Below are 72,089 nucleotides of genomic sequence, written 5' to 3' on the forward strand. Positions count from 1 at the left end.
TAAATAAAATATATATTACATGTTTTATTAATGAAAGTTAAATAAACATATACAAATACAATTTAAAATAAACTCAATTTTTTTTCCCTGAGAATTAACTAAATATTTTATCCATGCAAAGATATCATATTTTAGTGTTGTTTATAACTAAAATCCCATCTGTGCTGATCCTGTTACCAGTGGCTGTTTTTGTTTACACTGGTTATTAAACTGTTTATACAAATGTTACCCAATGTTTTTAGGTTTAATCTAATATTGCCTTCCTGCTGCAGGGAAAACTTGGCATGTGACAGATGCCATGTGACTAAAGTGACATGTAAATTGCATCATCTCACAATAATTTGAATGGTAAATGACTGGTCATACAATGAGTTTCCTTTGAGGGCAACAGTTAATATCTGTTCCAACAGGTAAGCAAAGCAAAGAGTCCAGAGGGCCATAAAACATAGATAGTGCTCATTAGAAATGAGGCGGATGTGGATGAGGACTGACTGATACTTTGTAACTAAATAAAAACAGATGGGAAACCGTCGCCCTGTATCTGACCATTTATGGAAAAATGTCAAGATAAGGAAATGCAGTTCTGTGAAAACAAATAAACACCCACAAATCCTCTTTTAGACAGTTTATTGATTCAGTAAATGCATATAAATGATTCACTTTCCTTTAGAAAGAGACAATTAGACTTGATGATATGCTATACAAACTTAGCAATGAACAAAGTGCTTAATAACGCAAAGTCTAGTACAAATAAATAAATATTATTTTAACAAAAAAAGGAAAGATATTACAATGTAAGTTTCAAGTATCAGAAGCGAACAAATGAATTACCATTTCGAGCCAATGTACAACATTGCACCTATAGTTGTGTGATGAATAGAAAACATAGAAACCATACATTTACAGTTAAAGCTGGTACTTAGTTTCAAAGAGTTAAAATTGGACAAACCTTTGAATTACAAGGGTACATCTGTACACAAATTATCAAATACTAGTTTAATCTCTTGTTCAGGCTGAGACATGCTAACAAAAGTGAAACTGAAATAAATAAAAAAAACTAATTTCTTTCAAATGTTATTTTTTTTAAACATAATTCTCATATTAGAATGTACAAAAAGCAGGTCTGGCTTGATCGCTCAAGCACTAGGCACTCTAGGGAATCAATCAATAAGCAGTATAAAAATGTATCTGATATGCGTCATGCCATAAAATACATTAATTATAAACAACAAATATAAACACTGTTTCAATTTGTCCCATCCAAAGATGCATAAAACACCCTGTTTTTATAACCTTGCACAGTGACCTTGTCACCAGGTCTAAGAAACACACAAAAAAGCACGCACAATCCATAACACAAATCATCTGAAACGGCAGTGGACAACATGAGAATTTTAAACAGCCTTCAAAACTGCCAGCAGCATAAAAATATGGTAAGATTCATTGTTGCACTCAGAAGATGCAACTAATCTAAATGTGCAATTGTAATGTGCAATTAATTTGCAGCATATCTTTGAAAGTGTGTGCAGAATAGACATAAATCAGCCCGCAAGCATCTGCAGGAGATCTTTGGTCTGTTTTAGTATCATCCTTCAAAGTTCAGGGCATATTCTTACCGTCAGTGTTAAAAAAACTAGCCGAGACTAGAATAAAAACATCTACAAGTGGTATCCTGTTACGTAAACAGGGAATAGTGTCCAAAAATGTGGGGGCGGTTCACAACATCACTTAGCCGAATATTCAATCCCTGCCACTGGGCTCCGCTTTCTCTTCATACACAAAACACACATAGAAAACATTAAACTCCACACTGGTTCAATTCATAGACGAATAGAAAAACCCAGGTGGCACTCAGTGTCTATTTTTTGGGAGAAGGATGCACACTCCTCTGTGAGAGGAAAAGAGGAAGCAGCCTGGCAGGAAACTCGTCCGCGCTGAGTAAAGCAATATAGCTGAACAATGTCACAGGCAGCGCTGAGGGGGTTCGTGGCACTCCATAGAGCATTTTTTCAGGTTCTGCGAAAAAAATGATGCGGAACATTCGTTAATTAATGAACAGTTGGTCTTACTCAACAAGCTAACAGCTATCTAATAGCATTTAGCAATTAGCATAACAGAAACTCGCTATAATTGTTATACAAGTCTACATGGAATCTGTGCTCAAATATTTTCAGATAATTCGAACAACGAATGCAAGCTCTACATATTTTGCACGCCTTTCGCGTTTGTTTATTGAATATTTGGCTAATTTGCTAGTAATAACCCAGTTTACACCTGGTATTTTGATATTGACATGTTTCGGATGGTTAGCAAGCACTAAATGTAAGTACCAGATGTTAATACCAGTTATAAACAGGGCTCAAAAGTGTAATTCTACCTCCATTTAACACATTTTACCACATTCAAATGTATTCTGCAGGATTTCTGTAGATTTCGTCCCAAAATGAGTTCTTATTCACAAATTGCTATACTATTTAGCTACTCTACATTATTAGGTTCTGTGAGCATTACCTCTGAAAGAGCAGCACTGAAACCACTTGTAGGTAATGTAAAAAAGTGCGTCTTTAAGCATGGAAAAGATGAGCAAGAGACAGACTGTGACCATTTGTAGAACAAATGAGAAAGCTGGAATCTACATATAAATGAAGATATAAACATGAAGTGATGTGTAACTACTGTGCTTGTGTACATGTATTTCTTCATCAATACCACCTTTAAATGACGCATATTGTAAGATTACAGCATAATCAGTCGTAATTTGGTTTTACGTGGCCATTTTCCACCCTCTCTCTAAAATAAACAAGATTGCTGCTGTACCTTTAAGACTTATATATGCAAATAAGGTCGGTTATGATTGGCTAATCTTTATGCCATGGTTCACAATAACGATCATCAGGGCAGGCCAAGTTGTAAAATACTGGATAGGTAATGTTATGTAAATTAAGGTTGTCTTATGTTAATGAACTTGTGACATCATAATCACAAAGACTTCTGATTGGCCCCTTTTTGCAGCTAGTTTTAGTAAATAACTAAGTGACATTTGCACTAAGATATAGTTTGAGTCTGACTGGATGTCAACAACGAAAGATATGAGAAATGTTTTCTTGTTGCGTTTAAAAGTCGATACACCTATTTAAGAAAAATGTATTGTACTTTATGGCCCATTTAAGGATGTGGTGCAAGTATGTGGAAGTCAAGTTGGAAAGGTTAGACGAGGTGAAATTATTTAAAGAAGATAAGAAAGAAACAGAAATACTTACAGACAAGCTTCACTAAGCCAGTGCTGTAGCACAAAGGAGAATGAGGAAGAATAAATGGAAGGAAACAGGAAGAGAATGTGAAAGGGCGAAGCATGAAATGATAAAGGTACTGAAACGATACTGAAAAGAACAGTAACTGGCTCACCTGTGTGGACAGAGCAAGTGTGGTGTGTGATGTTGAACAAAGGGTCAGTTGGGCGGGCGTCACTTCTCTGACGATCGGGTCATCTAGACCCTCAATGCGAGGCTTTTTATTGGGTTCAGGGCTGGTGAGAGGGGTCACACTGTTTCTCCTTATCAGAGTGCTCGGGCCTCTCTTCACCTCCTAGTGAGAGAGAGAATACAGAAGAAGATATCAGAAGCTGAAATGGTACAGCTTTTGTGTGTATGTATATACAAATGTGTGAGTTTGTGCTTACCTCTGGTCTGTCTCTATGCGTGTTCACTGCATCCACATTCAGAGAGATAGATTCAACCTTGCACCCTTTAAAATACCAAAAATAACACAATTAGTTAGCATTATACTTTTCAATATTATCCAGATTTGATATGTCAGAGATAATAAGCTAAAAAATCTTACCATAAGCCACTGGGGTCAGCTTCAGGACTGTGTGGAGTGGACACTTCAGGTATGGCATCTCATCTGCCAACACGAAATTAAAGGTTAGTATGATTGCACTTTAGTCACACTTTAGAATAGGGTCCAGTTCTCACTATTAACTACGACTTGGGCTCAATAAACTCCTAATTACTGCTTATTAATAGTTAGTAAGGTGGTTGTTAAGTTTAGGTAGTGTAGGATTAAGGGATGTAGAACATGATCATGCAGAATAAGGCATTAATATGTGCTTTATAAGTACTAATAAACAGCCAATATCCTAGTAATATGCATGCTAATAAGCAACTAGTTAATAGTGAGAATTGGACCATAAACTACAGTGTTACCTGCACTTCTACTGAGGACGGAAAAGTGTCAGCTGATGAAGATGAGGGGATGAATTTAAAGGGATAGTTCACCAAATCTGACTTTTTCTTACATGAAACACAAATAGAGACATTTTGATGAATGTTCATGCTGCTCTTTTCCATACTATGAAAGTTATTGATGCTGTCACACTCAAAAACATAAAACTTTACATAATTAAAGTAGTCCGTATGACTTCTGGGCTGGTTGAATAAAATGCTTAGACTAATATTAAGTTAGTCATCTGATTTTTTTCTTTAAGCCTGGTCATAACAGCTACATAAAAATGTAAATCGGCCTAATTTGAATCTGGAAAAAATAAGTCTAGTTACCTCTTGGCTAACTGCTAGTTGGTCAGACTAGTTCCAAGGACATGGTCTTAACATAGAAGCTATGTGTACGCAACTGGCTCCTGATTGAACTCATTTAACAGCTTAGTATCATGAACAGGCCAAAGTTTTAAGAAAACAATCTTGCCCTCAATGACATCAAACCTGACCACTGTGAATAATAAGTGTCCTTAATTGCACTTGTAGTGTACTTCATCTTAAAAGTACATAAAAAACTGTATTTGAAGATAATAAAATATTAATGAAATAAAAGCCAACTTAAGTGTACATAAAGAGTTTTATGACTGTTTCTTAATAACACACTTAAGTATACTTTATAATAACTGCACAAGTTTGTGGCTCATTTGTTTTGTCATGCTTTATAGAAGTACACATATTTTGATGTGACTAACATACTAAAGCACATGTAAAGTTCTTGATTATAATTTGAACTGTAGTGTGTTATTCAATTTTACATTTAAAGTTAATATATGTTCTCAATTGCAACTTCATTGCCAATGTACATGACACAAGTTTCAATAGAGATGACATTCAAGTCTGTTTGCAGTGCACTTTATCGACAATAGAAGTAATTATATAATTAATTACATTAAAAAAAAGTGCTTAAGTCCAACTTAAGTGGAACAAAAAAGCACTTGAAAGTTCATCTAACTGCATTTAATATCATTTTCATTTAAATACAATTAACGTTACATTCAGTTTATAGGCTACTTAAGTATATTACTTAAGTACTATATTAATAAGTACCCTTTTAAAAGTATGCTAAAGTACCTTTTTTTTTCATTCAATGAGGAGCAGAACAACAGCTTAATTTCAGTCTGTTCCTCACATGAACCTACAAATGGTTTCAGAAGTCATTTGGACTATTTTCGAAGCTCAACAGCATTCCCATTCTCTTCAACTTCCACTTCCATTAGTGTGAAAAAGAGTATGTGGGACAATATGCTGAACTTCTCCTATTGTGTTCCATTGAAGAAAGAAAGTCATATGAGTTTGGAATGACTTGAGCGTTAGTAATTCACGGCATGAAATTCATTTCTGCATGATCTATTCATTTAGGAATCTCACCTGCACTTTTATCCAGGAAGTAGGCGAGTAGGCAGCGCATCACAGCCTGGTGACAGATGACGAGAACGTTCTCCTGTCGTTCCAGTTCCATGATCAATGGTTCCACCCGCTGAACCAAGTCCTGATATGACTGGGGAAACACAAGCGTTTAATTAAAGGACACTTTCTTTTACTTTGTCATATTAAAATGAAGGCGTTTCATCGGTTTGTACCTCTCCGGAGGGGTAGCGGTAGTAGTATTTGTCCTGATCTCTCAGAGCAAACTCTTCTGGAAACCTCTCCCTTACTTCTTCATAGGTCATCTCCTCACACACACCCTGCAGACACCATACACACGTTTAACGGGAATGGAAATCGAGTAACGTAGCCGAAAAACCAAACCAGAGATGAATGCGTGAGAACTTACAGCATCAATCTCATTCAGGCCTTTCCATTGCTCGTACGGCACATTGAGGGCCTCGGCGGTTTGGATACTACGACGCAGCTGGCTTGTCCAAACCTTCAAGTCCTTCAAGTTCTGCTCCTCCACAAAGTTAGCAAGAGCTCCTGCAAACTACAGAGTGGGACGATTTATTATTCTGGGGAGTTTGGACAAATTGGACACATGGGTAATTTAGCACTCTGTACTAGAACGCACTGTTTTTAAACTTTACAAATACCATCCTTGGCACCAAAATGAGCTTCATGGCAGAACATGACTGTTTATAAAGGCTTGTGAAGTCATACGTCATTTTATAATGAGGCAAGGGCTATTTAAAAGTAACTACCCTCGTACTGCATTATGTTCATTCTTTTCCAAGATTTAAGAGCATAGTACCTTTCGTCCACGTGTAGACAGCCCAGAGTCTCCTCCCAGCCGGCCCTGCAAGTTGTGTTGGCTCTCGCCGTGACGGCACAAATAAATAGACCGCGGCTGCACGTGGATGTTCATCAGGTAGTAGACGATCCGACTCTGGATGTGGTCTTGAATACGGTTGACCAGGAATCTGCGACCGACGTCAATCACTTTGATGAAAGACAAATTCCTGAAGATAATCAAGGAAAAGTGGTTAAGCCTGTGATATTAAAGACACTAAGTCAGCGCCAAAGAAAAGTATATAGGTAGTGTACCTGTCATATTGGTCAGGGTCAAGCGGCTGATAGTTCACTCTGTAACATTCAATTCTTTTCTTAAAGTCCTCCACGGCATCCGTCTTGTTGCAATCTTGGTAGTCAGGACATGACACCTTCACTTCCTGTTTAGGGATTGTATTGTTTAGAGGTTTTGCAGGTTTGATTATTACTAGTTATCTCACTAAATACATATAAGGCTAACAATCTTTATCATACGACTTACCAAAATATTACAGGCGATTACATTTGGGTCCTCACAAACAGACTCAATGAAGAAAATCTGCAAAGTACATTGGTATTAGTGGTCTTCTTCATCACTGTAATTGTCCTCAAAAGCAATCTTCAAGAGAATACGACTGACCTTGAAGCCATTTTCGGCACCAAACTCCAGGATTATATCCCGCCGCTCTCTGGTTGTGTTTGTAGCATCAAAAACCTGCGGAAAGATACGACGGTGATGATCAACTCGTCTTTTAGCGTGTCTAAACTGTTTATGCATTTGCAGCAGATACTTACAGCCACTTGACCTTCCTCTTCAGTGAGATAAATCTTGACATCTCTCAGAGCGGCCAAAGCACACTGCCTGGGGACAAAACAAAACGAAATTACTCTATATATCCATTTATATTGCCATATATATCTATAAAATGACTATATATATATATATATATATATATATATATATATATATATATATATATATATATATATATATATATATATGATTTGTATATAATGGCATTGAGTAGCTTCAGAACACAACTCACTGTCGAATTTTTACAGCATCCTCATTGTCTGATTTGAAGAAATCATAGGAGCTGAAGTGTTTCACCGCTTCTCGACGATACTCGCCAACATTAAAGACTAAAAATACACAAATTCAACAAATGAGAATTCCAGCAAAATGTTACTATTGTGAATAGGTGAAATAAATAAAGCTAATATATTATATTAATGTAAAATGAACTAGAGTGATAAAAGTTTTTTTATTTTTTTCACTGCTGCTTTTTGTGATATATTTTTGTGGATTTTGTACCTTTTGTGGGAATACCAATCCAGTTGAGGTAGCGAGTGAGTTTCCTTGAGATGTAGGTTTTGCCCCGAGCAGGAAGCCCGACCATCACTATCACCGTTGGAGGGTTTGCCAGGTGGGGGCCTCCATGTGCTGAAATACAAAGATGAAGTGAAATACATGATCACACTTTGCTTAAACAACAGAAATGCCATTAGCCTATATTTTAAGGGTATTAAAGGGAATGAAAAGGGAAAAGCACTTTTTTTCTTTCAATCTCACTCCAGTTGCCCGCATGATTTCTCAGCACGTGCCCTGGAACCTGTTAGCGACCCTCCTCGCCAGCCAATCAAACACCACAGCCATGGGCCGGGTCATGTGCGCACAGAAGCATTTTAAAAACTAAACATTTACTACACTTAAATGCACGTGCACATTCCACGCCGCCAGCAGAAAGACGGGTCAGACGCAGATAAGTCTCACTTTCTCGTACACACAGACACATAAATCCTCTAGAAAGTAAATGTTTGTGAGTATGTCTTATGTTTCATGGGAATAGCCACAAAATATATGCATTTACGCAGTTGTGCATTAGGCTAGGATTCAAGCAATTTAGTATATTTTGATTGTGTTTCTACTTCATCATATCATTTATGGGTTAGAGTGATCCCTAACAGGGAGAGAGAAAGGACACGGCTGTTTTTCTCATTGAATTATTGATGTCCATTGGCAGGTGGCCACATGAATGGGCAGTGTGAACCAGCGCAGTCGGGGTTAATCCTTCAGAACATCCTTAAGAAGATCCTCAAACTCAGCTCAGTCAGCAGAGACAGACAATGATCGTATTAGGCTTTCACTGGCTGTCCACGTACACTGAGCTAGAAACTGCTCATGTCTAGGTCATGATTCACCCCAGAATTAAAATGACATTTTTATTAAATTATATTATTATATTTTTTGAAGCCTATTCTTAGAGCTATTAACATTTTAGACATGTGTTAATGTTATTTGACTTAAGAATGTTTAACCTCAAATTTAACACACATTGTGTGTGTGTGTGTGTGTGTGTGTGTGTGTGTGTGTGTGTGTGTGTGTGTGTGTGTGTGTGTGTGTGTGTGTGTGTGTGTGTGTGTGTGTGTGTGTGTGTGTGTGTGTGTGCCTACTTAACTATATTTTAGGGACAAATTTGTTCCCAGAAGTGACCAAAACCTGGCAAAATCTCCAAAAACTTTCCTGACGTCCTCATTTGTAAACATGGTATAAAAATAATGTGATTAAAGGTTTTTTAGAAATGTTAAAATGCAGAAAGTTTTTTGTGATGGGTAGGTTTAGGGGTAGGTATAAAATATACAGTCTGTACAGTGTAAAAAACATTACGTCTATGGAATGTCCCCATTTAGATAGCCAAGTAAATGTGAGTGTGTTTATTATTCTCATTATTCTTTGTATTCTCATTATATTCTACAATATATTGTAAAACAGATATTAAAAAACACTGTTCTGGATCCTATCTATTTTTTTGTATTAAAATCTGCATAAATTCAAAGTGAAACAAAAATACTACCATGCCAAAAAATACTTTACAATATATCATTAAATAAATTATTAAAATCAGATTGTTTATATTGAATCTGTTTTATCGAATAAAATGAAATGGTATATTATATTATTATTTAGACAGAATAGAGCTCATATTATTATTATAGGCTACTTCTTGTAATTGTTCACTTTCTTCCACACATCCCCACCCACACACATTGTGTATATTTACTATTTATTGCAGTAAATGTTGCCTAAGGCCACAGTGATATCATTGACGATTCATATTAAAATGCACTTGTAATGAAGAGTAATTCATAAGCATCTGTTACAATCATCATCATGCTCACGCCAATCGCAGGTAAATATATTCGACCAATCATAGCCCACTATAAATGAAAAACGCAATATTCCCACATTCCTCTGTCGAATCCCCATTCAGAGCTCGATTCAATGCATAATGTCGTCATCAGTGAACCATTGAGTTAGACAGTCTTTACAAAGGCGATGCGCGAGGGTTTCCATGACAACCGAATCACGCGAGGCTCTTAGAATCGAGAATCAAGAATGTGCATAGAACCAGTTAATTCTGTTGTCATGGCTACCGATGACCATCACCCTAAAGTGTCTGTTTCAATGCACATGAAATTAAAGTGCTCGTCACATGTTCATTTATATTAACCAAATATTTCACTTTATTAAATGTAAAGTGCACTTTACCGTTGAAATGATAATATTAGGTCTTATACTACTACTACTTCTACTAGCCTACTAGGCATACTACTACTACTAATAATAATAGTATGTATGTATGCCCTATGTGTGCAGAAACATTATGGCAATACTGGACAGAAATGTTGTGCTGCTCACCATTTTTAATATGAAAGAAAAAGTGAAAATAATCTACTTACGTATGCGGGGCATTGAAGGTTTGTCATCCTTAGAGGGAATCCAGATTTTTTGGATCCTGTTTTGAGTCAGTTCCCTTGGCATTCCTTTAGGATGGAAAAATATCAGCAAGAAAACTGCGGCAGGAAACACCGGCTTCGGGAATTCCAAAAAAAATGTAGTTTAGTTTAGAGAAAATAAACAAAACCGTAAGAATTAAGATGCTCTTCTTTTGTAACTCTTCTTCTTTAAAAGCTGTTTGAATATTTGTATCGGTTATAATGTAGAACACCACCTCTCTCTGCTTTCCGGTAATCTCTCACATCACGTTTCTCATCCTCTGCGCTTTAAATACGGAACCGGCGACACGCGGGGGTGACGTCACATCGGAGGCGTGTCTATTAATGAGCGCGTTCACGTGCGCCACCCTGCGGCCAAATGCAAAACATTGGTTAAAATATAAAACAAACACAACTATGCTATTCGTGTTCAACCATGCATTTTAATAATACGAAAATTATTATTTTTATATTACGTAATTGTTTTCTGGATGCTAATGATATAGTAGTAAAGGGGAAAGAAAGGCAGTGCTCAAAAGCATCAAAGATGCCGGTCATGCATCGAGAGGGCATCCCCCACACCACACATGCCTACGTGCGGAGAGTCACTGCATCAGTCCATCAATCTTCATCCATAAATCCCTGAAATTACAGCACCTTCAAGCTGTAAATCATTGGCTTGTTGATTTTTTTTTAATGATTATTTCCCTTAATAAAATAACGGTCAAGTGTTGATTGTAAAATGATATGGTATTCTTTTGTAGCCTATTTCCGGATCTGTAGGTTGTTAACTTATGAATTAAAAAGAAATAAAATGACATTTAATTTAATTAACCTGTAATTTCTAACTTTTATTGATTTGTAGGACATTTGCAGCAACCGTGATTTGAGAGAAATCTGTTTGCAGTAGCCTACGCTATATTTTATTCCCAATATAGACTATCTTTTTTGTTTTTTGCCTAAAAAATTAAAATAAAAAACTTATTTTATAATAATAAAACTTCTAAAGCCTTTTAATACGCTATGCTATAGCTCATAAGAGGGAAGGGCATTTAGGATATATGCACGTATCGAGAAAAATGACTGCGATGCATTTAATCCTCTGTTTAAAAAAAGCCATTGTTGGTTCTGAGATCTTCCCTAAAATGCCGAGCTGTTGGTGACTCGCATATCTGCACGTACATGATGAAAACTGTGGTAGTGACATCACTGTGCCAGCCTCACATACTCTCCTTTAGCAAATATTAATGCGTTAAATAGGAAAACATGACAAAAAATGAGATTTTTGTTTCTCACGTGACCATTACTGAACGTTTAGTATCGGAAAACAATTATTCTATCTAATCCATTCTCTTACAGAAATGCGATACCCTAAGAAAGAAAGTTAATTGCAAGTCAGGTGAGAACAGTTTGGTTTTTCCTCAAGCTTCATGTCAGCTTCTCGTGATTTCCCACTCTTAAAGCCTTTGTTACTGCACGGTGAACCTTTTTTCATTTGGCTGCTGTATGACCCAGTTCCAGATAACTGTCTGGCTGCATGAGCTCTCAAGGGTTTTTTTTTTAGTTTGCTAAAACAAGCAGATTATTACCGTTCATAGCTACTTGTGGTGAGATAAAAAAAAAAGAAAAAGATTTAGGTTACATTAAACTTCAGCATTTTTAGGGATATGAATGATAGAACTCTTGTGCAAGAACAATGTGCATTTTCTTTTAAATTGTAACATATTTAGATAAAGCAAGTTTAGCCTGTGCAGATGATGCATCAGCCAATATGTTATTATAGGAAATAAGAAATATTTGGTCATTTAGCTACATTTTTACAGAATGTATAAATGACTTTTGATATTCATAATATTTTTTATATATGTTTTTGTAAGAGTCACAAATGTAAAATACTAAATCAAATATATTTAAAATGTCTAACCACGTTTTTGAGACTCTTTGGTTCACTGCAGTTTTAAGGAGAAGATACTCAGCAATGGTGTTGATTTATGAATTTGCACATGGTTTGTCTTAAAGCATTTTAAAAACACCATATAGACATATGCACATAAAAAAAAAAGATTTTTCACCACAAGGGGACTTTTAATAAACAATGTGTAAAGGTTATGTGAACTTGACAATTCCACGTTCTCACTTTTTTAAGTTAAGACAACTGATCACTTTTTACAGTGCAGTAAAAGAGATTCATCTGAAAGGTAAAAATATTTTGTAACTTATTTAAGCATATGAATATTTACATATTTAATTGTCCATATTTTAATTTAAAGGTGCATTAAGCAAGTCTCTGAATTTTTGCAGAACTAAGCCCCCTCTGGCGGCAAGCGAAACTGCAACCAGAGGTGTGCACGCTCACGGACAAAAGTTTTCTTTTTTTTATCTTACGTGGAGTTTGCGTTGGTGTTTGAAATGAACTATAAGCAGGTCTCTTACAATCCATCTTCTACGGAGAATGCCGGCGAATACACAAACCTGCCAGGCATAGCTATGTGAGCGTGCCGTGAACGCGCATGACGTCACGCCCAGTCTAAAATTCCGGCCCGAATCCCTCTTATTTATTTTACTTTACAGGATTATAGAGACAATCTCAGTGATCAGAGAAGGGCTCATTCAGCCCATCAGGCAATTGTTTAAGCATGTATGGGTTAGAAAACAGGTATTTTTAACATGAAAAGTTGCTTAATGCACCTTTAATATATGTCATAATAGCAACACTATGAATGCAAATTGAATAATTTTACTCAACTAACCTAGGTTTTCGTGAAAGCAAAGATGTCTAAAATGTACATCTAATTCATGGAAATACTAAATAATAACCCCATTAATTACAATAAGTATTACGTTTAAAAAATAATAACACCAGTAACAACATGACACTCGGGGCCTTCTGTGCCAATTCAGAGGAGGCCATCTTACCCCAGGGTCTAATTTTATCTTTTTACTTACAGAATAAAAACTATAACTTCCACAAATCGAAAAACATGAATGTGTCCACAAATCCCTCATTAACAAATAGACACAAAATTTTTCAATATAATACATCACTAGATCACTATTGTCATGGATCACTACTAAAAATAGATCCTCAAAACTGTTTCAGCTGACTAAATTTCACACGTTGATATTCAGGTGAATTTTCTTTTTCTTACTTGGGCCAATTAGCAACCACCTAAACAACCGAGAGCATCCTATAAATAGCATAGCACAACAATCACTCATAACAATTAATCCGAACACTCTAAAAAACCCTAATTTCTTTCTCATTAATGAGGACACACTCTCAGACTCTCAGCTCCACGCAGGAGATTATATTACTGGAATTTGGGTTAACTCTCATAGCGGTAATGGCTTTTCATTCACTGCTAGAGCTGTCGTTTAACTTGTACACAAAATAACACATCGTAGAACATGTTTCATGTGAGATTTTGAAATTTAGATTGTTATTACAGAATCTTATTTGTTCAGATGCATGAAGCAGGCATGTATGCCTACAACAGGAAATTTAAGTCTCAAGTAAACACTAAACAGTACACATGTTTCTTGGAATCAAGTGTGAAGTGTTGACCGACTCGCTAATAGCGAAAATAAAATAGCAGAGTGAGAAAAGCAAGTGTGACGCAGTTATACTGAAGTTGACCCTCAAGCTGATTCACTCTTCACAAGGATAAGGTGTCAAAACCAGGAATAGACAGGCGGAGAGAACATGAAACACACACACAGTAAAGTGTACACATTTATACACACACTTTAATGTTATAGTCAGTGCAACGAATTAACCTTTTATAAAAAAAATAAATAAAAAAAATTCTCTTGCAGAGCCTTTGAGATTATATTTTCTAATAAGTGTACAAAGAAATTAACTTATATGGTAGCTTGTGCATATTAATGAATGTAGTGTCCTTCAGGTATGTTTTTTTATGGAACTCCCCAGACGTTACTGTACAGTGATTAAAATAGAGTCATGCATCATAAATTCATTTCGCAAGTTAAAGTGTAAGGAATCACTTCCCAGTAAACAGGGTTCAGACTGGTGTTCTGATGTGCTGTTTACTGTAAACGGAACTAGTAACCCAACCCCTCTACTCTCACACAACACGTACAAGCAGTCTCCGCAATTCAAAAACAAACAGCAACCAACCATCCTCCCTAGTGTAGTTAAGCATGCAATGAACATGAGATCAAAGTGTGAAATAAAGGTTAGACTTGAGACTTAAAGGTATACTTCACCCAAAATGTTTTAATTCTCACTATTTACTCACTCTGGTTCCAAACTTGTAAGACTATTTTTTCTGTGGAACACAAAAGATGATGTATTAGAACTGTTTTTGTCCATACAATGAAAACCAATTGGGTCCAAAGAAAATCAGACACGAGAAACAAAACAAAAACACAAAACACTGAGACACAAGACAAAAAAACAACAGACGAGACAAAACACAAAGCACTGAGACGTGAGACAAACGAAAAACAAAAATACTGAGACACGGGACAAACAAAATAAAACACTGAGACACGAGACAAACAAAACAAAACACAAAAACAGAGACATAAGATAAACAAACCACAAAACACAGACACGAGACAAACAAAACACTGAGACAAGACAAAACACAGACATGACAAATAAAACATGACAAACAAAACACTGAGACAACAAAACACAGACATGACAAACAAAACAAAACACAAAAACAGAGACATGACAAAACACAGACGACACAAACAAAACAAAACAACATGACAAACAAAACACTGAGACAAGACAAAACACATGACAAACAAAACAAAACAAAACATGACAAACAAAACACTGAGACAAGACAAAACAGACATGACACAAACAATACAAAACATGACAAAACACTGAGACAAGACAAAACAGACATGACACAAACAAAACAAAAACAAAACATGACAAACAAAACACTGAGACAAGACAAAACACAGACATGACAAACAAAACAAAACATGACAAACAAAACACTGAGACAAGACAAAACAGACATGACACAAACAAAACATGACAAACAAAACACTGAGACAAAACAAAACACAGACATGACACAAACAAAACATGACAAACAAAACAAATCTGAGGCATGAGACAAACAAAACAAACTGATACAGACAAAACACTGAGACAAAACAGACATGACACAAAACACAGACAAAACAAGACATGACACAAAACAAAACACTGAGACACGACAAACAAAACACTGAGACATTAGACAAAAAAACCCTGAAACATGAGACAAACAAAAAACTAATGGCTTCGTCCGAAATCGCTTATTGAGTACTACATTTGAATTTGTACATTGCAAGCATAAAAAAAAGTATGTTCTTTGTAGTATGAATGTAATCCAGACGTACTACATATCTGACCTGATGTCATTATCACATTGACCTACCAGCGTCAGTTACCTCGCTTCCCTATGGTCGCTTCACTGCCATTCATAAATTCTCTCCAGTGGGATAGTAAAGTGTCCATCGAATGAGCACTTCAAAATTTCGCCGGAAATAGAGTAAGTTGGACAAGGGTAATGTTGTGGGAGCTGTGTTTATAGACCTAAAAAAGGCCTTTGACACCGCGAACCACAATATACTGAGTTTGAATAAACTCACCACCTTCAACTTCTCTGAACATGCTATCGGCTGGTTTGCATCATATCTGGAGCATAGAGAGCAACGTGTTAAAATAAACACTGAACTCTCAACACTACTACAATCCAAAATAAACACTGAACTCTCAACACTACTACAATCCATAATGGGTATCCCACAGGGCTCCATTTTGGGGCCTCTGCTCTTTAGTTTATATATAAACAATTTACCAACATGCTGTCAGTCAGCCAACTGTCAAATGTATGCTGACGATACAGTAATTTATGCATCAGCTAGGACACCAATTGCAGTAGCAGAGACCCTGACCAAGGAAATGGAGGGTATATCCCAGTGGCTTAAAGACACCCATCTGACGCTCAACGTCAAAAAGACTGTATCTATGTGCTTCTCTATAAGAGGGAAAGCTAAGTGCACTATCAAAATAGATCAAGAAGCCATAGAGGAAGTTGAGGAATTTCAATTTTTAGGTATTATTCTGGATTCACAACTCAAATTCAATAAACACATTAACAAACTCTGTAAGACTGTCCGGACAAACTTGAACTGTTTTAGAATGATAAGGTCTCATATAACTGTCAAGGCAGCTTTACTGTTTTTTTCATGCCATGATACTCTCTCACTTATCTTATTGTGTTACTGTATGGGGCCAAGCCTCCCAGACAACAGTCAAACCCATCATACCATTATACAAACAGGCACTGAAAATAATTGATCAGAAACCAACTATGTGGCACCACTGTTTGATTGTACAGAAATACAAGCTTTTAGATTTTGATAGTTTTATTAAGTTCTCTTTTCTTAAACTGACTTTAAATGCGCAAATAATCTAGCTCCAGCCGTACTCTGTCCTTTTGTGACAAAAATAAACACAAGGAGAGTGGCCACTAGGAGAGCAGTGGGTGGCAACTGCATAGCAGAGGGGCGCAAAACCACTTTCGGCCAGTCATGTTTTTCAGTGATAGGGACCCATTTTTGGGATGATTTACGAACTGAAATAAAAACACAAACCGAACTGAAAACATTTAAGGTGAAACACTGGCTGAAAGAAAACCAAATATGTGGCCACTGAGTCAGTTTTGTTGTAATGTATTGTTTGTGCTGGATGCCTGGTTGTTTGCACATGGCTGCCAAAGGATCAACCCATGGGGCGGGGTCTGGGTATGGGAGATAATCTTGTAGCGGCCCAGGCCCTCACTGTTGGGGTGGGTATAGGTGAGCAGGTGCGAGCGGCTGGGTGCTTGGGGCTTGTGTTGTTACGTGATGTACTGTTTTGTGTAATGTGGTCACGATTCTGTGAAATGCTGATGTTAGTATATAATGTATTTGCTGCATGATTGTGTTACAATATGTAGTTCTTTTAAAAATTATATATTTGGATTATCTTTTTAGAAAGGTCTCACCAGGGACTGGGGTTGCAAATTAGCCTATTGGCTAGAAACCTTTTATGCAACACATCTACACATATTGTTATGGCTCTGACTGTGATAATTGAGTATGTAGTAATGTGCGCTGGATTGTCCCTAACGAATAAACTAGTAAATAATAAAAAAGTAGAAGGTCATCAAGGGACTTTTCGCCTACTGTTTTTCGAATACTATGTATTCGGACATACTATGTTGGCGAACTGTTTTCGCATACTATATAGTAGCAAACAAAATAAAACACTGAGACATGAGACAAACAAAACAAAACACAAAACAGAGACATGAGAAAAAACAAAAAACGAAACCGAGACATAAGATTTACAAAACACTGAGACATGAGACAAACAAAAACCACAACACTGAGAGAAACAAAACACTGAAACATAAAACAAACAAAACACTGAGACATAAAACAAACAAAAACCACAACACTGAGACAAACAAAATACTTAGATATGAGACAAACAAAACAATGAGACATGAGACAAACAAAACAAAAGGAAAGAAAACAAACAAAAAATTCTCCATAACAGTTTCTTGTGTTTTCCACAGAAAAAAAAGAAATGCAAACAACTTAGGAACATCATGATGGGGAACAGTGCATTTTGCCTGTAAAAAAACAAAACAAAAAAAAAACAAAAAAAACAAAAAAAAAACCTTTAAAAGTGGGCAAACCTAAAATAGTATGTCATTAAGCTGTTTAAACCACCACAACTGTAAATATCTTTATCCACCTCTATGATTATTTCCTCACACGTTCCTTGGATAAATGAAGGGGTGTGGCGACCATCTCATTGGTTGGCACTGGCAGTAATAAAGCCAGAAGTCTTTGTCCTTATGAAACCACATATTACATATCTTCAGTCCCTCATTGTCTACAACAACATTCAAAGGCCCCATGACTTTTCCGGTTGTTCATGATTTAGTGAATAAGGGTTAAGGATAAGGAGTTTACTGAGGCCTCCTAGTAGGCCCAGAGCCCCTGGGTGAGAACCATTCAGATACCTCCTACAATGGAAGTCTATGGTTTTTCCAACACACTTAAATGACAATATGTAACCATTTTGAACTGATGCAGAATCGTATGAATTAATACTTTTTTTTTTTTTATCATCTGCTCTAGCCACACTGAGGGGTAGGTTTAGGGCTGGAGCTTCCTTTTTTTCATACAAATCTGACATTTTCATTAAATTCTTACAAAATTGCACACTTGTAAAATAGATAAATTATTGTGTGATCCGGCTGGATTTTTGCAAATTTTATGCACCAGGTCAACTCTTAAAAAAAGTATGCCTTACTTCAACAAGCAGCACGATTTGAACTATCATACATGTCTGCAGCACAAATATGAGTAGGATCTGGGGTTTGATTTTCAAACCCCTAACCATAATTATGAGCAATTGTAAACTTAAAGTACTAATCCAAACAAAGCCATAACCCATCTACAACCCATCCGTAATACCTTTAGCACTTTTACACAACGTACCGGCTCAATTCCCAGTGCTAAACTTGTGACCTGAACAGCTCAACCCTGTTCTGACATGTTTCAGACTCTCTGCTCATATAAGAGTCATTTGATGAGGATCTGTTCTGTTTGAGTCAATCCTCATGGAGTTCAGTCTATTCTTTACTTTATTCCCCAGCACCTTCGTATTGCGTAAGTGCGTCGTCCTCACCAAACCAGAACATCACACCATCACCGACCCAGTCTAACACGCATCCGCACACATTCTGCATGAAAATACACTATCATGCATAGTTATCTGATAATACACAAATATTATTTAGGTGCTGCATTTATAGGCATTTGAAACATCCTACAGAGACGCTTCTGAGAAACTTGGCATGTACTGAAGTCACCTTTTATTGAGTAACGCACAAAACCCTATTTCCGTTAGGGTCAAGACACACATTAAGAAATAGTTTAATACTTTAAGTCTATCAATAGTGTGTGGATCATAGAGTGAGGGCTCATGGGAGTTGCCATTATGTCACAACAGAAGAATGTAGGTTTCCTACTTTCTAGAGTCGCACAGGGACATGATGTCTGATTATATAAATCATGAACCAGGGCTCATTCATTATAACATCATCATCTTCATCATCATCACCCCATTCAACATCAGTATACAATTGTTCTTTTCTGTAAAACCATGTAGTAACTACTGGAGTATTCACGTAAAACCCGCACCATTGCTTTGAAAGCACCACAATGAAAGTCTAGAAGTGAAGAGATAAGAAAAAGTTGAAAATTTAAAGAGACACATTTTATGTTTAAAACAGAACCAACCCTCAAAGTTATTCTCCCAAAACCTTTTTTTAATTCTGGGTTCTTCATCACATCTTATTCACAAGGACAGGACAAAAGGATATTTTTAACTGTGACGTTCGAGAGACAAGAGAAAAAAAAAAAAAAAAAAGAGCAAATTAAATCCTCATTACAAAACGCATTGCGGGAAGGGGCACATAAGCTAATGTTTTACAAGGGTGTATAAAATTACTCATGCTATATACAGAAACGACTTCTTCCTGGTGTTTACTCTTTCCTGGTTATGCAGGTCTGGATCTCCCACTCACATCTGATCTCCCAGGTCTAAAACACGGAACTTATCCAAGTTATAAAAACAGGCCTTCACCACCCGACCTCCAAAGTACCGCCCATTCAGATCCACCACAGCTGAGGAGGGGAAAAAACAACAACAGCAGCACACAATACTGTTATGTCGACATTCAAAAAGACCAAAAGATTTACTGTAAATATACTATTGAACTGCATCATGACACAAATTAACGATTATATTAAATGCTATTAAATAAGATTTCATTTAAAATATGAAAAAATAAATATATATTCTATTATATAAAACAATTTCTAATAAAGCTGCAATTATGAAGCCATGAGCACAAATTGCACATTGTTATTTGAAATAGAACTGTTTGGTTGTAACATCTGTGACTTTAGGACAAGAAATTCAAATGCTATGGATAGATTTACCATTGTTTATAACTTCTGACCAGCTGATGGCACTGTCCTAAAACATATCACGAGACGATGGCCTTAGAGTCTGTGTAAAGATACTGAGCTTTGTTTCAATATAACAAAGCGTTGCCAGGATGTTATTTAATTTCCCGTTTTTTGTCTTTGCAGTTAAATTTGTCATCGTGTTACAGGCAAATGTTTTTGAAAATAAAAATGCCAACTGCTCATGTTATGTGATGATCTGTCAAAATTTTGATTTGTAGCCATTCAAAAGCTTGGGGTCAGAAAGTTTAAGAAATTAATACTTTTATTCAGCAAGGATGCATTAAACTGATCAAAAAAGACAGTAATTACATTTATAATGTTACAAAAGTTTGTTTAAAATAAATGCTGTTCTTTTGAACTTTTTTTTTGAAAAAAATATTAAGCAGCTCAACTGATTTCAACATTGATAAGAAATATTTCTTGAGCAGAAATTTACACCTGGGATATTGAGACTTTTATTTATATAGTGCTAAATATACGGTTCTAAGAGCTGACCCAGACAACCAACCACAAAAAGCAGAAAAGGAATAAGAACGTATGCTTTGCTGCTAAATCTGTTATTAAAAAATGTTTGGTTTTTCCCATGTGATATCATAAGTGACGATGAGCATTAAGCCCTTTTAAAACAGGAAAGATAGTGGCATCTTGATAATGATCTGGTATATGATCAAAAATACCCTTATTAAAAAAAAACAAGGGGAAATCCACAGCTCTATATATATATATATATATATATACATACATACATACATACATACATATACACACACACACATTTATTACATGGCTTGGTTGAATTCCAATGTAGAATGCGGTCTGTTATTTCTTGATAACAGACCGCTGCAAAGTATAACACACCGTTGCCATGAAAAACAGAGCGTTGTTATGGACACAGGATTCTAACCGTAGAGATGGAACGGACTATTTTCTTTAGCGGAAGCAATACAATCGTTTTTAAAACAATAAACTCCTTTTTAAATCAATATTTTGTGTCAAATTATTGATTTATTTGGTGGGTAGCCATGTAATAAGCAGGATGAGCGAGGCGGTTGTTTATCGGGGTCCCGATCAGCCTGTCGGGGTTGTATTCGCTATAACAACCGCCTCGCTCTACATTGTCCCTTACATATACATATACACATTAAATATACATATACACACACATATATATATATATAAATATATATATATATATATGCACATACATACGTACATACATACATACATATGTGTATACACACACACACACACACACACACACACACACACACACACACACACACACACACACACACACACATCACAAACTAATATAATATAAATATATACAAATAAATGTATTCATTTAAAACTGTCCTTTTTGAGGATAACAATGTTTTGAAGGATGAGTTAATTTCCAGCTTGTTAATATTTCGGTCAGTGTTTGAAAGTGAGTGAGTAAAAACTGGTTTGGTCTGCAATCCCTTGAGGAAGTGATGTAACCAGCCAGGTGATGTAACACCTAAGGGACAGTCCTCACACACTTACCTGCTTTATTACGCAAGAACTGGGGCACTTCAAATAAAGACCATCTACACACACACTTCAAGTTTGTCCTTTAATCGCTCACCTTTAATAGCCGATTCAACCCGTTCGAACTCCAAGAAAATGCGAACGGCCTCATCGTCAGTCACACCTGAGATCTGGAAACAAAAGCCAGACACACAGGTTTCATGTCAGCGAGAGATGACATCTGCAGCTTACATACACAAGAAAACTTGCTCGACATGACCCTCACCTCAAAGATGACGCACTTGGTGACTTTGCCATATTTCTCACACTCTTCTTTAGTCTCACCTTCCAGGTCTTCGTCCACCTCTCCCCTTCCAACCATGTTCTACACACATACAGTTTTTATGTGCAGATTAAGCAACAAATGCTTTTGACTAAATTGTCCTGAGCATCTCATTCAAAATAAAGTCAAAAGAGGGCAGAAATTAACTAGGACCGGCAGCAAATATTGCACCGAAAATGACAAAAAATGAATTGCACCGTCACTGTATTGAAGTGAGAAGTTAATTGGGGATTCTTGTAATGAATTAAATAATTGAAGTGCTTCAACATAAATGGAAAAAACAATTGCTTTTCAATTTTTATTTAATTGATATATTTATTAGAAGCATTTTTTGCTGGGACTTGACTTTAAGGAAAAATTGCATGTATCATCACAAAAAAGGAAATTCATCCAAAGATGTGAAAAATGATAGGAGATACTTATATTTCAATAAATAATAAAGTGTCTCAATAAAAAAGATAAATAAAAAGGTCTTGTATTAAAATTATTTTATGCAATATTATTCTTATAGACTATTGTCTTATTAGCTTAGCAACATGCTAATGTCAAACTATTGAAATCAATCAGCATTCTAGTCTCCCATGCGTTTCACTTGAAGAGTCTCCAAAACACACATTTATGAAGTTTAATTTAATTTAGACTGATTGACACAGCTTACCCGCAGCAACACCACCTTTGTTGGACATTTGAGAATCTCTGTAAGAGGGTTGGTATCGTTTTTCTTTGAGGGATCAGCTATAAAACAGATATCATATTTCAATTTACATTTATTTCAAAACTTCATATAAAAGAAAAGTCAGCTTCTTTTAATGAATGTCCACTCTGATTTTAATGCCTCCTTGCTGAAAACAGTAATAATTTATTTCAAAAAATAATTTTCACTGACCCCAAACTTTTGAATGGTACTGTATATGCATGTAAATATTGCTGTTTATGACTATGTATTGTTATACTGGTGCATATAAATGAGAATGATTAAATATGATGCTTCCTTTGAGTTCATGTAGTGAAAAGGGAAACAAGCCTTGATTATTTTACTGTATTTTAAATCTTGCATTAAACATGAATTTAATGGCTGTTTGGTTAAGAAAACGGTTCAAATGATTAAAATAAAGAGACAGAAATACATAAAAATACTGAACAGATACTTTATGAAAGGACATCTGAAATTGTTTTACTATAACACCCGTTTGCTTATGTTAGGGAAATTACTGTTGCCACTGTTTACATAACAGGCATGATGGGGACAAATTCTGTTTCCTTATGAAAAATTGATCACAGATGTGTTCATGTGGGTGGTGAAGACACATACAGATGCAAACAAACAACTGTTGTAAGTCAATGATTGATATGGGAAACAGGAAATTAAATCAAATCAAACCTGAATTAGAGCCATGTGGATCAGGCAAATTCTGACTGGATGCTGATGCTGAAACAAACACAAACAAATGTGAATGAACCAAATGATACACTCACACAGTGGGTACATGGTTGCGCAAATGACAACACATGGAACTGAAAACAAACATGACACTCGAAACAATAAAAAGGAACAGAAAAAAAACAAGAATCCTTGATGTGAGAGCTTGTACATGGTTGCTGTGTTTTTGTGTTTGTGTGTGTGGGTGTGTGTGGATGTGATCTCACTCTTTTCCGTTGAGTCTCCAATAATAATCTTGCCACCACGCTTGCTGGTTTTCTCCACTGACAGCGCCGTGCTCAACCCCTGCTCATGTTTCCCCAGACCCTGTCCTTCGCGAAATCCATACTTCTGCATGATTTTATGAGCCACGGTACCACTGAAAAACACACAGGACTTTAAATTATAGATTTAAATTTATTTTCTTTAAAATAAGTTATTTGGAAATCTAAATTCATTGATTAAATCTTGATTTATATTAAATATTACAAGATTTATTCATTATTTTGTTAAATCAAAACGTGTCTGGTAAAATCTAAACCCTTTGGTTAAATCTAAATTCTTTACCAATACATTCTTTGGAAATTAATTTAAATTAAAAATATTTGGTTAAAGCTAAAATATTAAATCTTTAATTTTAAATATATATATATATACATTTGGAAATCGAAATTTATTGTTTAAAAATCATTTAAATTAAATATAAGATTTATTTATTGGTTAAATCAAAATGTTCTGGTTAAATCTAAATGCTAAATTTCAAATATACTAACTAACTATACTTAAATACTATTTTCTTGTAAAATCTAAATCTAAAAAAATAATTTTAATTAAATATTATTGGTTAAATGTTCTGATTTAAAATTTAATGATAAAAATGTCCTTGTTAAAAATTAAAATAATTTAGATTAAATTCAAATGAACATTTTTCTTACATATCCCTATTTCTAGTAACATTTAGATTCTTTTGTTGAAACAATTTCTTTGCAAAATCAAAATGACTTAAATCTTAAATGTATATATAATGTATATATAGGTTTTTGTGGATCTGAATTTTCTGGAAATCAAAATTCTCTGGTGTAAATCAGAACCAAAGCGTTCATCCAATCAGTGCAACAATAACATATTTATAAATCATAATGACTTTATGAGTCTAGGGAGGGATTCTTTGTTTCTGAGTGCATGGAAGGACACTTACCCCATGTTGGCCAGGAATGAATTAGTTGGTCCAGGGGGAGATCGTGGTCTATCCAAGTCATCAAACACAGGAGGTGGTATAGCCGCTTTCGACCTCTGGCGACCATCTTCATCATATGAATATGATGCTGTCATGACAACAAACACAGTTTTTTTACTAACTAACATTTCCCGCAACTGGATTTAAGACTGTGTAAAGCTGCAACCTATTAGAGACAAAGCGAAAACACACAAAATCATACACAGATGAGCCAAAACATTATGACCACATGCCTAAAATGCTGTTAGTTCTCCGAGCGCTGCCAAAACAGCGCCGACCCGCCGATGCATGGACTCTACAAGACCCCTGAATGTGTCCTGTGGTATCTAGCATAAAGACTTTAGCAGCAGATCCTTCAAGTCCTGCAGGTTGTGAGGTGGAGCCGCTGTGGATCAAAGTTGTTGGTCCAGCACATCCCACAGATGCTCAATTGTTCATTCCTGAACAATTTGTGCAGTGTGCCAGGGTGCAGATCATATCTTTATCCCTGCCCATTTCTCCTGCATCCAACAGGAGAGGAACTGATTGTTTGCTTACCATTTAATCTACCCAGACCTTAATATGTGTCCTCGTTAGGAGATGATCAACGATATTTGCTTCACCTGTGACTGGACATAATGCTTTGGCTCATCAGTGTTATTGATTTTAAATGTGGCAAAACAGGAAAATAAAGGTTCTAAAAAGGTCTATGGGATGTACTTACATTCTCGATCCATTAATGATGTCGGAGGGGCGATGGCAGCTCCACCCATACCTGTATGCCATATGAACGACATCTTATAACCACACAGAAGATTATAGCAAGAGCCCTTGTTTAAACATGGTATTAACATCTTGGATAATCTAATCACAATTGTCAATATACAATCAATTCGATATAAAAGAAATTAGGATGAAGAAATGTTTCATTGGGAACTCACTCCTCTTCCTCTTTTCTCTCTCAAAATCCTCCTCCTCATCTGATTCGCCTTCGGGATTCGGGAAACGTGAAAATCCGCTTGGAGCTCCCCCTCCTTCATGCCTCTCTTTACGTTTCCTAACAGACAGGGGCAAAATGGTCACAACACAATGGACAACAAAACAACACTGATCTGTGCAGATCAGGCAAATGTTTAAGGCTGTGTTCAGACAGGCAGCAAAAATAAGATTTTATGAAGAAAACAAAAAAACAAAAAAAACATTTAGTTCTGTGTAATCTTACCAGCTACAATTATTACACACAATTTGTTTCACAATTTACATTGAATGATGTTTTAAATAGCATTATACCATTGTTTGAAGCAACTGCGTGCCATATTTTTATATAAAAATAAAAAACAAGCTGGAAACACTCTTCCAGAAAAACTTTTATTGCTTCTGTATAGCATTAAGCCTCAAATGTCAACTAAACAATGGTTTGGTTTCTTCTTCTTCTTAAAAAAACAAAAAAAGGAAAAATATGCATAGTTTAATAATAGGGGCTTTCGCACTGGGTGGTTATAGGAACTAGCCACCATGGTGGTTCCCGGAGAACTAATGTTCCCCTGTGTCCATTTCCCTGGTTGCATTCACACTGCCAGTAGGAACTCTGAAGTGACGTAAGCCGCGCTTCTTGTTGAGACTTATTCTGACAGCGCTGAGAACGCCAGAGCCTGAGCTCACAGTGCTCCCATTCTCCGTCTTCACCAGTTTACGATCTGTTTAACAGTCCTGTCTAATACAACCCCAAATCAGAAAAAGTTGGGACACTGTACAAATTGTGAGTAAAAAAGGAATGGAATAATTTACAAATCTCATAAACTAATATTTTATTCACAATAGAATATAGATAACATATCAAATGTTGAAAGTGAGACATTTTGAAATGTCATGCCAAATATTGGCTCATTTTGGATTTCATAAGAGCTACACATTCCAAAAAAGTTGGGACAGGTAGCAATAAGAGGCCGGAAAAGTTAAATGTACATATAATGAACAGCTGGAGGACCAATTTGCAACTTATTAGGTCAATTGGCAACATGATTGGGTATATAAAGAGCCTCTCAGAGTGGCAGTGTCTCTCAGAAGTCAAGATGGGCAGAGGATCACCAATTCCCCCAATGCTGCGGCGGAAAATAGTGGAGCAATATCAGAAAGGAGTTTCTCAGAGAAAAATTGCAAAGAGTTTGAAGTTATCATCATCTACAGTGCATAATATCATCCAAAGATTCAGAGAATCTGGAACAATCTCTGTGCGTAAGGGTCAAGGCCGGAAAACCATACTGGATGCCCGTGATCTTCGGGCCCTTAGACGGCACTGCATCACATACAGGAATGCTACTGTAATGGAAATCACAACATGGGCTCAGGAATACTTCCAGAAAACATTGTCATGAACACAATCCACCATGCAATTCGCCGTTGCCAGCTAAAACTCTATAGGTCAAAAAAGAAGCCATATCTAAACAGGATCTAGAAGCACAGGCGTTTTCTCTGGGCCAAGGCTCATTAAAAATGGACTGTGGCAAAGTGGAAAACTGTTCTGTGGTCAGATGAATCAAAATTTGAAGTTCTTTTTGGAAAACTGGGACGCCATGTCATCCAGACTAAAGAGGACAAGGACAAGCCAAGTTGTTATCAGCGCTCAGTTCAGAAGCCTGCATCTCTGATGGTACGGGGTTGCATGAGTGCGTGTGGCATGGGCAGCTTACACATCTGGAAAGGCACCATCAATAGCCGCTTTCCGACCAAGTAGTTCTAGGAACTGTCCACTTCTAAACAGTTCTAAGAACTACTCTCCCCCAAACTCGGTTTTGCTCTTTGCGTTCGCACTGGCCAAGTGGCCATAGGAACTGGTTGGAGGGGTAAGGGAGTGACGCAAGCACGGTGACTTTTATTTTGATGGCGCGACGGACCTTTATTTTGGCGGCGCTGAGAACGCCAGAGCAAACAATGCTCGCATTCTCTGTGTTTATTAGTTAGCGATCTGTCTAACAGTACTGTTTAATATCTTATTAGATAGAACTGTTATAGAAAGTAGACAGTATATGAAAAAAGGTTATTAGCCTACATAATCATGTTTGGCGTGGTCCCCTCAAAGTTGCGTTGGATTTTCTCTTTAGCATTTAAGGTTTAGAGACCCATCTATCACTGGTTTCCATGTTTGTATAGTTAGTTTCTGGAGTAAATATATAGGCTATAATCTGTGTGTTTACATTCTAGCTGTTTTAAAAATGGCGGGTGCTGGTGTTCCGCGTGCGTTCGGTCAATCAGCATACACTAACGTCACGGATAGTTCCTATAGTGCTGGTTTAGACCCTACTCTGAAGTAGGAGCTAAATTAGTTCCTACAAATGGAGTTCCTAGAACTAAAATCGTTCCTAGTTCCTGCGGTGCGAACACGCCGACATCCGGGTACTATAGCCAATAGTTCTAGGAACTGTGAAAAGGTTCCTCCGGTCGGAAAGCAGCTAATGCTGAAAGGCATATCCAAGTTCTAGAACAACATATGCTCCCATCCAGACGTTGTCTCTTTCAGGGAAGACCTTGCATTTTCCAACATGACAATGCCAGACCATATACTGCATCAATTACAATATCATGGCTGCGTAGAAGGATCCGGGTGCATCATAAAGAGAAAGATGCAACAAAGAAGACCTAAGACAGTTGAGCAACTAGAAGCCTGTATTAGACAAGAATGGGACAACATTCCAATTCCTAAACTTGAGCAACTTGTCTCCTCAGTCCCCAGATGTTTGCAGACTGTTATAAAAAGAAGAGGGGATGCCACACAGTGGTAAACATGGCCTTGTCCCCACTTTTTTGAGATGTGTTGATGCCATGAAATTTAAAATCAACTTATTTTTCCCTTAAAATTATAAATTTTCTCAGTTTAAACATTTGATATGTCATCTATGTTGTAGTTTGAATAAAATATTGAAATTTGAAACTTCCACATCATTGCATTCTGTTTTTATTCACAATTTGTACAGTGTCCCAACTTTTTCTGATTTGGGGTTGTATATTATTAGATAGAACTGTTATACAAAGCAGACAGTATATGAAAAAGTATTAGCGTTTGCTGCGTGGTTGATGCCCAATGTCGCCAGCTGAGCAGAAATACATAATCATGTTTCGCTTGGTCGACTCAAAAGTTGTGTTGGACTTTCTCCTGTTTTTCATGTTCATAGAGTTAGTTTATGAAGTAAATGGGCTGTGTACATGGCTTTTTAAAAATGGCAGGTGCTGGTGTTTCGCGTGTGTTGGACCAACCAGTGTACACTTACGTCACTGATAATTCCTATTGTGCTGGGTTCTCTGAAGTAGCCGATATTCCCTCACAACGTAACATGCTCTAAACACACCTCTTAAGCAGGCAGAATAATGTAAATGGACTTTTTTTTTATTGCGGATTTGAACGATTACGTAATCGTGGCATCCATAATCATAAATGCGATTAGAAATTCGATTAATTGTGCAGCTCTTCTGCATGATATATAAATTATCGGAATATATGCATATCGCAATGGCTAACAATAACTGAATGGTTTTAATACTTCAAAAGATTACAAAAACTCAAAGTTTTCGGTTGATGCAGACATAAGAGAATAGACTAGACACATGACTGTTACATACATCTGACATGCCTACACACGCGCACAGAAAGCCGCCTCTCAGACAGCATAATACTGATTTCAGTTCTGTTCCACAGTTTATATAACCAAAAAATACACACAACATTGTCAAAATGCCATCTTGGTGAGTATTAACGTAAAAACAATTAGTTATTTAGTAAGTGGAGTAAAAAGCGTGCATATAACAATATATTGGATCAGTGCAGCTCTTAAAGTGTACCTGACAAACCTACTTCTGTCTGTGTGCTTATTGTTAATCAAACAACAGACAAAGAGAAAATCACTCACTGCTCTTGACTGAATTCATTTTGCAACTTTAATAAGAATCAGTCTATATTTAATTCATACAGTGAAGCAGTGTTTTATTTTTACATTTGATAATTCAATTTCTGTCGGTAAATAAACCTAATGTAGGCCTACCTGAAACCCTGCGTTTGCACTGACGTTAAAATGACACTTACTTTTTATGTAACGCTACAGTAAAACCCTGTTGTTGACTTTCAGAAGTTGTAGAGATGCTTTCTTCTCTTAAAAAAATAGAATGTAAAACATGTATATTGGTTATATCATTTTCAGTTTTTAAATATAATGAAATAAAATTAAAAATGTATTTTACACACTCAAAGCATTATCGTATATCGCATATCGAATATCGCATTATTTAACGAGTTATAGCCATTTTCTTCAATAATGGATGCATACTTCTCTCTCTCCTCAATCTCCTTCTGTCGCTCCTGCTCTCTCTGTCTTTGTCGTTCCTCTCTGTGTCTCTTCACCACTTTCTCATAGTCGTTGGGAAACATGGGGTCATACTCATCAGCTAATGGAATCAGCACATCTCCGGATGAAAACCCACCTGACACAGAGTCCTAAAATGGACACACACAGACATAGTCAATGAAACCTAATGTTCTAAGAAGATCATCTTAGTATAATGAACCACTTAGTGAGAAATCCTCATTAATTTTTTAATGCAACATATTACTGGGAGGAAGGGTTGTGATTTTAACAGATCAAATGCTGTGATGTCACCTTTTTAAAAGCATAGAGGTCCGTAGGGCTGCAAGATTAATCAAGATAAAACAGAAATTGTGCAAAGGCTATGATCTTTAACATGCAAGTAGGTCATTATCCGGTGTTTTCAGTGATCTCTGCATCTGCTCTGAGTTTGGGTCGCTTTGGGAACGCATCAACCATCTTCATAAAAGTGTAATGAGAAGTGCTTTTCAACCTGCTGCTGTCAACAAAAGAGAAGTGTAAAGGGCTTTCTAAGTTCCAAGGGTTTTCTGACTAAATTAAAGCTTGATGGGTTAACATTTGAAAATTAAGTAATTAAGACACCCATAAATATTATTATTGTCATTTTACAGTTGAACTGTAAAATACATGTATTATTGTTATTATAATACATTTCTTAAATATTTCAATAGTAATATTACAAGAGTAATAGGCCTATTTCTTATTACTTTTAAATATTTGTATTTAGTAATGACAATCATACTACAATAAAAACTAGATGGTAAATTTTGAAAAGACAAACTTTAAAGTAGGCTTAAAAAATCCAAGCCAGAAAGTTTGAAGTAGTTTTAAAAGCTCTAAGTTTTTCAGTTTGTAATAGTTTTAATTTTGTCGTTTTAAAAGTTAGCTAGCTAGCTAGGACGGACAGACGGACGGAGATAGACAGATCTCTAGGAGGAGTAGCATTTGAATAGAATAGGTGAATAGAAACTCTCACGACAAGGAATACTTCAAGGAAACAGGTTTTAAAATCAAATACAGGAAACAGGATTAACGCAGGGGAAAACACACTTACATTGACGAGAAACGACAATGAATTGAAAGAAACGTTGTATAAGTACACAGGGAATGACAGACAGCTGCAGGTAATCTGTAACCAAGGAGACTAAGCAGCAGGATATCAAGACTGAACTGAAGCACATGAAAAACACACAGGAATGAAATAAACAAGACAAACTGTTACACGGCTGTGGTTTGATGGGTTGCAAGAGAAATATTTTTTCTTATGCGATTTCAATCAATGCTGTTGCTTATACATGATCAATTTTGTAAATCTTACGTTACATAGATTTCCTTACATAATCCTTACTTGACTTTCTAATCATGAGAATGTCATTTGTTTTTGACATAAAAGACATATGTGTAATCGTTGCATGTTTTGAAAACAGATTGCAGGGTTTTTACTGGGTCAAAATTGGTCTTCGGTGGTGGCTGACCGACATGGTTATCCACACACAGCAAAGAGTACCCTAGTACCCACATGATCCACAAGCCCAATATTGACAGTAAATGTTAAATTTAAATAAATACAAAGAAACAGTTTTTGATTTTTTAGGTAATTTACTACACATTGTCATAGGCCTACACATACTGTGGATTATTAAGGCTAAATTTTACTAAACACTCTTGCTAAATGAGGTAAGCACACTTACTTTCTCATTTCAGATTAGGGGTGGGAATCTCTAGGCACCTCACGATTCGATTACGATTCAGAGGGTAACGATTATCGATTATTAACGTTTTTTTTTTTTTTTTTTTTACTTACTTGGTACTTTTAAAGCAAAGTATTTATGATGACCCATTACAAACTTACTTCCATCTTCCAATATTAATTTTATTAATAAAACAAATGGAAGTGATTTGAACATTGCAAAGAACCAACAGGAAAATAAATGTGTGCCTGTACTAGCAGCGTACTTGTAGTAAATTAACACAAACTTCAGCATATTCTGAATCTCTAGCATTTAATAATAGACTTCTAACCAACATCCTCTTGTTATTTCCAATGAGCAATATAATCCTTCAGACGAAAAAACATTTTGCTGTAGCAAAATCACAAACAGTTTTTGTTAAAAAATATAGAATTATGTACCAGCAGCCCTCATATAATGCTTGTGGACTTGCATATTCTGCATAATTAGTAACATACAAAGCCTCTCTTATTCACAACTAAATAATAAAGAGTTATGACTTGAAATGTTTGCTGTATACCACAATCAAAAACAGCTTATACAAAAAAAAAGTGAATGAACATCTGCAGAGAGCACAGTCAAAATGTAACTTTTTGTGACTGGCATTGCACATATTGCAGGGCAATACAACGTACGTATAACAGATCGGTTTACAGTGTATTGATGTGAAAACTAAATAGGCTGCTGAAAGCAGCTTTCATACAAAAAATACTAAATAGGTAACAATGAAATTGCCAATTTTCCATACGCTAGCTTTTAACGAAGAGGGTGCCGTTCGAACCCTGGTGTAAAGCACCACTTCAGACATCCATGAACAAGTTTCATCTGATTCTGAGCGACTCTACGTGGGAAACAGACTCCACAGGAAATGGACTTCACATTTATTCAGGCGCCATGGACTTTCAGAAATTCCACTCTTATGCTACATGGTTTTCTGTTCATGTAATTTGTACGACATGTTACCATAACTTGTCGCATGTGTCAACAGTTGTAGATTTGAAAAGAACTAATACAGGACTGCCCACTCAAGGCCTATAAAATACAATGTCCAGCCCCCGATATACTTCAAGCGAAATCGAAGAGCGAACCGATGTGACGTAATTTCGAACAAAACCAGGCCGAAATGGAAAAACAGCTCGCCAAAGTTAGTTCCGGCTGCTAAACAGCTTTGTACAATCATTGGTCCGTGGAGATTACATAATAGGTAGGTGTGTGTGGAGGCCGAGGTCAGACATCTGCGAGTGAAAACATGAACACACTGGAGGAGCTGCTTTATAGTAGAGACATTGGTTGTCAATGTTTAATACAACAAAGCTGCTTGATTTGAAGCAATATATAGTATATGTGCTATATAAATAAACATGACGTGACTTTAATGGAGTGCCGTAGAGTTTGTGCAAATAAACATATCCACGTTGCTAAGATCAGATGCTTTTCTAATGCTTTATTCAAATTTTCGCCGTTTTCTCACTTTTATTGTGTGTTTATTTTGTTATTGAAAGGAAAGCACGGCATATATTTACATTTTCATCTAAACCTTGCTCTCTTAGCAGTGTGGGTGGCGTTGTATGTTTGATAACAGTATATCGCTGCTCACGTATTTTGAACTTCGTTTCACCACTAAACGAAGAACGAAAAAGAACTTAATTTTAATTAATTCTTAATTAAGAATCCTGCTGAAGATACAACCAAGTCTCCTGGTCTTCGCTTCTGAAATTTCCAACAGTTTGCAGATGAAAAACTTACCAAGCACAATGTTCTCAACCATTCCTGATTTCTAACACTCATCGTGTTCAGCGTGGTATCAGAGCACAAACTAAAGCGGATGCTCTTTGGCGTTTCTCCATCGACTCCAGTCGCATAAATATGTAAATCGTGTGAGCTTATTTAGTCCATTAGATCTAAAGATCTGAAAAAAACCATACATTTACCCGCCAATAGACGGTCCCCTTGAAGACATCAGGACAGAAGTGGACAAAAGAGACAGATTAAAACACCAGGTGTAAACGGGTATGTGTCTCCCTCGTGTACTTGTCATCCGATCGACCAAAACGCATCTTAATACCAGGTGTAAACAGGGCCATTGATACATAAACACAATTTTGTCGGCCACTAAAGCCAACACATCTAAACTGGAGCTTTAAAAAAAAATTCCCTAAATCGTGCATAATCAGACGGTAATATACACATTGTTTACCTTCATCCCTGCAGCGATGTGTGGAGGTGTATCAGAGATCTGTCTGTCATCTGCTGAACTTCCTCTCTTTAGATCGATAACCGGAGCTAGAACATTTGACTGTCTCGTCCTCTGAGTCTGCAAAATAAGTCAGTTTCATTTGTCGGTCACACTTTTTCAACTTTCCATGACTAAAGAATTAATTTCCATAACTTTTCAAGTTATTTGTAGTTACTGGATAATCATATATAGAACTATCTGTATGATATATTTTATTATATTATAAATAACATAATATATGATAGAGATATTACTCACAATGATCCATTTTTCGCCAATTAAATATTTTAAATCAAACCAATAATAGAAACAAAATAAATTAAAACATTTCAGATTTTTTCATGGAAAACTATTTTAAAATTCCCTAATATTTTCAGGTTTTACATGATAAAGGGAACATTGACACCTAAACTCTCCGGTTATTAATATAAGAAGGAGACACACTGTATTATTGTCAGGCATGTGGCATAAACACTGACCCACCTTTGCTTGTGTCAATGCAGCTTTCTTCACTTTCAGCTGAGACTGAAGCAGTTTAAAGTTTTTAGACCATCCTTCTGTTTTAGTGTCGCTCGTTGCGACCCCCAAATCATCATATAAAGACATTTTACCTCCTTCCCAAATAAAAACACTGAAATACACAAACATGAAACAGGATTATACATATAAACATGTTCCAAACATCAGTGTGCAATGTAACAGAAGCTAAAGTATCACACAAGTTGTCAGTTAGACGTCTATATGTATTTTAAACATAAAACCACATTCAAAATTAACCTGCAGTTAGAACTTCCGTTCAAAAATGATAAAACATGGTTCTTACAGTCAAGTATTATTTATGCATTTAGCATTCACTTCCAAACGGCTTCCAACGCTTATTGTACTATATAAATATACTAAATTATTAATGTGTAAGCTTAAACCACTCATGCATTTTAACTGTTCAAATATCTGAAGCTAGATACAAACCTTTTACGAAAATAAATGCTCTACTCGTTCTGCACTGTCGGTTAGCATATCATGCTACAAGAGTGATGTCGCGGGCGGATGACATCACAGACTGTGGCCAAACCGCCGTTACCGGGTCAAAGCACTCGCGTCACGTATATCATTAATCTCATTTTCTTTCACTTTACTTTTTTTTATTATTGTACGGAGCCTTGCTTTTTAAATAAACATTAACATTATGCATGGACTTTCGTTCATATGCAAATATTAAATAATAATGCATATGAAATAAAACAGAAACAGAACAAGAAAAAACATCTGCAAAAATAAATAATAAAGTGTCAGGAAGGTAATAATATAAAAATCTAAATAAGAGTACAATAGGGTTAACAAAATCAAATCAAGAATTTGAGGAGCTCACAAACGTTCAAAGAGATAACTAAAATACAGTACAAACAAGCGTTCTGGCGCCTCTAGTGGCATCATGTATCACTGCAGATTCATTCACGATGCAAAAAATGCTTTTTCTTGGAGTTTTTTTGGTCTTATTTCAAGATGCATTTGACATAAAACAAGTAAAATTATCTGCCAGATAATTAGCAAAATATGAAAAATGCGCTTAAATTTTGACCCGTGGGACAACATGAAAATGAATATTAGTTCAATAACTTCCCGTTCTGCTAGTTTTCAGCTCTATTATAACAGTGATTAAGAATTAAATTATGTACGGTAGATTTGGAAGTATGTATCTCCCCCCATATGATATTGGACACTTTTAATATTGACACTTAATTTTAACATTTACTCTCCGTTAACAGTCAAAAGCAAAGCATGCTGGGAACTAGAAGTCTGTAACCACTGATTGTAACTCATTCCGTGAATGTGTACACAACATACATTCACATATGGGAACATGTATGTGCAATATATGTACATAATAAAGGATACAATTTTGAATACTGAATATTACATGTAATGCATTTCTAAATATTTTATATGTATAATGCCATAGCCTACATGTTCAAAGCATATATTGCAGTATATTGAAAAATGGATGTGAAAATGGAAATGTATCATGTAATATATCACATTATACTTTGCAGTATATTCCCATATATTTTTGTTCCATTATTAGGCAACTCAGAGTTCAAGTTTTAACTTTAGAGCTGTTGAGCTTGGTAAAGCCGCAGTTTCCTCCTAATCTCGAACTGTTTCTCCTCCATATATTGCTTTAAAATATATCATTCTGTGCAGAATCCAAATGGGTCTGATACATTTTCTGGCATGCACCGACTCGCGCATATGTGATCCACTCTGTGCTATCGTGTCTCTGGACCGAAGCAGACTGTGTGCGCACTGCAGTGGTTTGCCTAACGTGAAACCAGATTTATTCGCCCATTTACACTATGAATAACTGGTGTCCAGTCCCATGGATCAAACATCAGGGGAAAAAGCTTCATTTTCTAAGTATATTTTAATATTTTAAGTCTACAACCAACATAAAAATCTCAAATATCTTTTAGGCCATGCAGTCACTTGAGCTTAAAATGCCAGGTGACTAATTGTTCTGGAAGTCATTAAAATGATATAATGACAGGCTGATGGTGCCACAAGAATGAGTGCAGATACTCTTAGAGCATTTTATTGGACAAAAATATGTATATGCCCTAAGCACATAAATGTGTTAGTAGCCTACCAGTGCAAAGCATTCAAAACTAAAGGCTAGTCACCAATCTGCAGGGTTACACAATCCTTAAATCCTTCTAATATGCTGAAACAAAAGGCTTTCACTGCTCAAAATGGTTGTGCTGATTGAAAACGCATGTTCTTTTCCAGGATTCACTGATAAACAGATAAGTTTGAAAAACAGCATTTACATCGACCTTTTATAAATGTAAAAAGTATGCAGTTGTTTTTTATTTAAATTAGATTGTAGAATTTCAAGATTTAAAGCAAAAACAGAATGGTCTAACTTTATCTTTGTGAAATAATTATGCTACATTAAACTGCACAAAACAAAAACAGCAGACAGACTGAATTAAAATGCAATTTCACTCTCTGACAGTAGGTGGCGCTTGCCGTTTCCTTTCTCGATAGAAATTACATCAAAAGTGGACAAAGTTGGTCAAAAATATACTTTTACTCACAAACTGACCACCAGCCCCAATTTCAAATGCCATTTTTATTTTTTCGTTCAACTGTCATGGAATCGAACGCACAAGATAGTGAAATATCATGGACAATGAAGAATAGGCCTATATTGCCTTCAAAAATTTAAGGTATCTCAATAGACAGAATGTTACATAATCATTGGATTTGGACATTGCAATATGTTGCTGCGGAGTCAGCATTTTTCAGCTTTCGGACACAGCCCTTATAGACAGGAGGTGTGTGCCTTTCCAAATCATGTCATAAATCAATTGAATTTAACACAGTTGGACTCCAGCTGTGGTATTTGGACAGACTGCTCTGCTGGCACAGGCTACTGGTTTTCAGATAGGAAGTATTCGAATTCGGATGCAGCGCATGTCAAAGTATGGTGCACCGTAGATAAATTAGAAGTATCTTAGAAGTAAGGGTCTGAATATTTTACATTTTTAATTATTATGAATATTTTTTTATATTAATTATATTTTTATATATTATATATATATATATATTTTATTTTTTTTTTGCTGTCATTATGGAGTATAGATTTGTTTGAAAAAAAAATGTTTTTAAAGCATTTTAGCATGAATTTTTTTTTCAAACAAATCTATACTCCATAATGACAGAAAAAAAAAAAATATATATATATAACTATCTATGATAGATGGGTCCTAAAAGCACTATAGAGTAAACTATAGTATGCTATGTAAATAACCTGCAATAACTTTCGGATGGATTGGTTCTCTTTCTCTCACGTAGCCTACTTGCATAATGAATTGTGATTGGTCCATTCTTTATAATTGCTATTTCGCAATCTATAGCCTTAAATTTAACACATAGGGAAAATACGTGCACTGAGCGTCGTGACAGCGGCATGATCGTGACAGCGTTGTGCAGGCGTTCGTTTACAGTAGGCTACACACACAACAAGAGTAAAACATTTAGGCTACTTCTTGCCTACTCTTCATGTCCATTTAAAGCGTAAGCTAAGTGCCTTGTATATCCTAAACCGTGTAGTTCGCACGGGCGCGCCCACGAAGTGAAAGTGAAAGATGGTGCGGACACAGAGTGACGTTTCCTTTCAAACCCACTCCGATGTCGCACCTCTCTGCCTGGCGGTGCGATTTCATATACATTTGTGAGGATTTACCCGTCTGCGCTCCTTCTGAATTCACCGGGATATTAAAGTGGACATGCATATGCTGGTTATATTGATTTTAATGACGGCCGCTCATCAGCATAATACAATTGCCAGAGCAAGCGGTAAGTTGAGGAACATCACGGGGAAAATAATACATTTATATGTTTGGCAAACCTGAACAGTGTTATTGCATAGGTTATAGCACATATGTTGAGGTTTAGCGTTAGGCTACTTTGTAACTGTGGAGTCTACAACCTACTAAATTGAATTGCTTGGCTAAAAAAAAAAAAACGTTTTACATTAATTGCTCGTGCATCACATGGCCTTCAAAAGTAAAACAAAAAACAAAAAAACGAAACCACGTCTTGAAAAAGAAACTAGAAGAAACTTTAACTGAAATATGAAGAATCGAAAACTCATTCTCGTGACAGTCTCCCAGATAGCCTTATTGCTATCCTATAATAATTAGCCTATATTATTTGCAGCTTGCTTGTTTGTTTATTTATTTATTTATTCTTAAATATGGTCCTTTTTCCATACTGGGAAGAACTGGAAGGGAAAATGCCTGATTAAAAGACTGCTGAATATGATCCGAAATGGTTTTCAGTAGGCTGTGACCATTCCTGCTGATTGGTCTTAACTCATTATAGTGAAAAAATAATGAATGAATTAATTAATTAATTAATTGATTGATTGATTGATTGATTGATATAAAAACATGGTACAGTTTTGTATAAAGTTATACATTCAAGTTATACAATTTCTATGTACTATATTGGGATCTTGAGCTAATTCTTCAGAAATTGGGAGTTTATATTGTTACATTACAATATGTATTAGATTTAAGCTATAGTCCCCCCCAAAAAGAAAGTTAGTTTTCCTCATGTTCTTTTAAACATGTATGCAAGTATTGTTTATGTTGAACACAAAATTATAATTTTGAAGAATTCTTTTTGGGAACACTTTATAATAAGGTTTCATTCGTTAACTATTTTAGTTAACATGAACTAAGAATTAACAAAACCTTTACAGCACTGATTGATATTAATGTTAATATCAACATTCACAGATACATTATTAAAATCAAATGTTGTATTTGTTAATATTAGTTAATGCACTGTGAACTAACAAACAATGAACAGCTGGGTTTTTATTAACATTAACAAAGATTAATAAATACTGTAACAAATGTATTGTTAGTTTATGTTAATACATGAACTAATGTTAACAAATGAGACCTTATTGGAAAGTGTTACCTCCTTTCTAATACAACAGTAGTTCATAACATGTCTGCCAAGCTTCAAAAAAGCATATATGAAGTACATACACTCACTGGCCACTTAGGTACACCTATTCACCTATACACCTATTCAGAAGACACACAGAGTGCCACTCCCGTCAGCTAAGAACAGGAAAATGAGCTTACTATTCATACGGGCTCGCCAAAATTGGACAATAGAAGATAGGAAAAACATTGGTGTCGATTTCAGCTGCAACATTCAGGGTCAGAATTTGGCATAAACAACATGAAAGCATGGATCCATACCGCTTTGTATCAACGGTTCAGGCTGGTGGTGCTGCTGTAATGGTGTGAGGGATATTTTTTGGCACACTTTGAGCCCCTTAGTGCCAATTGAGCATTGTTTAAATGCCACAGCCAACCTGAGTATTATTGCTGACCATGACCACCTATTTATAACCACAGTGTACTCATCTTCAGATGGCTACTTCCAGCAGAATAATGTATATCACAAAGCTCAAATCATCTCAAACTGGTTTCTTGAACATGATAGCGAGTTCACTTAACTCAAACAGCCTCCACAGTCAACAGATCTCAATCCAATAGAGGAACTTTGGGATTTGGTGGAACGGGAGATTAACATCATGCACGTGCAGCTGACAAATCTGTAACAGCTGCCTGATACTATAATGCAATACCAACATTTTTTGAGAAATGTTTCCAGCACAATGTTGAATCTATGCCATGAAGAATTAAGGCAGTTCTAAAAGCAAAAGGGGTCCAACCTGATACTAGCGAGTGTACCTAATAAAGATGCCAGTGAGTGCATGACTTGTTTTCTGAAGCTATAATGTCTTTGTGTGACAAACAGAATTAAATTTAAGTCGTTGTTCACAGATCTTTTTGACTAAACTAGTGGTATACTGAGGTTAATCATGTATAAGAAAGTCTTGATTAAGGGGAGGATAGTGATGACGTGTGGTTCAAAATGTAGTAAAAATAAAAATAGCTGAGGTTTGTATATGGTTTCCGTTATAAGCCCATCTTTAGTATGTCCACCCTCTGCACCCTAAATAACAAAACTCATTTATAATTTGCTAGATTTGCTTGGAATTATTAACACAGCAGCAGAGAATAGCACAGTTGTCATTTGTTCTATTCATGTTCAGGAGTTAAAGAGTCATCAGAGCAGCCCTTTTTGGACTTGATATTACAAGAAATGTGCACAAAGGATGTGGTGTGTGTGTGTGTGGCGAGTTTTTGATCTGTCACAGGAAGTGACAATTTGTCATCACAAATGACATCTCCTTCAGTTCCCCTTTAGTGATGTAGTGCAATAGTGATAGCTACTTTTTAGTGTAGTAATTTTTAGTGTTTTTGGTCCTTTCTATAACTTTTCAGATATAGTAAACCGTGTAGTTAGGCTTAGGGTTAGGCTTTTGCACCGGGTAGTTCTAGGAACTTATTTCTAGAAACTAGCCTCCAGGGTGGTTCCCTGAGAACTAATGATTCCCATTTTACTGGCTGCGTTTTCACCGCCAATAGGAACTCTGAAGTGACGTAAGCCGCGCTTGCTGTTGTGACTTTTATTTTGACGGCGCTGAGAACGCTAGAGCCTGAGCACACAGCGCTCCTATTCTCCATTTGTTTATGGTCTGTTTAATAGTCATTTCTAATACGTTATTGGATAGGACTGTAATACAAAGAAAGTAGACAGTAGCCTATATGAAAAAGTATTAGCGTATGGTGTGTGGTTGATGCCCAATGTCACTAGCAGAAATACATAATCATGTTTGTCTTGGTCGACTCAAAGTTGCGTTGGATTTTCTCCTTAGCCTAAAGGTTGAGAGGTCCATCTATCACTTTTTTCCATGTTCGTCGAGTTAGTTTCTGGAGTAAATATATAGGCTATAATCTGTGTGTAAAAATTTTTTTTTTCACTGGTGTTTTGCGCGCGTTCGGCCAATCAGCGAACACTAACGTCACTGGTAGTTCCCATAGTGCTGGTTTAGACCCTACTCTGAAGCAGGAGCTAAATTAGTTCCTCCAAAAGGAGGTCATAGAACTAAAATCGTTCCTAGCTCCTAAAGTGTGAACACGGCAAAATCCGGGTACTTCTGCAAATAGTTCCTCCGGATGCGAAAGCCCTTATCATTCTTTTGTGTTCCACTGAGAAAAAAAACTACTTGCGAGGGTAAAAAAGTCAATTCATAAAGTCAATCTTTATACACTCTAGACATACCATCATGTATTTGTATCATACCCTTGATGTAAAACATTGTATACACTCTTGCTAGTATAGTATTTTGCCTTTAATTGCCTTAGTGGCATAGATTCAACAAGTTGCTGGAAACATTCCTCAAATATTTTGTTTCATATTTTTATGATAGCATTACACAGTTCCTGCAGATCTGTCAGCTGCACATCCGTGATGTGAATCTCCAGCTCCACATGATCCCAAAGGTCCTCTATTGGATTGCAATCTGGTGACTGTGGAGGCCATTTGAGTTTAGTGAACTTGTGTGACCAGAGCGATCACAAGGAGAATCGCGTGTAAGGTGTAAACGTTGGAGCGGCGTTAGCATCCAAAAAGATGTTTATTACAAGCAAAACTTTTCCATAAATAGCTAAAATGAGCGCTCCCCTCCAGTTTGCACTTTCTTTAAGGCCATGCCCACTTAGCTAAAACAGGAAATATAAAATAGCAAACCCCATGTAAATATTATAAAATGCATAGGATCAGTAAAAACAGTGATGGAAGACAACTTCAAGGTCTTTCCATCACAGAACTTATTGTCATGTTCAAGAAACCAGTTTGAGATGATTTGAGCTTTGTGACATGCATTATCCTGCTGGAAGTAGCCATCAGAAGATGAGTACACTTTGGTTATAAATAGATGGACATGGTCAGCAATAATACTCAGGTTGGCTGTGGCGTTTAAACAATGCTCAATTGGTACTAAGGGGCCCAAAGTGTGCCAAAAATATCCCTCACGCGATTACAGCAGCACCACCAGCCTGAACCGTCAATACAAGGCAGGATGGATCCATGCGTTCATGCTGTTTACGCCAAATCCTGAACGTTGCAGCAGAAATCAAGACTCATCAGACCAGGCAATGCTTTTCCAATCTTCCATTGTCCAATTTTGGTGAGCCTGTGTGAATTGTAGCCTGTTCTCAGCTGACAGTGGCACTAGGTGTGATCTTCTGCTGCTGTAGCTCTTCTGCTTGAAGGTTCGGCATGCTGTGTGTTCAGAGATGTTCTTCTGCAGACCTCTGTTGTAACGAGTGCTTATTTGAGTTACTGTTGCCTTTCTATCAGCTCGAACCAGTCTGGTCATTCTCCTCTGACCTCTGGCATCAACTAGGTATTTTCACCAACAGAACTGCCAGTCACTGGATATTTTCTCTTTTTCGGACCGTTCTCTGTAAACCCTAGAGATGGTTGTGTGTGAAAATCCCAGGAGATCAGCAGTTTCTGAAATGTTCAAATTCACTTCAAGGATCAGTTCACTTCAGAATGAAAATTTCCTGATAATTTACTCACCCCCACTTCGTCTTTCTTTCTTCAGTCGGAAAGAAATTAAGGTTTTTGTGGAAAACATTCCAGGATTTTTCACCATATAGCGGACTTCAATGGAGTTCAACGAGTTGAAGGTTCAAATTGCAGTTTCAATACAGCTTCAAAGGGCTTTACATAATCGTAGCCCAGGAATAAGGGTCTTATCTAGCGAAACAATCAGAAAAAACATTGATATACATTTTAGATAAGACCCTTATTCCATGGCTGGGATCGTGTAGAGCCCTTTGAAGCTGTATTGAAACCTTCAGCTCGTTGGACCCCATTGAAGTCCGCTATATGGTGAAAAATCCTGGAATGTTTTCCTCAAAAATCTTAATTTCTTTCCGACTAAAGAAAGAAAGATGACATGGGGCTGAGTAAATTATCAGGACATTTTTATTCTGAAGTGAATTACTCCTTTAAATCACCTTTCTTCCCCATTCTGATTCTCAGTTTGTGGTGTTGCATAGTGGTTCAAGATATATATATATATATATACATAGTGGTCAGAGAGATTGCGAAAGCACTATTGCACAAATGCTCCCACCCCCACAGTCCTGTATCCTTTTGAATATTGGTTATGTTTTCCAAATTTAGGCTTGTTTCCAATTCAGTGAGATTACTCAGTCACTAAACGCTAGTGAGATAAGCACTATTTTGAAGTGATTGTGTTTCAGGGCTATTTTTAATTATATTTAGGTGGATGATAAATTATTAGTCTTTCACTATTTCCTCATTCCATTAGAGGAGTGACATACCCCTCCAAACTGTAACTTTATTCTCTCCTTTTTGAACAGCTATGTGCACTGTCTTGTCCAAAAATGTACTGGAGAGTTTTTGCACAGCAAAATGTGCTCAAGGGTTTTTGTATCACAATTATTTTGTTTTATCATGACCTTCCTCTGAACCATATGTTGTTTTTAGACTTCATGTTGGTTTCAAATGATTTTAAACAGACTTTTTTATACAATTTTCTAGATTTTTTTATTTTTTTATTTAATAATAATAATAATAAATATGTCATGTAGTGTAACCATCAAGTAAAAAGTAATAACATATTTTCCATGCGACCAGGAAGAGCTAAGATCACAACTGGACCCCTTTTTCTTTTCTTTTATCTATTGTACTCAGATTTGTTTATCTGGTGTGCTCCAGTTCGGAAAACCCTTTTCTTTTCTTTTTTTTACACAAACCAAAGCAAACTCTGAAAACACACAGAGGTTACAGTTCAACCTTACAATATTGGGATGATTTTTGCTACATGGCTTTCATGTGAAATGAGAGAGCACCACAACTAACCTAAAGACTGTAATAATGCTGCCTGCTCCAGTGCATTACATTTAAACAGGGTCACCAAACAATCTGTGAAGAAATGTGTACACAGTACCACTCTAACTTTCGGTATTCACTTACCTGATGCCAGAAAGCTGTGACATTTATGCATTTGGCAGACGCTTTTATCCAAAGCGACTTACATTGCATTTCAAGGTACACATTTACATTCTTATCTATTCTTGCTTTCCCTGGGAATCGAACCTATGACCTTGGCGTTACAACGCTCCACTGTTTGAGCTACAGGAAAGAAGTGTGTATTCCATGTGTACAGAAAGCTGTGATGTATTCCAAAATGTGTAAACTCTTTTATTTTTATTAACGAGTCATGTTTTGAATAGTTTCCATTGGGTCAAAATCCAGTTTCGGTCTGTCTTAAAATTTTTCCATTTACCATTTTTCCATTTTTGTAGCACTAATATGTGAAGGATTATAAAAACTGTAGATATTGTATACTTTTCCCCTCTATTCCAAGCTCCAAACTCTTCCTTAAAAGAAAAACTGAAAGGGGAAAAAGAGAGAAACTATGCCATAAAATCACTGGTATTTTCCGTTAACAGATGGATTGTGCATCTTGATTTGTGCACATTACAGAGAATCAATTATTTATAATATCAATGCAATAATGATTAATTGGATTTTATCTGAGTTTCTTTGATTGTATGTGTGATATTATTGTGACATTATTCTTACTTTGTCTCAGATTTCTGTGAATCCTGGAATGCCCCCAGCCACGCAGTTCCTTTTAATGAGAAACATCCTGTTAATAAGAGAATTCGCATTGACTGTGCAGAGGGCTACGTGAGGAAAGCAGGAACATCCAACATGATCATCTGCACAAAAATGGAAAATGGCACCATGAACTGGCAAAACAAGCTTCCCCTTGTGTGCATACGTAAGATTCTTGCTTATTGCAGAGAGATGTCCAGGGCTCATGACATGTCCGCTCCCTTTTTTTTACTTTAGCTAAATCATGACCACTATATAAATAAAATGAGGGAACAAATGATTAAATAATGGGGCAGAATTCATAATTTGTGGCCACGACTTCAATTTATTAATTTATTTTTTACTTTGAATGTCATGTGCGAGGATCTAGATACTAGATGGATTCCTTCTAACATTTTTTGTCTTAGTTGTTTAGGCAAATTAATAATTAAAGCCACTGAATTATCAAAATACTAATCAGAGTCTGTGCCCATCATACACTACACAATTTTCTACAAAATCTGTCAAATCTGACTGCCCTAATCTACATACTGACAAACTGGGTCAGAGATCGCAGATTCTACCCATCCTAAAAGCCCCCGCAACCATCAAAAAATCTCTATGAACGGAGTATATTAAAACGTGATATTAACTCAATATCAATATCAATAAATCAGCTCACTAACTTACAAAATCTCCTCGCCATTCATTGTCAATTGTGCTCATTCCTGTTGCATGTGCTCAATCTGCCAACCCGCGTGAGCATCAAGTCTGAGCAGAAGGGGGCAGGGGAAACAAGTTTCTCCATTATTTTGAATTTGGACTGCAGTACCCATTTCAACCGCTAGTTGTCAGTCTCACATACGGTGCCTTTAAAATGGTTTACTTTAGACATAAAATGTACAGAAAATTAATAAATAATAGAAATATAATTTCACTTACCTAGCCTATCATTTGAAGCAAAAATTCATCCTTCTGTCCCTTTAAATGTCCGTGTTAAAAGAGCACGTTCAGACATTTAGTGAAGCTGATTGCTGTAGCCTATATCCAACTTAGGCATGGAGTCGTCTTTCTTTCTTTCTTTCTTTCTTTCTTTTTTTAAATATGTAGCTGCTGTTCGAATGGTAGCTTGGCAAATTTGTTGGTGATCAAATATTCAAACTAACATCACATAATTTATATCTCTACAATGATTTGTTTCTAGCCTCCTCTGCAACGTATTTTTCTCAACACTCTTAACCGCTGAAAGTAAAATACTCGAGTCAAAAGTTTCTGGCTATAGATTTGTTCGAACACATTCAACCAAATGTTTAATTCCACATGAGTGTTTACTCTACGAAAGCAATCCGGTCTAATGCTTTTTTGTCTACCTCTGGAATTTATCGAAAATGGACTGCCTCAAAACATTTGAGACGCCATTTACACCTGTATTTAGCATCGTCCACTTGTGATCCAGTCGACCAAAATGCATCTTAATACCAGGTGTAAACAGGGCCTAGAGCACTTTTGCTAAACCTTAAGGGTTAGTTCACCCAAAAATGAAATGAAAAGTAATTAATTCTTCACCCTAATGTCATTCCAAAACCATAAGACTTTTGTTCATCTTTGAAACACAAATGAAGATCTTTTTAATGTATTCCGAAAGATTTCTATCCCAGTCCCTGCAACTACCTCTTTGTCAATCTAATACAATAATAAAACTAATCCATATGAATTGAGCGGTTTTGTCCAAATTTTCTGAAGAGACTAGATTGCTATATATGATGAACGGATTGAATTTAGACTTTTATTCACATATAAACATTGCGACATCAAAACATCAGCGAACATAAACAGAAGCTCAACAGAACCTGCTTGACGGTCAAGAACAAACCTGATTTCTCTTTATCTTTTCACTTTCTCTCCATTTACCATAACTGATGTGTGAGTTGATGAATATGTATATGTAAATAAAAGCCTAAATTAAATCTGTTCATCGTATAAAGCGATCGTGTATCTTCACCATGGACTAAACAGCTCAATTCATATGGATTAGTTTTACAATCTCTTTATGAACTTTTTGAAGAATCAAATTGGTAGTTGCATAGACTGTAAATGAAGAGACAGAAATCCCTCAGGTTTCATTAAAATATCTTAATTTGTGTTTCGAAGATGAAAGAAGGTCTTACGGGTTTGGAACGACATGAGGGTGAGTGATTAATGACAGAATTTTCATTTTTTGGGTGAACTATCCCTTTAAGGCTAATTCACACTGCATCGACCAGTCACCAGATTACATGTCACCGTTGTCATTGGTTGCCGTCTGTTGGTGCAGAGTGAATTGGCATTTAAAAACCACTCAAAACAAATAACGACAATAACGACAGGCTAAAAAACACCTTAGTAAAACAATGCCTTGGTAATCACTCACATCACCATTAGGAAACATCACATTTTCTTCTGATGATTCTAAAATGTATAAATTGGTTTAGTTTCACATCCTAACAGAAATCAGATGATCAATGTGGTGATTTTATTATTCCTTCTTTGCAGCTGATCCCAAAAAGCCACCTGTGACAAGTAAGTACATTCTTAAGTACCAATTCCAACCACTTTCTGTGTCTGTTGTTGAAGTGAAAAGTGAAGTTTGTAATTTATGCTACGTGGTTTTAACATTAACATTGGTCACGCTGAGCCAGTCACTGTAAGTAAATACGTAAACAAGCAATCTTTTGATAGCGCTTACTGTGTGTTTACATTTTTTAGGGGAATTAACCAACAAATAGTTTACTTATAAATGTCTCTGTATATAAAACGTATTTTAACAACAACAAAAAATTGCACACAATACTTTTAAACCCTATGACTTACCAAGATTGGCTCAAGCCTAAAGTGTCCTGTATTATTTATTTGCTTCAAATAAATAATAATGGGGATATTTTGGGGATATTTAATTTTATTTTATTAATCAATAAATTCCACTAGAAACAAACCTTGTTGTAATATTTTAATTTAATACTGTGAAGTTGCTTTGATACAATCTGTATTGTGAAAAGCGCTATACAAATATACTTGACTTGACTTGACTTGACTTCAGCAGAGACTACAACATCCACCACAGAAAGAACAGAATTAAAGAATCCCACAGTTATTGGCACAAGCATGCCAACCACAGGTAAATATGTTATATTATGCTTGTATGTGTTGATACTTTTGGGTAGAACCACATTTATGTTTATGATATGACACACAACAGGGCATATAACTTTGACAACAACAAATGAAGTTGTCACAAACAAAACAAGAAGAACTACACACCAGACAACTTTGAAGAGCACAACAAAAGAGGCAGAGTCCTTTACAACCAATGAAATTACTTCAACAAATTCAACATCCAGCAGCTTCACAAGCAGAGATTATATGACAACAACATCATCACATACCCCGCCAAGCCCTTTCACTACAACAACAGGTGAAGCCGTTCACTGTGATGGGTTGAAATGCATGGGACTAACCTTAATGGAATAGTTCACCTAAAAAATTAACATCCGGTCATTATTTACTCACCCTCGTGTTGTTCCTAACCAGCATGACTTTCTTTCTTCCATAGAACCCAAAAAGAGAAGTTTAGCAGAAAGTTCACACTGCTCTTTTCCACTGTAAATAATAACCAAGATTCGTTAAGCTCTTTATTAGCTCATGCACATATTCAAACTTCCTACTGCAAGATGTGTCACAACAAGTTTAAAAAAAAAGTCATAGAGGTTTGGAAAAACATAATTGATGACAGAATTTTCAGTTTTATTAATCTTCATTTCGCTAGAGCTGTGTTTATATAAATATACTAACGCTTATTATACAGTAAAATTCACTAAATAGCTGCACCACTTTTGCACATGGTACATCATTGTAATACTTACCATTTACTATTACTATTATTAACTAACCATCCACAATGCAGTTTAGTTGGTGCAGTGCTGAAATTGTCAATATTTAAATAAAGCCATTGACTCTCCTTTTTATGCAAACACGCCTCCTTTAGGCCCGTTACAGACTGCGGTTCATTCACTAAAATTGCCCAGCACAATTTGTATTGCACTATTATTGCCTAATGTAAATAAATGAACGTAGCCTAAACTATATAGAATAGAATAGAATAGAATGAGGCATTTATATAGCGCTTTCATATGTACTACTGTACACCCAAAGCGCTTTACAATCATATCAGGGGTCTCTCCTCAACCACCACCAGTGTGTAGCATCCACTTGGATGATGCGACGGCAGCCACAGAACAACGGCGCCAGTGCGCTCACCACACACCAGCTATAGGTGGAGAGAGGAGAGAGAGTGATGGAGCCAATTCAATGTAAGGGGATTATTAGGAGGCCATGATTGGTAAGGGCCAATGTGTGGAATGTGGCCAGGACACCGGGGTTACACCCCTACTCTTTACGAGAAATGCCATGGGATTTTTAATGACCACAGAGAGTCAGGACCTCGGTTTTACGTCTCATCCGAAGGACGGTGCTCTTTGACAGTATAGTGTCCCCGTCACTACACTGGGGTGTTAGGACCCACACAGACCACAGGGTGAGCACCCCCTGCTGGCCTCACTAACACCTCTTCCAGCAGCAACCTGGTTTTTCTCAGGAGGTCTCCCATCCAGGTACTAACCAGGCTCAGCCCTGCTTAGCTTCAGTGGGCAACCAGTCTTGGGCTACAGGGTGATATGGCTGATGGCATGAAAAAGATGTTGAGTGCACTCTCTAGCAATCATGGCAATGGTAATTGTAACCAGCCAAAGGCATTGCCAACCCCTGCATTTGAGAGGATATTTTGAACAAGAATATAATTTTTTAGTTAAAAGAGACTAAAGTAATTCTGTTTTGTGTGTGTGTGTGTGTGTGTGTGTGTGTGTTTGCACCATTGCCTGATCTACATAAGTCCTTTGAATCTGCTTTTCAATATTCTTACACTGTAAAAAATTTCTAACCCTCACAAATCAAAAATTTCAAGTGACCGATAACATCTACATTTTTCAATTGGCCCAAGTGAAATTCTGTAAATTATAAAATTAAATGTACAGAATTTCACTTGGGCCAATTGAAAAATGTAGATGTTATCGGTCACTTGAAATTTTTGATTTGGGAGGGTTAGAATTTTTTTACAATGTAACAATGAAAGTATAAAAGTAAATAGATCCTTTTTAGCTCACTGTATGCCAATTTTCTACATAGTTAAAATCTAAATATGTTTTTCAAAATGTTTTCGTCTTATTTAGGGATTCCTGTGGGGATTGTTTAGTCATTATTTAGTGATTACTGAGATGAAATAGTTTTTGGTATATGAAGACTTTAGTTGAACTAATTTGAAGCAGAACAGGATGTAAACCAGACTAGATCTTACTTCCTGTTATGCAGAAAAAATTAACCTCCATATTGCAAAACCTGCAATGTATATAACTAACCACATACAACTGACACGAAAAGTTAGGCCTTGTGGGCAGTGCTCTGACTTTCTTGTATTTAAGACTTTATGTCCTTCAATTTGAGTCCTTAAAATGGAAATTCCTGACTAATACTGTATCCCCATATCTAAAACAGTGTGCTAGTTTGTCATTTTCTAAGATGTTGCAACATCGCTTGCACAAAGTGGACTTATTAGGTGATAGCTAGCCATGCTGTAGATGTGTGCAGCGTGTAATTCTGATCGACCTGCTGCTCAAACATGGCTGTGATTTTTTTTAGCACCTTGTTGCATTTGTGGCCTTTTTTTTTATCCACTCCCTCTCTGCTCCTCTTTTGCATTTAAGCTCCATTTTTTTGCACGGTTGTTGGATAGCCAAACAAACAGGCAGTGTGTCGCTGTAATTGGGTCGTATGGTGGTGTCATTTTCACACAGGATTGCCTGATTCGTAGATTGTGAGGTCCGTCATTTTTTTCCTAGCTACATATCAGCCTATCACACGTCAAGAATGGTCACTGGGAAATGTGCCACCCCTGGAATGCGATTTCAACTGCAAATCCCCCTGACAATTATAAAAGATGTGTGTCCTGGTGCTGGGATTTGCTCCAACATGTAGCAGTGTTGTTGGTCTTTCCCGACCCTATCCCCTCTTTCTATACTATATAAGGCAAAAATAAATAAATCTAAAAACAAAAACAAACAAAAAACACTGCAGATCCCAGTAAGTAAGGAATAAGTCACCCAAAATGTGCTCACCCTCATGTTTTTCAAAACTCATTTGACTTTCGAGCTAGGGAATGTTATTAAATTACTTTTGAGGGAGAGTTATTAACTGCAGAACGTCCAAGCTGCTCCTAACATAAAGCTATAGTACGACTTCATAAGACTTAGAAAAAGAATCTTATTGACTGATTTTATGATGCTTTTTTGTCAGCCATGGTCATCTACTCTTATAGTGTTAATTTTTCAAAAATGCTGTATAAATTGCTAAATTTCTCCTTCTGTGATAAGTAAGTGGATTCTCACATGATGGTGAGTATTTACTTAGAACAGGGTTCCCACGGGTCCTTGAAATCCTTGAAAGTTGTGAATCTGAAAAAAAAAAAAAAAAATCCAAGGCCCTGGAAAGTTCCTTGAAAGTGCTTGAATTAGTTTTCTGGTAAAAATTTCCATATTATTTTCTCCAGTCCGCTAATGTGTTATTTTGCCAACACTTTGTGGCCTATGCATACTAGCTTGCTTGATTTATGTTACTTGCGCGCATTTACGCGTTACGTTCATAGACAGTAAAAGAAATGGACACAGCGACCCCATTGGATTCAACGGAGACAAAGTGAAGCCAGTTAGAAACTCTTACTTCCTGGGGGTCGAGCGTACTGCGCAGACTCAAACTGAGCTTGACTACGTAGATGTGACGTGAGCAAACCGTCTGTCTTCTAGTAGCTGTGCCAAGAGAAATCTGCATCATTCCCTTCCGAAACTTGCAGAGACGGAGAGTGTGAGTAGGAGGTGTCCATGAGATAGGAGCAGGAGAAACTTTTAGTAGGTGTTCTGATTAATTACTTTGTCATTTTGTCTCCACGTCCTCCCGATTGCCCGCGAGCTTCTCCTCCTGTCCATACGGTAATTTCCTACTGTGCGACAGAGAGTCGCGTGGCTATTACGCAATCGTTAGCCTATTTTTACAAAAACTGCTTCTACGGGGCCGTAACGTAAGCTACAAGGTAATGAAGCCTTTTATACATTTTCGTGTTTCTTTAGAAATAAATAATGGACAAATGGAGTCTTTAAACGCCTCAGATGTGAAGTTATTCGCTGTCAAAGTGATGCCAAAATGAATGGGAGTCAATGGGATGCTAACAGCAGGTGGGGGTCCGCTAGCCAATGGCGGCGCCCGGGGGTACCTTCAAAATAATAGAAATCCATGCCCCCCTGGTTATGTTAAGTGTTTCCCGCGTGAGGTACTTTGTGTTGTACGTTGCCATGACGTTCACGTGCGCACAAAACATCTACGATGGAACCTCAACGTTTGTTGTTCGACACAACAACATTTGTTCCCACATTAAGTCCTTGAATTTGAGGGTATTGGACCTGGAAAGTCCTTGAAAGGTCCTTGAATTTGAAGTTAACCAAGGTGTGGGAACCCTGTTAGAAGTGAACTATACCTTTAAGGGGATCATATCGTAGGCCTACATTTTCCACTTGTATTGTTGTAAAGTATTGTGCCAAAACATTCATATTTCATGACCATTTTTTTGTTTTATTTTTTACTTTCTGACCTTTACAATAAATGGCTCTCTTTTTTTTTTTTTTTTGCTGCTGCTGCTCCTTTAAACATTCCTAATGAAATTACCTCTTGAATGTTAACAGGACTAACACTTTGAAGAAGTCTTTGACATGGTCAATTAACATTTACATGTTGGCTTTCAATCCAATCACCACTATTTCAATATTTCTGACAGATTTTCTATAATAGTAATAATAATAATGCCAAACTTCTCTCACCCTCATCTTATTGCAATCACTCTGTCAAAACTCAGTCTCATTGTAATTCTGTCCTTCTCCCATTTTTATTAGGAGTCACTGTATGTGTGAACACCTCAACTGTTTCTGAAGGTAATTTCTTTGCTTGTAGTTAAATATCCTCTAACTTTTAGATTAGATTAGATTAGATACACTTTAGAATAATAGTAAAATCATTAAAAATAAAATCACATGTAATTAGGTATTATGCAGTGACTACGTGTTAAACAAATACAAACTCTTATATTTGGGATTCTTCAAAGTAGCCATGGACATTATCTCAACCAGCTTCATTTTTATTACAATAGTATGGCTGCTTCTGAAATTGCATACTTTCTTGAGTAGGTACTTATTTTTAATAAGTAATTACTTGACGAGCGCAAAAATTATCAGTCATCAGGGTAATTTTACAGGGTAAAAGTACTCTGAATTCTTCTGTCACATACTGTTTTTCGCCTACTATATAGTAGGGAAGTATGCAATTTCTGATGCTGCCTATAACATTTAAGGAGTCCTTTTCTCTCACAATTACTGAAAACATAAGTTTAATTTAAAAAATACAATTTAAAGGTACTGTCAAGCTCCCACCATTAAAGTAGCCAATACTCATGCATACTCGTGCACTATACAGTAAATCTCCCGAAGCCATACTGTCACGTGTCAGTGCTTATTTAGACTTTCAGTTACCTACATTAAGATGAGAAAAAAAATGTATTACAAGTTTTCTGTAATTTAATGTTTAAATATGCAAATTAGGCAATATCTAATTAAATATGCGTTAATTTGCATATATTTTAATCTGAAATCTGAGTATTGGATAAAGCCAGGTTAAAAATTATTTTTTCATTGTGTTCACATATTAGATGGGAAAAAAATTACAGAGGGATTCATGGATATCTACTTGTTATCCTGTAAATCAGAATATAGTCAATAGCCTTAAAAAAATTATTTTCGCCATGTTTTTTGGAATAAAATGTTATATAATTCACGCAAACAGACAAAGTGTAGTAAAATAAAGACCTAAATGTGTATTTCGGACTTTTTTTCACCACAAGTCTGAAAGAAGACACGTTATTGAAAACAAATATCCAAAAATCTCAAAATTGTCCAGTAAAAAAAACCCCAGTGTTTTTGCCTGCCGTGTCTCGCCTTAAGTTCCGTCTGTTCAGTCAGTCTTTGTCCGATCTCCGTTATATTTAATGTGTGTTGCTACCTGTTCTGCTGTCTCGGCAAAGATGGCCGCCGCCTCACTGCCTGAGTCCTCAGCCACGATGGCCGCCGACGCCACACCGCCTGAGCCTTCAGCCAGGATGGCCGTCCTAACGTCAGAGCCTGTTCCTGTTCCTAGACCTGTTCCTGCCCCAAGAACTGTTCCTGTTCCCAGACCTGTGTCTGTTCCCAAGCCTGTATCTGTCCCCGAGCCTGTATCTGTTCCCGAGCCTGTATCTGTCCCCGAGCCTGTATCTGTTCCCGAGCCTGAGCCTCAGTCCGTTCCCGAGCCTGAATCTGTTCCCAAGCCTGAATCTATTCCAGAACCTGAGCCTGAGATGGTTCCTGATCCTGTTCCTGAACTCCCACCCAGCCTCCCTCTCCCACCTCCCTGTCCCACCTCCCTCTCCCACCTCCTTCCATCATAATCTCCTCATCCACGCCTCCGCTGCTTCCTGTCAGCCTCTCAGATCACCCTTATTCCACCATCAGTGATGTGGGGTCTGCCAGTTTCCAGCTCCATCATGGTCGGTCCATCTCGGCCCATCGGTCCATTAGCTCTACCTTGGCTTCCACCTCCCTCATCTCCACCGTGGTCCATCAGTCCACCAGCTCTGCCGGGCTCCCTCGTCCCTCCGGCTATGCCTTGGTCGTTCGTCAGCCTGATCTCGCCTCGGGACTACACTTCTTTGGCTTCGCCTCGTCCCTTCATCCCTCTGGCTCCGTTGGGCTACTCACTCCCTCCAGCTCCACCTTGGTCCTCTGTCGCTCCGGATCCACCGCGGCCTTCTGGATCCCCGCCTGCGCCTCGGTCACCAGAGCCATCGGCATTGCCATGTCCCTCGGGATCCTCAGCATCGCCTTGGCTCGTCGGCTCTCCGACTTCAACCGGGTATCCTCTTCCACCTGCTCCGCCTCCGTCAGTCATGCCTCCACCATGGCTCCTCTCTCCGTCTGCTCCGCCCTGGCCGTCTGCACAACCTGCCATGGTCCCTCCTGCCTTCTGTCTGCCCTTCACCTGCTCTTCGTCCTCCTCCTGAGCCCCCTCCCTCCGCAGTTGGTCTATCTACGGCACGAGGACACGCCTACTGGGAGGGGGGAGGACTGTCACGTGTCAGTGCTTATTTGGACTTTCAGTTTGTGTTTTGATTGGTTCCTGTTTTCCTTTGTTCTTTTCCCGCCACTCCTTCGTTTCTATGGTTACTGTCATTTAGTTAAGCTGCATCACGTGTTTAGTTAATAATCATCATCTGTATCACCTGTGTTCCATTCATCAGTGTCATCTGTGTTTGTATTTAAGTTCTGTCTGTTCAGTCAGTCTTTGTCCAATCTCCGTTATATTTAGTGTGTGTTGCTACCTGTTCTGCTGTCCTGTGTTTAATTAAATTAAAGACACATACGAGCAAACAGAAATTCAAGTTGTTATTCATGGGAAATCTTCCCCTCTGTTATAGCTATTTAATGTAAATTACATATGTGCATATTAAAACATAGAAGATGAAGACACATTTGACATAATTTGCTCTTGCATGTTCTTGCATGTAATCCATCACACTAGATGTAAATACATGAGTAAATGCACATGAGATTAAATATATGATAGAGAGAAGATGTTAAGTGAAAAAAATATATCTGTCCATCACAGAAAGCTGATAAGTGGCCTCAAAAGACATAATAAGAGCTATATGTTTATGGTGTGTTCATCCTTTTGGAGCTCTACAGCTTTTGGCCATGCTCTGTTCATGCTTTTTCCACAAAAGCATACATTATTCATAATTTTTAATGAAAGAAAGTAATTTGGGTTTGGAACAACACAAGTGTGAGGAACTGATAACAGAATTTTTATTTTTGAACAAACTAACCAATTAAAATGTCTTTAATTTAGCAAATGATAAAGCGGAAGCCGCCACTGGGTATTACACATGTGAGTGCCATTTAATGCTGTTTATTTCCTGAAACAAATAATATTTAATATTTCTACACTTTGTGCTCTTCATTGTATTTTTTTAAAAATTATTTTTTTCTTTCTTTCTTTCTTTCTTTCTTTCTTTCTTTCTTTCTTTCTTTCTTTCTTTCTTTCTTTCTTTCTTTCTTTCTTTCATCAACACTCAGCAAAAGTAGCTGGAGTTACAAGCATAATTATCATCTGCCTGGCAGCAGCAGCTGTATTCCTTCTCGTGTGGAGGCGGAGGTATGTTTTATAAAATCTATTGTGTAATGTTTTATTTTGTAGGTTTTTTTTTTGCAGCTTCTTATTGAATTGTTTTCACCCTCCAACCCACAGGTTAAGACATCGAGAAAGAGACCGTCCAGAAGCTTCCTACATACCTGTACAGTTGATGTATCTGAACACTGATCAGCTGAACCAAACATTGCCATCAACAAACCCACAAGAGACTCTGTCAATGACACAAATCAACCACAAACAGGCTCCGCCTGGTGCAGACAACATGTGACAAGCTCCTCCCACAAACAGACTCCTGTTAAAGACTTTACCCTTAACAGTCCATGAAATACCATCTCAGCTGCACATATTTGATCCATCAACCTCCATCTATTGTACTTTACCTCACTCTACTCCTTTAGTTACCAGAAAATTAATAAAGTTTTATATTGTTTTTACATCATGGTCTTTATGTGTATATTGATCAATGACAAAACACATCACCCATCACAGAGATGCCTATTTGATATGCGGTTAGATTTTTTTATAGCATTTGCTCATCATCAATATGTCTCTAAAACATTTTAGAAAAGTTTGATTTAGAGTGTGAGTAAAATCGATAAAAAAAAATGTTTATCAGATGTTTTTAGACAGATGCTTTCCAGATTAATCACTTTTTAACAGACATCTTGGAAGACTTACATGTGCTGGGAAGAAACTTTTAGTGGTTTATCAAATGGTTTTGATCATGTAGTCAAGGGCTGCGTCTGAAAACTGAAAAACTGATAAATGTTGCCTTCGGAGGACACATTCCAAGGACGGAAGGCATCAAGGCACATCCAAATACAGTGTTATTTGCCATATTCACTTCCTGTCTCCTGGGATACCTTCATCTGATTGATTTTTGAAGGCAGCATAGATGTGTCCTTCGGTGCTTTTGATATCCCACAATTCTTTGCTTTTCATTCGATGATAGTTCAGCTACAAAAATAAAGATGGCGTCTAAAAATTGCAGTTGTAAGTTTGTGTGTAAATGTAAATTTTTAATCAATGTTTTACACTTATGTTATTTCTTGTGAGAAATTACTATTGTAGTCATTAAATATTCACTTAGTTTTCACCAAAGCTCACTCTATATTGCTGTAGATCATTAAATTGTTACGCTGCCTCAGAAGTCTGTCTGAAATCATATTTGTGAGGTGCCTTCGTGCGCAAACGCTGCCTGCAGAGTCATTGCCTGATAGAGCAGCGATGCAACAAGTCTGCCTAAGTTTTTGGATGCAGCCAAGGTTTAGCTTGTTAGCATTAGCCCCTGCTGGTTGATGCCGGTAACTACACCATCTAGCTCCAAAAAGCATCTTTCTCCATTGGCCATATCAAAGGTAGTGTATTCTGTAAATATTTTTTTTTGGCAAGCAATATATTTAACACAAATATTACTGTCATGACTCCACCAGGCTCTTTAGTCAACACCATTCAGCCAATGCTCCCTCTCACCTGATTATTAATCACCTGTCCCTCATCAGCACCTCACCACAGACCTGTATAAGAGCACACACCTTCAGTCACTCTTTGTCTGGCTTCACAAATGGATACAGACTCCTTACTTGCTCTACTTAGTAGTTCTGCTCATAAGTCTTCAGTGATCTCCTTAATTGTACTCCAAGTGATCTCTGGGTAACCTTCAGCTATATTTCCAAAAACTCCTTTGTTTACCTGTGATGAAATATACTCACCTGATACTCATCCGGTGGTGTGTGCTTTTTAGTATTCTTGTTTCCCATCTGCACCCAAACTCTGCTTTAACCTGGTAACAGAAAAAAACTCATCTAATGTGCTATTACTTACCTGCAATGCATCTCCGTTTCATGTTCAATAAATACCTGTTTTTGTATTCGCTCATCTCTGTCTCACAGTCTGGTTCTATTCTAACACCAACTAATGTGTTTAAAAGCATGAAATTGACAGGAGTAATCTGCCATGCGGATGATATATTAGTATGGTAAAGACAAAGCCCAATACGACGAGCGACTACAGTAACTGAGGCCCTGTCCATACTTCAGAAGGCAGGCTTAAAGGGATACTTCAGGATTTAGCATTAAGCTTTGTATTAGTAGAAAACCTGTAGTATTTTCGAATTACCCTGCTTTCCACCCTCATATCCCCCTGAGACGAGTGTATTTATGTATTTTTTGTCTGGAAAAAATCCTCCGCAAAATGACGATTTTTGCATCATCGGAGAATTTTTTCCAGACAAAAAAATACATAAATCTCTCGTCTCAGGGGGATATGAGGGTGGAAAGCACGGTAGTTCGAAAATACTTTCGGCTTTTGCTTTCTGCAGTCGCCATTCATTGTTTACATGCCAACCTTTTGTTTCAATCTAACTGAATTCATTCCGATTAGTGAATCTGAATGTAGTGTTTACATGAACGCTAAACAAGTGATCGGTTGATGTGCATTTTAACATTGCTAAGAAAATTCCCGCTCCTCCGTGAGAGATACGAGATCAGTGCGTCTCACAGGTGTCGCTTATCAGTAGGCTAATCATGCCACTGGTCTCGCGCCGTTCTCCCACGGCCCTCAGCCTCGTCCTGCTCGCCACAGTGAACAATGAATGGCGACTGTAGAACGCATAAGCCGAATCCCGGACATTTTGGGCGATCTCGAAATCCCGGGCAGAGACTAGTAGACTAGTAGCCTAGTCTTGTTGTTTAACTGCGTGCTCTTACCGGTAGGCGTGGCTTGGGAGTGGCCTCGTAGAGCAGCGAAGCAAGTGCATTCTGGGAGTTGTTGTCTTTCATCCACATAAGCCAAAATAATTTTTCTGGCTTTTCTCAGTGTAGAAAGCTCCAAATTCAAAAATAATTTCACATTTCTTCTACATAAATGACCCATTTTAAATACACATTCATCTTTCCAGAGGTGAAGTATCTATCCCTTTAACTCTGAATGAAAAGTGTTCAGTTGTTTGTAGGCCACAAAATCAGTTCTGAGGCAATAGCACCAGATCCAGAAAAGGTGAGGGCAATTGTGGAGATGACTACACCCCAAAATGTGGCGGATGTTAGACGCTTCCTGGGCATGGCCACATATATGAGTAAGTTCATGCCCCATTTCACTGACGATACAAAACCACTGCGTGATCTGTTAGCCAAGCAGAATGACTGGATTTGGAGCAGTGTGCAGCAAGCAGTTTTTGAAAAGATCAAATCTGACTTGTCATCAACCCAAGTATTAGCGCAAAAAAGAAGATGCAAAAACAATAGTGTCTACCGAGTGCCAGTTAATGATTAACGACATCTGTGAAAAATATGTATGTGGACAAGGTAGAGAGAGAAGGGGGCAGATGCTTTAAATACCCAACTGCAAGCTTTCTATGCCACCATTTGAAACTCATTCTCTGTCAAGTTTTTTTTTGGACTGAACCTCTATAAATCCAAAATATAGCGTCATTGGGCAATCAGAATTCAAATAATCCAACGGCATATTAAGGGCTGTCCTAAAAAGGTTTCGCAAGGCTGGGAAAGACGTCAGTTCTAAGTATTCATTAGTAACTCACCATATCTGTCACCAGACAGCAGCCGGGCTGGTTCGCAAGGTCTGGTTTGACATTCAGCTGAACCTGGTGAGGAGGGGGCGTGAAGGAAATCGAGTCAAGAAAGCATTCATTTGTCATTAAAAAGACCAATATGGTAATGAATATATTTGCTTGTCTTATAATGCAAACTAAAAACCACAAAAAGCCCAACCAATCCAAAAAAAGATTGCAAATAAGGATTCATGTTTGCCAACCCCCTTTGCTGAGTTAAAAGTTTCCCAAAGTAGGTACATCAGCAAATGCCCACCTTATGACACATCCTTCTATCTTCATCCACTGAAAGCCCCACAGAAGGAGCTTGACGTTATTTCCATGAACTGATGGGTGTGAACTGTCTTGGAAACATGTTTCCACGGATCAGCGAGACAGTCGGGTTATCCAAAAGATACACCAACCTTTTCTTAAGAAGCACTGCAGATCAAATGCTGTTAGAGGCAGGGCTTGAGAACAGGCAAGTCATTTCTGTCACTGGGTGATATACAAGCCTGAGAAGCTACTGGGCACCTTTGGCAAAAGAAAGTAAGTAAGGGAGCCCGGCAAAAGACGTCTAATAGTCGTCCAAACACAGCCCTGATGCCTAGGCTAAAAGAAGGCATAATTTGAGCAGTCAGTGAAAATTTAATAGATGTCTAATCTACTTCCATGACTAATGTCATGAATTCAATTGTTCTGTCAACAAACTGAATGGACAGGATAGTTGATCATTTATATACGGAGTGTTGGTTAGTGATCTGGTTTTGTGTAAAATCATCAGTGTAATGCTAGCTATATTTCTTTTAGTTTTCAAATATCCTTACCGATATTTTGGAAGAAAAAAAAACAAACATTAAAACATCTTTTGGTCAGGTAAATGACAAATATTTTAGCATTAAGGCAAAAGCTAAGCCATAATGAAGTTAAAACCCAGTTAACACAGAACGTTCCCCTAACGTTCCTGGGGTGCGTTTCCCGAAAGCATCGTTAGCCAACTATGGTCGCAATTTCATCGCAATGTCCATTGAACTCTATTGGTAACGACGGAACTTGCGACCATAGTTGGCTAACGATGCTTTCGGGAAACGCACCCCTGTTTGGTTATTTTTTGGGGGAACCAAATAAGAACATTATCTATTGGTTCTTTTTTTTTTTTTTTTTGTAACCTTATTCCCAGAATGTTCCCTGCAAGTTATTTTGGGCATTATTTTATAACCTAAAGAGAACGTTCCCTGCAGGTTATTCTTTGGATTTGTTTTTATAACCTAAAGAGAACGTTCCCAGAACGTTCCCTGCAAGGTTATTATAGTTTTGCATTTTTAAATTAGTTTTTATTTTAATATCATTTTCAAATTTCCTATAAACTTCAGTTTAGTTTTAGTTAGTTACATTAATGGTTTTGTTAGTTTTAGTTTAGTTTTTATTTTGTGAACACATTTCTATTTAGTTTTCATATATTTAGTTTTAGTTTGAGTAATTATAGTTATTTTAACAGTAACTATACACACTCATTCGAATCAGAATAGTTAATTCTATAAAACAATTATAGAATTAACAGAACACTTCCAGTTAAAGACATTTAATTTCAGCACAGTTTAATGTTTGCAGTTTACATTTAACTCTTGTGAAAACCTCTTAATAATAAAAATAAAATAATTGTTTGAGTATAAACAAAGAACCAAACAAATGCAACTAAAAAGTAAAAATTATATAATAATATTAAAAATGTCATGTGGAAGGAGGTTGATGAACCCAAAAGTAGACAGAATGCTCACACAAGATTTATTAAAGACAAAAACAGGAAAACAAACCCCACGAGGGGGCAAAACAAGACAAAAAGGCAAAAGGCTTGACTAAGACTAGACTAGGACTTGACGAAGACTAGACTGTTACTAACAAAAAAACAATTCACTGTTACTAACAACAAAACAATTCTAATAATACATAGAACAGGACTCCAGACAGAAACTCACAGCGAGATATCTTATAGATAGACGAAGCTAGACAGCACATGACTAAGTCAGACAACATTTGACAACATCTGACAATGAACCGACAAAGGACAGAGAAACACCAGGGGGTTATAAAGGGAGGCTAATGAGGCGGGCAACAGGTGAAACTAATACGGATAATGATTACAAAACGAGGATAACAAGGGGGCGGGGTTACATGACGAGCCAACGCAAGCACATGGCCAAACAAATGGCCATGTGCTGCACATGAAAACATGGGCCTGTCATGATTCTGCCACAAGACAAGAGAAAAATCAAGAACAAGATGGCAGAATCATGACAGAACCCCTCCCCTAAGGAGCGGCTACCAGACGCTCCCTAAGGGAAACTAAACACGAGACATAACAGACTGTGACAAGGACACAAACCAACAAAACATGACGAATAACACTAATGGCAAAGATGAAAAAACATCACAGGGTTAGGGTGCAAAATCAAAAACAATAAACAGGGCAGAGGAGGTGGAGGAAACACAAAGTCCTTGGGGGGCAGTCCAGGGTGAACAGGCGGACTAGGGGTCATGGGTGGACAGGACGAGGGCTGACGGCGAAGGGTCCGGGCAGACATGGATGGGGACACATGAGGAACAGTCTTGGGAGAAACAGTCCGGGGTGATGTGGTGACAGGGGTGACCGGGGAAACGCACAGGGGTACAGAGGGCGAAGAAACAGATAACCAGACCGGGGGAACAGCAGGGGACACAACATGACACATGATAGGGGGTGTAGCAGGCGGCTGAGGCGCGGAGAGAGGAATGGAGCTCACAGAATCTGACTCCGATCCCACGCTCCACATCTCCGCCTTGGAAACAGCGTTGTCTGTGGCCGTCTCTGTAACGGCGCTCACGGCAGCTGACTGGGGTGCGGCGCTCACGGCAGCTGACTGGGGTGCGGCGCTCACGGCAGCTGACTGGGGTGCGGCGCTCACAGACTCAGTGGACTTAGGACTAGACATGACCGACTTGTCGGGGGCTTCTAGAATCTGGACAAGACGTTTTAGATATTCTGCCAATGTTTCAGCAGCGACGAGGACAGGCATCTCTTGATGAGCAGAAACAGAGCGCAAGACAGCTTCGGCAGCAGAATCAGCCGCTACTTTCTCCTCAGCACTCACGGCAGTGGGCTGAGGAACAGCGCTTGCAGTAGCGGGCTCTGGAACAGCGCTTGCAGTAGCATGCTCTGAGACTGCGCCTGGGACAGCGCTAGCAGTAGCGGGCTCTGGAACAGCGCTTGCAGTGGCGGGCTCTGGAACAGCGCTTGCAGTGGCGGGCTCTGGAACAGCGCTTGCAGTAGCATGCTCTGAGACTGCGCCTGGGACAGCGCTAGCAGTAGCGGGCTCTGGAACAGCGCTTGCAGTGGCGGGCTCTGGAACAGCGCTTGCAGTGGCGGGCTCTGGAACAGTGCTTGCAGTAGCGGGCTCTGGAACAGCGCTTGCAGTAGCGGGCTCTGGAACAGCGCTTGCAGTAGCGGGCTCTGGAACAGCGCTTGCAGTAGCGGGCTCTGGAACAGCGCCTGGAACAGCGCTTGCAGTGGCGGGCTCTGGAACAGCGCTTGCAGTAGCGGGCTCTGGGACAGCGCCTGGGACAGCGCTTGGGACAGCGCTTGGGACAGCGCCTACAGTAGCGGGCTCTGGAACAGGCAGAGATGAAGGACGAGAGACTCCCTTCCTCCGCTTCTTTCTCCTAGGTCGCGGTGTGGAAGTCATAGCCGGAATTGTGACCGGTTGGAGAAGCTCTGCGGGATCTGTGACTAGAGTTGGAAGGGCAGTCTCGGTCGAGGATGACTCGGACGGAGAATCCCACGAACTCCGTCTCTCTCGTTTGCCACGAAGATCAACGGTAGTGGATGGGACCTCGGGAGAAGTGGAGTGAGCCTGGTCCCCTTGAGAAACCACAGCCAGGACCCGACCCTCCAGGATCACGGGCAGCTTGGCAGGTGGCGACAACACGGTGGGACTCTGCGGCTCCTCTTGAGATAAATGATCCCAGAGATGGGCATAATTTCTCAGGATCCACTCACCCTGGGACGAGACTGGAAGGTTGACCCTCTCTCTGTCGGTGGGAGTCGACAACCAGCATTGTTCACGGATCGCTGATTGTCGCTGGAGCAGGGAGGACATACTATCTACTGGGTTCCTTTTTGGTCAGTTCATTCTGTCATGTGGAAGGAGGTTGATGAACCCAAAAGTAGACAGAATGCTCACACAAGATTTATTAAAGACAAAAACAGGAAAACAAAGCCCACGAGGGGGCAAAACAAGACAAAAAGGCAAAAGGCTTGACTAAGGCTAGACTAGGACTTGACTCCGACCTCGTCTACTCCGTGCGTTCCTCAACATCGGTCCCGAACGTCGAGGTCGCGATCAGCCATGGTCTCGTTCACTCCGGCTCCAACATGCCATCACGAAGCCTGGATTTTTCCGCAGCGGAAGTCTCGAGTCAGGTCTAGACCAAGAAAACTCTCTCCGACTCTCCCGTTTTTTCGAGATATCCACACAAAACCGCTTCTCCCCTCTTCGCGAAACAGAACGCGATGCTGTGATCATCGGCGATTCCATCGTTCGACACGTACACGTTACGTTAAATAAAAGTAAGGTGCATAGTCACTGCTTTCCTGGTGCTCGTGTTTCTGAAATCGCTGCTCACGTTCCCGAGATTCTGAACGAGCGCGTCGGAACCGTTGTCCTGCACGCGGGAGGGGCCGACATCAGACTGCGCCAAACCGAGGTTTTGAAGAAAGACTTCAGGAATCTGATCGATACGGTACGCAGCACATCGCCTGATATAACGATTATTGTGTCAGGACCGCTTCCCACGTATCGACTAGGTCATGAAAAGTTTAGTAGATTATTTGCGCTTAATGAATGGTTAATGTCATGGTGCAATGAGCAGAAACTTCTCTTTGTAAATAATTGGAATCTGTTTTGGGAGCGTCCTAGGCTTTACCGTGCTGATGGCTTACACCCAAGCAGATTCGGATCGGATCTTCTGTCAGATAACATCTCCAAAATGTTAAATACCTTTTGACTAGTAAACAAAAGTCCAAATCATAGTCTCTGCTGCACCAATTTAACTGATATAAATAGTGTAGAACATTGCATAGAAACTGTGTCTATTCCTCGTTTAGTGAGATCAAATCATAAATCTACTGCAGGATCTAGAAAAAATCTAATTGTTATTAAACCAGAAAATGTTGCTATTGGTAATCAAAAACAATTTTTAAAGCTAGGTCTTCTAAACATTAGATCACTCACACCTAAGGCAGTTATTGTAAATGAAATAGTCACAGATAATAGCTTCGATGTACTTTGCCTTACTGAAACCTGGCTTAAACCAAATGATTATTTTGGTTTAAATGAGTCTACTCCAGCAGGATACTCCTATAAGCACGAGCCCCGTCTGAATGGTCGTGGCGGCGGTGTTGCAACAATCTATAGAGATTTTCTCAATGTTACTCAGAAAACGGGTTATAAGTTTATTTCATTTGAAGTACTTGTACTAAATGTTACGCTCTTAGATGTTCGAAAAACATCCCTATTATCTCTAGCCTTGGCTACCGTATATAGACCGCCTGGGCCTTACGCTGATTTCCTAAAAGAGTTTGCAGATTTTCTCTCAGACCTATTAGTTAACTTCGATAAAGCATTAATTGTTGGAGACTTTAATATCCATGTAGATAATCAAAATGATGCGTTAGGGGCTGCGTTTACAGATTTATTAAACTCCTTTGGGGTCAAGCAAAACATTACCGGACCGACTCATCGATTTAATCATACACTCGATTTAATTATATCACATGGAACCGATCCAACCGATATAGATATCATTCCACAAAGTGACGATGTCACTGACCATTACATGGTAACTTGCATATTACGTACTCCTGTAATATATCATGCTGCGCCGCGTTATCGATTAGGCAGAACAATCCTTCCATCCACCATAGATAATTTTTCAAACAGCTTATCGGATCTGTCTCAGCTGCTCAGTGAACCCAAACAAACAGATGAACTTGAGGAATTAACTAGCACTATGAGCACCATTCTCTCTGGATCATTGGATATTGTTGCGCCCATTAGATTAAAAAAGGTCAGAGAGAAAAGTAAAGCACCATGGTACAACAATACTACGCGTGTTCTAAAGAGAGAAACCCGTAATTTAGAGCGTAAATGGAAACAAACCAACTTAGAGGTCTTTAGAATCGCATGGAAAGACAGTATGTCACGTTATAAAAAGGCCCTAAAAGCGGCCAGGGCTGAGCATCTACGCAAACTAATAGAAAACAACCATAACAATCCTAAGTTCTTATTTAACACCGTGGCGAGACTAACAAATAAACAGATGTCTCCTGAACAAAGTATTCCATTACAGTTTAGTAGTAATGATTTCATGAAGTTCTTCACTGAGAAAATAGAAAACATCAGAACCACAATTGTAAACGTTCAATCCTCAATCGCGCCTTATAATTCAGCCTCAATTATCACGCCGCAAGAACAATTACAGTGCTTCACAACTATAGAACAAAAAGAGTTAAATAAACTTTTTACTTCATCTAAAACAACAACATGTTTATTAGATCCCATACCAACTAAACTATTGAAAGAAGTGTTACCTGTAGTGGAAGAGCCTCTCCTCAATATTATTAACTCGTCTTTATCTTTAGGTTATGTTCCAAAAACATTTAAACTGGCAGTTATAAAACCTCTCATTAAGAAACCACAATTAGATCCGAATAATCTAGTAAATTATAGACCCATTTCAAATCTACCTTTTATGTCTAAAATACTAGAAAAAGTTGTGTCCGCTCAACTGGGCTCTTTCTTACAAGAAAATGACACCTATGAAAAGTTTCAGTCTGGATTCAGGCCGCATCATAGCACTGAAACTGCGCTCGTTAAAATCACAAATGATTTACTTTTAGCTTCTGACCAAGGCTGTATCTCAATATTAGTTTTACTTGATCTTAGTGCTGCGTTCGATACTATAGATCATACAATACTCTTAGATCGACTACAAAATTATACTGGTGTTCAAGGACAAGCATTAAGCTGGTTTAGATCGTATTTATCTGACCGCTACCATTTTGTTTATTTAAATGGAGAAAAATCTATCATAACTCCAGTAAACTATGGAGTGCCGCAGGGATCTGTGTTAGGCCCTCTATTATTCTCAATATATATGCTACCACTTGGAAATATTATAAGGAAACATGGAATTAGTTTCCATTGTTATGCTGATGACACTCAAATCTATATTTCATCACGGCCAGATGAAAACGCTAAATTATCCAAATTGACAGAGTGTGTTAAAGATATAAAAGATTGGATGACGCATAATTTTCTTTTATTAAATCCAGACAAGACAGAGGTACTACTTATCGGTTCAAAAAACCACCCACAAAACCTCTCACAATACAACTTTAACATAGTAGGATGTCCTGTTACTTCATCCTCTACAGTAAAAGACCTGGGTGTTATATTAGACTGCAACCTGTCTTTTGAAAATCATATTTCATATGTTACAAGAACAGCCTTTTTCCACCTTAGAAACATTGCTAAGCTACGTAATATGCTATCAGTTTCTGACGCAGAAAAGTTAGTTCATGCATTCATGACCTCGAGACTAGATTACTGTAATGCGTTATTAGCCGGTTGTCCTGCATCCTCAATAAACACGCTACAGTTAGTCCAAAATGCCGCCGCTAGAGTTCTAACTATATCAAGAAAATATGATCATATAACACCGATTTTATCATCCCTACATTGGTTACCTATAAAGTCCCGTATTAATTACAAGGTATTGCTACTGACTTATAAAGCCCTAAACGGCTTAGCTCCAGTCTATTTAACGGATCTTATATCGCCCTATAATCCATCGCGCTCTTTAAGGTCACTAAATTCGAGGCTTTTGGTCATACCTAGGATATCTAGGTCCACCAAAGGAGGGAAAGCATTTTCACATTTAGCACCAAAACTCTGGAATAGTCTTCCGGATACTGTTCGTTGCTCAGACTCGCTCTCCCAGTTTAAAACTAGATTAAAGACGCATCTTTTCAGCCAGGCATTCATATAATACTTTTAATTCTACAGTTAAATCCGACCTCTAGTTCATAAACGCCAGAGGAGAACTGGCCCCCGACTGAGCCCGGGTTTTCCCAAGGTTTTTTTTTTCTCCATTAGGTCACCTGATGGAGTTTTTCGGTTCCTTGCCACTGTTGCCTTTGGCTTGCTCAGTTGGGGATATTTGGGGATATTTAATTTAATTAATCAATCAACGATACTATTGATCAGCATTACCGAACGTAGACGTTCCACTAGAAACAAACATTGATGTATTGTTCTAATTTATTACTGTGAAGCTGCTTTGATACAACCTGTGTTGTGAAAAGCGCTATATAAATAAACTTGACTTGACTTGACTTGACTAGACAGTTACTAACAACAAAACAATTCACTGTTACTAACAACAAAACAATTCTAATAATACATAGAACAGGCCTCCAGACAGAAACTCACAGCGAGATATCTTATAGATAGACGAAGCTAGACAGCACATGACTAAGTCAGACAACATTTGACAACATCTGACAATGAACCGACAAAGGACAGAGAAACACCAGGGGGTTATAAAGGGAGGCTAATGAGGCGGGCAACAGGTGAAACTAATACGGATAATGTTGTGTTCCATGAAACAAAGAGTCATACATGTTCCAAACATGACATTAAGGAAAGTAAATAATGAACGAATTTTTATTTTGGTTGCACCATTCCTATAAAAAATGTTGTCACTTGTAATAAAGAGTAAATTTTATATAGGTTTATTATTTGCAGTTTCGCCAAGAATTTGTTCAGCACGTGTCCTATATAGACCTACACATAGTCTACACACAGTATTACAGTTCCCCTTCGTTACGGGGAACTCCCGCTGCGTCGAATACAACGCTACGGGGAATGCCTTCGGCATGCGTTATCTGAAGTCACTATACAACTATTCCAATCTGGATTGGTGTGCGTCATCGTACGTCATGACGTTGCATGTGACGGTGACCCGGACGCTATATAAGGGTCACAGGAACAAGGAAATGACAGCTTCTGTTCTTCAGCAGCGTTCTATGTCAAACTGTACGTCTTATTTGGTGTTGTCTGTCAAATCTACTATGGCGAAGGCAGTGTGCGTCTCCTTGATTTAAGAAAAATTAAAGAAGCAAGGATGGCGCACACTTGCTTTGTGGTGTTGGGTTGTGAGCGGAGCTTGCACGGACAGTTCTCGAGGGCACTGTCTATTTTGTGCAAACTGAAAGGATTCTGTGACTGGGATCTCGCGTTTGCCGAGGCAGCGCGTAGATTACGGCTACTCTGCAATAAAGATTCTGTGACTAATCTCGCGTTTGCCGAGGCAGCGCGTAGATTAATGTCTGCATTGCAATACAGAATCTATAGTGGCTTGGATCTCGCGTTTGCCGAGGCAGCGCGTAGATTACAGGTCTGCAGGGTGTAGACTCTGAGTGTACTCTTCCGCTCCCGCCTGAGCCTGTTTAAAAATAATAAAATAGGCTTGCGTTCCTAGTGCATCAGCTCGCGTCTGTCGAGGCAGCGCGTTGGCTGTTTGCATTGGGTTCGCACGTGGAGCAGTGTTTACAGGTCTCGCGCACGGTTCGGAAGCCCGCGTCACTGTGGCTTCTTCCGACCGTGTTAAAGACCCGGTGTTTGATTTATTTGATTCTGAGGAGTCAGATACTATCAACACTGAATCACGAATATTCACCACATTATGAGGAGTTGCTGGAGAAAGACTGGGGCTGTAATGAAATTAAATGTTTGGTAATTTAATAAGAAGGAAGCGTCTAAAAAGAGTGCTTCCTGCAAACCCAGTCAAAATCCTTGTGTCAGAGTCTTCCTTTTTCAAACGATCTCCATACTGAGGTACTGAGATTGTGGAATAATTGAAGAGGAAAATTAAAGGGGAATTTAATGATGCAGGGGGTAGAAGAATATTTCTCCCAGATATCGTATTACCTCTGATGACTCAGACACGTCCCTCTAAAATTAAAGTGGAGCTAATATAAATATTATCTCGAATTTGGTAGGGAAGGCTTATATGGAGGACAGTCACCAGCTCCTCATATTCTGGGAAGTCACCTCTTCCCCTCCCCTTCCCCCTGTACAGGGCTCGGGGTCAGAGGAGACGTTCTCATAAAAAAAAAAAAAAAAAAAAAAGTATTATTTTCGGTTAGTTCCTGCCGGTCTATCGCTTCAGGTCACCGAATCTCAAAACCTGAGGTCAGTCTCGAGGGACTGATCTCCTTATTAGATTATTCATCGGTTACGTCCTGCCAGTAAACTGCTTCAGACCACCGATAAGCACATTATATCACCTGAGACTAACCCAGAGAAATTGATTCCTCTTGTAGATTGTTTAGACGCCTGGTCAGGCCTTCCGAATATATCTAAATGGACCCTGGGTATAGTTAAAGGATATAAAATCCAGTTTAAAGTAAGACCACCCGATTTTAACGGCGTATTTCACACACTGGTTTTCTCACATCAGCGCCAGGTGATGGAAAATGAAGTTGAATCTCTTTTAGCAAAAGCAATAGAAATTGCCCCTAATCAGGAGAGGGATTCAGGTTTTTACTGCCGTTACTTCATTGTTCCGAAAAAGGATGGTGGACTTCATCCTATTGTAGATCTTAGAGTATTGAATAAATCTTTGAGGAGATTTAGTTTCAATATGCTCACTATACCCAGTATCATTCAGCAAATCAGATCTGAAGACTGGCTTGTGACATAGATCTCATGGATGCTTATTTTCATAACTTCATCATCCATTATCATAGGAAGTTCCTTAGGTTCGCTTTTGGGGGGAAAAGCTTACCAATATAGGGTTCTTCCTTTCGGCCTAACTCTATCCCCTTGCACTTTCTGTATGGATGCTGCCCTTGCTCCACTGAGACTTCAGGGGAACCGCATCCTAAATTATTAGATGACTGACTTATTCTGGCAGAACCAGAGACGCTAGCAATCCAACATCGAGATGTTGTTTTGCGTCATCTTCAGTGCTTGGGGCTAAGGCTCAATGTCAAGAAAAGTTCTCTGTCTCCTCTTCAAAGAATAACATTTCTTGGAGCTGAGTGGGACTCGCAATCTATGCAAGTTCACTTGACCCAGCCACGTATTTAAAGTATCGTGGCTGCAGTTAGAGCTATCAGGTTAGGCCAGGCCATCACTGTCAAACATTTTCAAAGAATTTTGGGCCTTATGGCAACCGCATCAGTAGTGATTCTACTCGGCTTGCTTCATATGAGGGCCCTACAGTGGTGGCTCAGGACCAGGGGGTTTTCCCCAAGGGGCAACCCCTTCCGTACGATTAGAGTTACGTCCAGATAACCTCGTTCTCTAGTCATATGGAAAGACATACGGTTCCTGTCCCAAGGCCAGGTGCTTGGAGCTTCGTGTCCCAGAAAAATTCTGACCACGGATGCTTCCCGCATGGGCTGGGGTGCGGTCATGGAGGGCCGGTACACCCGCGGGGTCTGGAAGGACCATCACCTCGCATGGCACATCAGTTGCCTGGAGATGCTGGCAGTATTCTTTGCCCTTAGGCATTTCCTTCCAGACCTCAGAGGCCATCAGGTCCTTGTTAGGTCTGATAATATATCGGTGGTCTTCTACATCAACCATCAGGGGGGCTTGAGGTCTCGTCCTCTGTGCAAATTGGCCCATCATATTCTATTATGGTCTAAGGACAAATTTCTCTCTGTGAGGGCCATGTATATACCTGGGGTTGATAATGTGGGAGCAGACACCCTGTCGAGGCAGGGGCCCAGGCCAGGGGAATGGAGGCTCCACCCCGAGGTGGTGGAGCTTATATCGGAGAAATTCGGCCAGGCGGAGGTAGATTTATTCGCTTCTCATGAGAATTCTCATTGCCCGCTCTGGTTCTCTCTCT

The 72,089-nt window shown here is 38.0% G+C and overlaps 3 protein-coding genes across 16 annotated transcripts; 1 reads left to right on the top strand and 2 right to left on the bottom strand.

Annotated features, from left to right (window-relative positions):
- Positions 1–611: 611 nt before the first annotated feature.
- On the bottom strand, positions 612–10,610 carry pfkfb3 (6-phosphofructo-2-kinase/fructose-2,6-biphosphatase 3). 6 transcript variants are annotated; one of them, XM_081362807.1, is made up of 17 exons: positions 10,490–10,610; positions 10,218–10,350; positions 7,792–7,920; positions 7,523–7,619; positions 7,272–7,338; positions 7,117–7,191; positions 6,979–7,035; positions 6,753–6,877; positions 6,460–6,667; positions 6,049–6,195; positions 5,855–5,959; positions 5,643–5,772; positions 3,841–3,903; positions 3,680–3,744; positions 3,406–3,585; positions 3,261–3,283; positions 612–2,016 (listed from the first exon to the last, which is right to left on the bottom strand). In XM_081362807.1, the coding sequence occupies exons 2-17, from the start codon at positions 10,297–10,299 to the stop codon at positions 2,010–2,012; spliced, it is 1,560 nt and encodes a 519-aa protein (XP_081218933.1). In that variant the 5' UTR covers positions 10,300–10,350; positions 10,490–10,610; the 3' UTR covers positions 612–2,009. The 6 variants fall into 6 exon arrangements, 4 of the variants coding, with proteins under 4 accessions (XP_081218933.1, XP_081218932.1, XP_081218931.1 ...); XR_014029975.1 differs by adding an exon at positions 4,206–4,292 and having other exon boundaries at positions 620–2,016; positions 10,218–10,520; XM_081362806.1 differs by lacking the exon at positions 3,261–3,283.
- Positions 10,611–19,150: 8,540 nt separating this feature from the next.
- Positions 19,151–35,214, bottom strand: rbm17 (RNA binding motif protein 17). Of its 2 annotated transcripts, XM_081363293.1 has the most exons (14): positions 35,105–35,214; positions 34,619–34,766; positions 34,097–34,213; positions 30,113–30,279; positions 29,872–29,937; positions 25,739–25,854; positions 25,522–25,572; positions 24,780–24,906; positions 23,809–23,960; positions 23,543–23,590; positions 22,820–22,896; positions 22,105–22,203; positions 21,937–22,009; positions 19,151–19,979 (listed from the first exon to the last, which is right to left on the bottom strand). In XM_081363293.1, the coding sequence occupies exons 2-14, from the start codon at positions 34,739–34,741 to the stop codon at positions 19,876–19,878; spliced, it is 1,320 nt and encodes a 439-aa protein (XP_081219419.1). In that variant the 5' UTR covers positions 34,742–34,766; positions 35,105–35,214; the 3' UTR covers positions 19,151–19,875. The 2 variants fall into 2 exon arrangements, with proteins under 2 accessions (XP_081219419.1, XP_081219420.1); XM_081363294.1 differs by lacking the exon at positions 29,872–29,937 and having other exon boundaries at positions 35,105–35,188.
- A 2,827-nt stretch (positions 35,215–38,041) lies between these two features.
- il15ra (interleukin 15 receptor subunit alpha) lies at positions 38,042–57,014 on the top strand. 8 transcript variants are annotated; one of them, XM_081363386.1, is made up of 9 exons: positions 38,042–38,494; positions 45,210–45,401; positions 47,747–47,773; positions 48,291–48,368; positions 48,450–48,665; positions 53,239–53,277; positions 56,279–56,317; positions 56,506–56,584; positions 56,678–57,014. In XM_081363386.1, exons 1-9 carry the CDS (start codon positions 38,425–38,427, stop codon positions 56,847–56,849), a joined length of 912 nt encoding a protein of 303 aa, XP_081219512.1. In that variant the 5' UTR covers positions 38,042–38,424; the 3' UTR covers positions 56,850–57,014. The 8 variants fall into 8 exon arrangements, with proteins under 8 accessions (XP_081219512.1, XP_081219518.1, XP_081219515.1 ...); XM_081363387.1 differs by having other exon boundaries at positions 38,079–38,494; positions 48,294–48,368; XM_081363389.1 differs by lacking the exon at positions 53,239–53,277 and having other exon boundaries at positions 38,068–38,494; positions 48,294–48,368.
- The last annotated feature ends 15,075 nt before the right edge of the window (positions 57,015–72,089 follow it).

Source organism: Scardinius erythrophthalmus (genome assembly GCF_964197995.2).
Source record: "Scardinius erythrophthalmus genome assembly, chromosome: 4".
Lineage (NCBI taxonomy): Eukaryota > Metazoa > Chordata > Actinopteri > Cypriniformes > Leuciscidae > Scardinius > Scardinius erythrophthalmus.

What these genes read in the sequence shown, in the direction of transcription:
- pfkfb3 (XM_081362808.1), bottom strand. Translation starts at nt 10,299, where the DNA reads ATGCCAAGGGAACTGACTCAAAACAGGATCCAAAAAATCTGGATTCCC. An exon ending in GATTGGTATTCCCACAAAAG is followed by an intron (nt 7,620 to 7,791) that starts GTACAAAATCCA and finishes GTGTATTTTTAG; the next exon opens with TCTTTAATGTTGGCGAGTAT. An exon ending in ACCGCTACCCCTCCGGAGAG is followed by an intron (nt 5,773 to 5,854) that starts GTACAAACCGAT and finishes GTGTTTCCCCAG; the next exon opens with TCATATCAGGACTTGGTTCA.
- rbm17 (XM_081363293.1), bottom strand. Translation starts at nt 34,741, where the DNA reads ATGTCTTTATATGATGATTTGGGGGTCGCAACGAGCGACACTAAAACA. An exon ending in TCCACATGGCTCTAATTCAG is followed by an intron (nt 22,897 to 23,542) that starts GTTTGATTTGAT and finishes TCTGTTTTATAG; the next exon opens with CTGATCCCTCAAAGAAAAAC. An exon ending in GGTTGAATCGGCTATTAAAG is followed by an intron (nt 19,980 to 21,936) that starts GTGAGCGATTAA and finishes TCCCCTCCTCAG; the next exon opens with CTGTGGTGGATCTGAATGGG.
- il15ra (XM_081363386.1), top strand. Translation starts at nt 38,425, where the DNA reads ATGCATATGCTGGTTATATTGATTTTAATGACGGCCGCTCATCAGCAT. An exon ending in GCTTCCCCTTGTGTGCATAC is followed by an intron (nt 45,402 to 47,746) that starts GTAAGATTCTTG and finishes CCTTCTTTGCAG; the next exon opens with CTGATCCCAAAAAGCCACCT. An exon ending in CGCCACTGGGTATTACACAT is followed by an intron (nt 56,318 to 56,505) that starts GTGAGTGCCATT and finishes ATCAACACTCAG; the next exon opens with CAAAAGTAGCTGGAGTTACA.